The sequence below is a fragment of the Tachypleus tridentatus genome, unplaced genomic scaffold (assembly GCF_004210375.1).
Source record: "Tachypleus tridentatus isolate NWPU-2018 unplaced genomic scaffold, ASM421037v1 Hic_cluster_2, whole genome shotgun sequence".
In the NCBI taxonomy this organism is placed as follows: Eukaryota; Metazoa; Arthropoda; class Merostomata; order Xiphosura; family Limulidae; genus Tachypleus; species Tachypleus tridentatus.
In genome coordinates, this window is record NW_027467782.1 from 24,121,929 (window position 1) to 24,194,017 (window position 72,089).

Consider the following 72,089-nt stretch of genomic DNA (forward strand, 5'->3'; position numbering starts at 1 on the left):
ATTGCCGTGATCCGACCAAAACAGATTACATGTAAAAATAGCTAACAAAAGGACCAGCAGTTTTAAAACATGTAAAGCCGTGTACAATTCATTGCTTCGTAAATATTGCTGCATTGTATAAAGATGTGTAAATATTGAACGTTCAAATAGTAACTTAAAAACTGCCAAGTTTCCTAAGTGTGTCCTCTTCAACTTGACATTTCTAGCGTTTGTGAAAAATGATATATATAAAACGAAAACAAACACAAAAACTACCCAGTTGGATATACTCCACTAATTACGTAAAATCCTTTATGTTATCAGTTGTTTTAATTATATTTGGGACGAATGACAAACAAACCTCTTTCGTGGATATCCTTACGTTAATTATGTCTTGTAGTCTTGACACAATTATGAATCTTGCTTGATCAGAGTTTATTGGAAAGAATTTTACGAAGGTTGTATCCAAATATTTTCCTGTAATTACTAATAAAACATAAACTGACAGAGAAGTAAACAAAAGTTTATAAAACTGTAGAAAAATACACATCAAAGATGTTCAGGGTTATGTAATCTGTTCCTGTAGACAAATTCACATCCAAGATGTTCAGTAATGTACTGTACTCCTGCATGTATATGTACACATATATATATCCGATATGTTTAAAGTTATCTACTTTCTATTCGTAAGGCCCGGCATAGCCAGGTAGTTAAGGCACTCGACTTGCAATCTGTGGGTGGGTCGTGGGCTCGAATCCCCGTCACATCAAACATGCTTGCCCCTTCGGCCGCGGGGGCGTTATAATGTTACGATCAATCCCACTATTCGTTGGTAAAGAGTGGCCCAAGAGTTGGCGGTAGGTGGTGATGACTAAACTCCCTTTCCTCTAGACTTACTTTGCTAAATTAGGAAAGCTAGCGCAGGTGGCTCTCGCCTAGCTTTGGGCGAAATTTCAAATAAAAAAGTACCAGTATGTATATACAGTCATGTGAAAAGTTAGGACACCCGATGAAAGCCTGTGTATTTTGCAACATTTTTGAATATATAGATATTTAATCTCAATTTTAACAACACCAAGAAATTATAGGAATATAACTAAATAATTAAAACTGAAGAAAAGACTTTTCAAGATCTTCGGTAAATGTAATTCTACAAAAATGCATATTCTAACTGAGGAAAAAGTTAGGACACCCCCACATTTATTCCCACTTAAAATGGCTCAACTCACATACAGGTGTATCACACCAGGTGCAAATGATTAGAAGATCGTTACTCATCATTTTGAATGAGGCTTGCCTCATTTAGTTTAGTGTGCTCCTGACTCTTGAAGTGAGAGTGAGCACCTTGCTGAGCAAAAGAGCTGTCTGAGGCCATCGGAAAGAAAATTGTAGAAGCTTATGAGTCTGGTAATGGATTTTAAAAATCCCAACGGATTTTGAAATCAGCCATTCCACTGTCCGGAAAATAGTCAACAAGTGGAGGGCTTTCAAAACAACTGCCAACATGCCCAGGTCTGGTCGTCCAAGCAAGTTCACCCCGAGAGCAGACCGCAAAATGCTAAAAGAGGTCTCCAAACACCCTAACATGTCATCACGGACCCTACAGCAGGCTATGTCTACTGTTGATGTGAAAGTGCATGCCTCTACAATCAGAAAGAGACTGCACAAGTTTAACTTGCGTGGGAGGTGTGCAAGGAGGAAACCTTGCTCTCCAAGAGAAACATCAAGGCCGGACTGAAGTTTGTTAGAGAGAATGTAGAAAAATATCAGGACCTCTGGAATAATGTTCTTTAGACAGATTAGTCCAAAATTGAATTATTTGGACACAAGAACAGAGGACATGTTTGGCGTAAACTAAATACAGCATTCCAGGAAAAGTACCTCATACCAACTGTGAAGCATGGAGGTGGAAGTGTCATGGTTTGGGGCTGCTTTGCTGCAGCAGGACCTGGACAGCTCACAATCATAGAATCCACCGTGAATTCTACTGTGTATCAGAGGGTGATTGAGAATCATGTGAGACCATCTGTACAAAAATTAAAGCTGAAACGGAACTGGACCCTGCAACACGACAATGACCCAAAAGATACCAGTAAGCCCACCAAGGACTGGCTGAAAACTAAGAAATGGAGAGTCTTGGAATAACCGAGTCAAACTCCAGATCTTAATCCCACTGAGATGCTGTGGGTGACTTGAAACGGGCCGTACATGCAAGAAACCCCTCAAACATCTCACAGCTGAAAAAATTCTGCATTGAGAAGTGAGGCAAACTTTCTTCAGACCGATGTCAGAGAATGGTATATGGCTATAAGAAGCATCTCACTGCAGTTATTTCAGCCAAAGGGGGTAACAATAGTTATTAGGGGGTAGGATTTCTAACTTTTTCACATGACTGTACATATCCGAGATGCCCAAAATTATTTTACACTGTTACAACTTGTTTTGTTTTTCACTGTTACAGATTGTTTTACACTGTTAAAGGCTTCGTATAGCTTATTTCTTCAAATTGGATGATTTCTTTTCCAGTTCTTCCCCCTAATTTTTACACACTTTACAGAAACCTTAACCTAATAGTTTCTTTTTAAAAAATAAAACGGAATATTTTGTTTACGAAATTTACATTTTTATTGTTTTCACTGCATAATGAAACGCACTCCACTCTGTCTCCGTGATAAAACTGATGTTTCGCAGTCTATTTCAACAAATGATCAAGTTGTCAAGATTAACTTTATCAGAACCAAAAATCACGGCCATTTCTGTGACGATCAACCAATCAGACTTTGTCTAAAATCGGATACCGCGGCCATTTCTGTGACGATCAACCAATCAGCCTTTGTCTAAAATTGAATACCGCGGCCATATCTGTGAGGGTTAATCAATCACCCTTCCTCTAAAATTGGATATTTATGAGGGTTAACTACTCAGTTTTCGTCTACTAATCATATATTGCGGCCATATTTTTTGAGGTTTAACATAATATTCATTACTCATAACTACAATCATATTATACAATCAAAAGGCCAGTCCAATTTTGCATCCTAACGAGGAAATCTAAGCTTACAAACAGAGACTAGGACTTGTTTTAATTTATTTCATTCCTTCACCTTACATCAACCAACAAAGATATTATAATGTAAATCAATTCTTACAAACTGTATCCAAGTATGAGTTTACATAAAAACAGTTTCTTGATTTTCGATAAACGTATGATTGAAAGTTTTTCAGAATTTTGGCTGTAAACTAATTTTATAAGATGTAAAAACTATTTGAAAGATATTTCAGTCTATTATTCTGCTAATGTTGACTTGTGTGTAACACTATGTTTTATGTGGACTCCTCATGATTGCTTTATAATAATATTTACAGGAAAATTATTTACTAACAGGTCCCCCCTCAAGTGGTAATAGCTGTAAGGACAAATAAATCATGTTGACATGGTTGTCAAATACATTCTTTATATTGATATATCATATATCTCAATATTTGTAACATTTGATCTAATTCTAAGCTTGATTACTAAACAATACAAATATATTTCACTAAATTATGCAGCGTTTTATTATTACCAGGGGCAAGAGAATAAAAATTATAACGTGATGATACTAGAGTCTAACCTTGGAACCTTAAAAACGTATTTTCGAGTGTATCTGCTCTTTATTTAACGACCCTTAAGAGGCACGACGGTAAGTCTGCGGGCTAATAATGTAAAAACCTAAGTTTCTATACCTGCGTTAAGCAAAGTAGAAATGACATATTATGTCGCTTTGTATTAGACTCTAAAAAATCTTTTAACTGTATGAGTTATATGTGAGTTGCTGAGTGAAGTCTACTGTATGAGAGAGCTATGTGAGTTGCTGAGTGAAGTCTACTGTATGAGTGATATGTCTTTTACTGAGTGAAGTCTTCTGTGAGTGTGTGAGTTGCTGAGTGAGGTCTACTGTATGAGTAACATGTGATTTACTGAGTGAAGTCTACTGTATGAGTTATATTGATTTACTGAGTGAAGTCTACTGTATGAATAATATGTGATTTATTGATTGAAGTCTACTGTATGAGTGATATGTGAGTTGCTGAGTGAAGTCTACTGTATGAGGTAATATGTGAGTTGCTGAGTGAAGTCTACTGTATGAGAAATATGTGATTTACTGAGTGAAGTCTACTGTATGAGTTATATCGATTTACTGAGTGAAGTCTGAGTGAGGTCTGTATGAGTAATGTGTGAGTTGCTGAGTGAGGTCTACTGTATGAGTAGTATGTGATTTACTGAGTGAAGTCTACTGTATGAGTTATATTGATTTACTGAGTGAAGTCTACTGTATGAATAATATGTGATTTATTGATTGAAGTCTACTGTATGAGTGATATGTGAGTTGCTGAGTGAAGTCTACTGTATAAGTAATATGTGAGTTGCTGAGTGAAGTCTACTGTATGAGTAGATATGAGTTTACTGGTGAAGTCTACTGTATGAGTAATATGTGAGTGAGGAGCTACTGTATGAGTAAGTGAGGTCTACTGTATGAATAATATGTGAGTTGTTGAGTGAAGTCTACTGTATGAGTAATATTTGAGTTGTTGAGTGAAGTCTACTGTATGAGAAATATGTGAGTTGTTGAGTGAAGTCTACTGTATGAGTAATATGTGAGTTGCTGAGTGAGGTCTACTGTATGAGTAATATGTGAGTTGTTGAGTGAAGTCTACTGTATGAGTAATATGTGAGTTACTGAGTGAAGTCTACTGTATGAGTAATACTGTGAGTAATACTGAGTGAAGTCTACTGTGTGAGTAATATGTGAGTAATGTTGAGTGAAGTCTACTGTATGAGTAATATGTGAGTTGCTGAGTGAAGTCTACTGTATGAGTAATGGGTGAGTGAGTTGTTTCTATCAGTATATTTCGGATAATTGTTTTGTTGATGTAATAATAATTTTTGTAAAGTTCTGAGATTCAAAGTTGATTTATATTTTCAAACCTGTTTTACAATCATATTTAAAGCAAGCTTGTTCTGTCTAAGGTTAGTATTCCAGCCCCCAGTATGGAAGAAAGGCACTAATTGAGAGCATAGAAAAAGAACTATATCAGTACGATGGGACACTTCTTATACACCATGTTTGATAGCACAAATTATCTTTAGACTGAAAAACTGTAAAGTAGCACTTCACGTATTAAATGTGTGTTATAGTGAACCTATGAATATTGGTCACTGACTCACAGGTTCAGTAGTGACGTAAATAAAATCGATAATAATTACAATTCACTCACTTAATCTTATTCTCGCGATAGCACTCGTTGTTCTTGAAATGCAATGATAAAAAAATAAAAGCATCCAGACTACTACTACATCTCTCATTGGCCTGATAATATGTTTGTTTGTAGTTAACCACAAAGTTACACAAAGAGCTCTGCCCACCACGAGCTTTTAGCATTGGCTTGTTTCTGTTTGCATTTCTCTTTCACTCTACTTTGTTTCAATTTTCAAGAAATCCCCACAGTAAATACAAAACTATAGTTAGAAATAGTAACCTTAACGTCAATTAGTAGTTTACTTACTGTGATAAAAATTTGTAAGTGTAAATATCGAGATTCAAAGGATGAAAAAGACTTTACAAATCATCAAACGAACTCGAAAGTTAATAAATAAATGCACTTATATTGTTCCTTGGCTTCTATTTTTTCAAAGTCCTTGAATAGTAGGCAGGAACCAGAGGATTGGAAGTCACCTAATGGACTCCTCTTTCTAGGGAAAGAATAAACATTGTCACTGTAATTATAAGCCCATTCATTAATTTTAACGTCATTTGTGGGAAACGTTTAGGAAAGTCTGATGGGAAATGATTTACGAAGTGTAAAATGTTATTCGATAGTTAGTATTGTTCCACTAGGTAAAAATATTGCTTTACAAATCTTACGACACTCTTTGAAGAGGTTAATGCTTATGTGAAAGAGGAAACGGGTGTGGATTTGGTGAATTTAGATTTTAAGATATTTATAAAACCTTTAACATGGTACCACATGAAAGTCTTTCTTGTACAAATTATTTCTGTATGTGTTGGAGGAAATATATTGTATCACTAGGTAGAAAACTGGTTAGATGGTAGAAAGCATAGGTGTAATAAATTAATTCAGTGAAACTGGGTTAATGTCACAAGCTCGGTGGTGGGTCTTTTTCTCTTTTGATTTACATCAATGGCGTAGCTACTAGATGACCCTGTTAAAGGGCATTAATTATGACATTCTTTAAATTCTGACGACTACACACACATATAAATTAAATTAAACAGTATCGCATTTGGATAACGTGTGTCTGTACCTATAATCATTTTTCAGCAATATTATCCATAGATAATTTGAGTGAAATAAGATATACATTCCTTCTTTCTGTTGTACTAGTTATTTTAGATCGCGCAGTTAATGTGTTGAACTGCATATTGGTAGGTGCAAAGTTACACTTATAACTCGACCAAACAATACGCTCCTTATTTTCAGTTGTGATCACGTTATAAGAGTACCAGTTTGTTAGATATATACCGCTGTGTCGTTTTAAGTTTAATTTTAAAATGTTATTTAATTTACATTGTGTGAACGTTAAAGTAAACAATAGTTATGGCAAGTTTGATTAAGTAATGGTTTATTAGTCATTTGTCGTGTAGTTCGATTGTTGTGAACTGAGATCAGGTTACTCAAGTATTCTGAATTCTTCTCATTAATGTAATTGATTATTGATGAACCATATATTATCTGGTTCAGTGTAAAAGGTTCTAGGCCTCATTTGGCCTATTGATAAATATGTGTACAAAATGTGATAAGAAGTTAGTGAAAAACAGAGATAGATATTGATGGTGAGTTCAGCCAGAAAGTGTGTATAGTGGTGACTTTTAAAATGTAATAACCGCAGGTTCTATTGTAATAACTACTATTTTAAAACAAATGGACCGTGCGTTGTATATTTATTATTAAACATTTATGACCAACAAGTCACAGTCATCTGTCACAAAAACTCCTGTCCACATATTTATCCGCATACACATCTCACTTGCTCTTAGGAGACTCTAGTAGCTTTGGCGATCCTTGTTTTGTTGTTGCTAGAAAAAATGTGAGACCAAAACTATAACTTAACGTAGCAATTTTGTTTCAGATAACAGTCAAGTACTAATTCAGAGCGTCTTCTCACTCATTTTTCACACGCAATATTTACATGGAGTAGACTTTGATTTCATAGCTTTTAACATAAGGATAAAATGCGTAATACATCAGAATTTATCTCACAGAAACAAATAAACTAACAAAGAAAAAGACTGGATGGTATAAAACACAGTTTCTAATTGTCTGTCAAGAAGTTCAGGTAATTTGGTAAAAACCACTGGAATGTACATCTCACATAGTCACCAAGCGGGGTAATAGTCGAAGGAATATTTCACATATAAACACAACAAAACAGAACCTATTCAGTAGAGTCACCACGTGGGGTAATAGTCGAAGGAATATTTCACATGTAAACACAACAATACACAACCTATTCGGTAGTCATGAGGGGGATAATAGTTAAAGCAGTATTACACATAAACAAACACGTACAATCAAAGAGGAAACACTGGTCATTGAAGATAATCTTGTAGTTTAAGGATAAATCCTCTTTAATCTCCTTTCTTCAACTCTCAGCACAGCTTTTCTTTTGATCGTAGTTTTGTTTTTTTCATTTCGTTCTGGCTTTGTAATTTATTACTTGGTGTAAAAACGTCTGTTAAAAATTGTAAAAATAATAGGTTATCCTTTTCCTTCAGAAAAATATATTATTCTAATGGTCTAGCCTTTTTCCACAAATCTTTATTTCTGACTTCGTTATGGCAGCACTGATCCAAGGTCAGCATGTCATTGTATGATGATGAAACATAAGTGCTTGAACGAGTTTTCATTAAGAAGCTATTTTGTGTTTGTGAAAATACTTTTGTTTGAAGTGCAAAAGATATAAGATATAATTAATGATTAGTTGTCACACTTATAACGGATATGTGGCTCAATATCAGTAATAAATCTTATACTAGTAAAAAATATTTCTAGGTTTAGGCCTAATAATAATTCATCAGCGTTATAGTCGTGGGCAAGCATTTCAATACAGGATGATGCATGGAGTACTGAAACAAGAAAGAAATGAAAGTATGGTGAAAATTGTGTTCAATATGGTTTCGCATGAACAGGTAATGAAGATGGACCTAATGGGTTGTGTGTTGAATATGGAACAGTATTGAGTAACAGTAGTTTGCATCCAACTAAGTTAAAACGGCATCTAGAAGCCAAACAGTTCCAATTAAAAATCCAACTTCCTAGTATTTCAAAAGAAAGTGTTTGCAATTAAATACAAGTAAAGCTACATATCATTCGTTTGTCCATCAGGACAACAGAGTTTCTCTTATTGCTTCATGTCTTGTTAATTACCGTATTGAAAAGCAAATGAAACTCATACAATTGCTGAAAATTCGATAAAATCATGTGCAAAAGATTTGGTAGAGTGCACGATTGATGAGAAATTTCTTAAAACATTAACTCTGTGCCCCTTTCTGACAACTCGTTTTCTCGAAAAATCAAAGATATGTCAGCAAATTACTTAACGGAGTTAATAAGGCGAGTAAAAGCGAGACCAACTTTTTCGCTTCAGGTGGATGAATCAACAGATGTCGCAGGTTATGCGATGCTGCTTGTGTTTGTTCGCTATATTCATGAAGCTAATTTTGAAAAAGACATGCTAATTGCAAACTTTTGCCTACTCAAACAACAGGCGAAGAAATATTTAAACTGATCGATATATTTATGGAAGAACATGATATTCAATGGCAGCTTTGATCAAGTATTTGCAATAATGGGGCTGCAGCTATGATTGGAAAATTTTCATGCACAGTGGCACACATAAAAAAGGAAAACGCTGACATCCAGAGTATCCACTGCTGTCTTCATAGTCATGTACTTGCAACGAAACGAATGCCAGAAGACTTGAAAGAGGTATTGGAGATGTCCTAAAATAGTTAATTTTATAAAATGAAGACCGTTCAATGTGAGGATATGGTACGTTTGTATAAAATTTGCAATTTCATACTGAAGTCCGATGGCTTGCTCTGTTTTACGAATTGCGTGAGGAGATAGATTTCTTTTTATTTGAATGCCATTTTGAACTTGCGTACAAATTAAGAGACAAATGCTGGGTGCAGAAAGTGGCTTACCTTTAGGATGTATTTGCTTGTCTAAATGAAATGAATGTTACAATGCATGGTACTAGGGTAACGTACTTGGAGTAAAATGGAAGTGCTTCACCGTAAGCTAAACTTTGGGGTGAATGTATACTTATGGAAGAACTTGACTGCTTCTGAAATCTCAGTTTGTTTTTTTTAATTATGAATGAAATTTCCTCAAGTGAAGATACAAAAGTTTCAGTCTTGCAGCACGTATCTGATTTGTGTACAACTGTTGAGGAGTACTTTCCCTCTAATTAAAAAAAAAAATTATTGTGAATTCAAAATCCCTTTGTTGACTCTGCAAATACCAATGATTGTCTTTGAAAGAGAGAAAACAGCTTTAGAAATTTCAACTGCGTGTGCATGTTTTTCTTATAGCAATGCCATATCGGGCTATCTGCTGAGCCCACCGAGGGAAATCGAACCCCTGATTTTAGCGTTGTAAATTCATAGACTTACCACTGTACTAGCGGGGGACGAAATTTCAACTCTTTACACCCTAAACTCAAAATTTCAGCAGAAAGAAATTACACAATTTTGGATACAAATGGCCATGGAATACATTGAAATGAGTAACAGAGCTTTGAAAATTTTAACGCATTTTTCAACAACATATCTTTGAGAGCAAACATTTTCACTGTATACAGCTACAAAAACCAAATTTAGAAATAGGCTAAATACTGAAGATGATCTACGCTTACAGGTAACAGCCATAACTCCAAATATTGAACTACTTTGTGAACAAAATCGAGCTAGTCGGAGCCACTAATAAATAAATAAGTACACTGTACTTTTACTGATATAACATTTGCAAGCAAAAATTTTTGAACAAGTAAGTAGAAGTAAAATATTTTCTTTAGATAGTGATATTTTTAATAAATTTATATTCTAAAGCTAGTGACCGATTGTTTCTATTTTTAGTGTATTTTTTTATTAATGTCTGAAATGTTTTGTTTTTTTTCTGATGTGATACTCCGCAGGTCTAAACGTTTGGGAATCCCTGTCCTAAGATGTAAATATATATATAAAAGCTTCTGGTACAAGCAATAACATATACAGCATACAAAATTATTACGAAAGTTTTGTTTTTACAAATATTTCAAAAAGTATAGTTTGATTTAGATGAAATTTGTACATATTAACTGTCATATTATCATACAAAAGTTGTGCATTTCTCATCATATTCCACTAACAAATAAGAAAGTTATAAGAGCTTCCTAAAATGTTATGAATTCCACAGTGCCAAATTATTAAGCAAGTCTCTGACAAATGAGTCTAGATAACAAAAATATATGTCTGGTATAGGAAAATATCTGTATATCACATATAAAATAAGAGAAAAAGAGCTTCTGGTATCCTCACCGTTACGCTAAATATACTCGCTCTTTCAGCCTTGGGGGCATTATAATGTGAAGGTCAATCCCACTGTTCGTTGATAAAATAGTAGCCCAAGAGTTGGCGGTGGGTGGTGATGACTAGCTGCCTTCCCTGTAGCCTTACACTGCTAAATTATGGACGGATATCGTAAATAGCCCTCGAGTATCGAAATTCTAAAAACAAACAAACTAAAGACCAAAATGTTTGTGGTATAGACAAAAACATATGTATGCAGCCTTTTGTATAAACAATTATATATATATATTATAACCATAAATGTTTAAGCCATAAACATACATATATATATATATACACAGACACACACATTATAGTCTCTGGTATACAGAAGTTTATTCATATTACCCTCTAGTGGTATAGGGAAGAACACAGATACATATATATATATATACTAGCCACTGATGAATGTGTGTGTGTTTTAACATTCATCCCCCAGCATATGTTAACTGCAATTCGCCCGACAGTATACATGGTTTGTATCAAATACAACAGTCCTGAAACAGGACACACTTTTAAGTTCATATGAATTTTTCGTTTAATAAGTTAAATGGGTCAGTAATTACCTTCTACAAAGCGTAATATTGAATTATCATCTAATGAAGTGATTACAGATTAAATAACAAAAGATGAAAGAGGCACGTTATCTTGTATTGTCTTTTTTATACGATAAACAGTTTTCGTTCGTTCATATGAATTTTTCGTTTAATAAGTTAAATGGGTCAGTTATTACCTTCTACAATGCATAATATTGAATTATCATCTGATAAAGTGATTACAGATTAAATAACAAAAGATGAAAGAGGCACGTTACCTTGTATTGTCTTTTATACGATTAACTGTTTTCGTTCGTCAACAGCTAGTACTGAATAGCAAAGAGTCATACCTGAGTAATAACAAACGGTCATTTTAATTTAAGTAATAACAAAGTCACCTTCTAATATTAGTAATACCAAATTTTTGTGTCTTAATATTAGTAACAACAAATTGTCGTGTCTTAATATAAGTAATAACAAACTGTCATCTCCTAATGTTAAGGTCTGTGAATAGTAAGCTTACCAAGAATTCTGTTTATTTTTCTTGGAAGTTAAGGTTTGTGAAAAAGTGTATGTAGTAGTTATGTTGATTTAATCTGCTACTGGTGATCATTCTGTTTGTGAAATATAGATATGATTTTGTTTTGCTTTTTTTATTTCTGTCGCTGCGAGTGCTCGACATTGAATCATACGATTGTGCTGCTTTACATTACAGCTCACGTACTACCACGTGGTAACATGTACATCTTTCGCGCCTTCACTCACATCCTCAATGGAAATTTCCCTGCTTATCAGTAGCAACCAATGAGAAACTCGGTCGTTACTCCACTAGCGATCCCAGGCAGCAAAATGGGAACTATTGTTAAACACAAAGTGAATGAAAATCTTGAAGTTGAAGAACGTGCCGGTGAGAAAGACTTACCAAGTTTACATGAGTAGACACTCTGAAGACACGTTTTGTTTTGCTCGTTGTAGACAACTTATATTTAACAATTGACAAAATCGGAGACTTCAGTCATTTCTGTTTTTTTTTTTTTTTTTATGTGTACAGTTACTTTGTTTTAGTAAATATAACTGTCTTTCAAAATTTTATCACGTGCTTTATATTGATCGCTGGGCATCAGTCGTTTCGCTCCTGTACAAGTCATAATACTGAACTCGATTTTCAGCACTTTGGGGACCTGGCATGGCCGAGCGCGTAAGGCGTGCGACTCGTAATCCGAGGGTCGCGGGTTTGCGCCTGCGTCGCGCCAAACATGCTCGCCCTTCCAGCCGTGGGGGCGATATAATATGAGACGGTCAATCCCACTTTTCGTTGGTAAAAGAGTAGCCCAAGAGTTGGCGGTGGGTGGTGATGACAAGCTGCCTTCCCTCTAGTCTTACACTGCTAAATTAGGGACGGCTAGCACAGATACCCCTCGAGTAGCTTTGTGCGAAATTCCAAAACAAACAAACTTCAGCATTTTCAGCACTTATTCTCAAAAGAACTAAGAAGTGTTGATACCAGTTTGTTCCATTATTAATTGTATAAGAACTAAGAAGTGTTGATACCAGTTTGTTCCATTATTAATTGTATAAGAACTGAGAAGTATTTATACCAGTTTGTTTCATTATTAACTGTATAAGAACTGAGAAGTATTTATAGAAGTTTGTTTCATTATTAGCTGTATAAGAACTAAGAAGTATTTATACAAGTTTGTTTCATTATTAGCTGTATAAGAACTAAGAAGTATTTATATAAGTTTGTTTCATTATTAGCTGTATAAGAACTAAGAAGTATTTATACAAGTTTGTTTCATTATTAGCTGTATAAGAACTAAGATGTATTTATACAAGTTTGTTTCATTATTAGCTGTATAAGAACTAAGAAGTATTTATACAAGTTTGTTTCATTATTAGCTGTATAAGAACTAAGAAGTATTTATACAAGTTTGTTTCATTATTAGCTGTATAAGAACTAAGAAGTATTTATACAAGTTTGTTTCATTATTAGCTGTATAAGAACTAAGAAGTATTTATACAAGTTTGTTTCATTATTAGCTGTATAAGAACTAAGATGTATTTATACAAGTTTGTTTCATTATTAGCTGTATAAGAACTAAGAAGTATTTATACAAGTTTGTTTCATTATTAGCTGTATAAGAACTAAGAAGTATTTATACAAGTTTGTTTCATTATTAGCTGTATAAGAACTAAGAAGTATTTATACAAATTTGTTTCATTATGAGCTGTATAAGAACTGAAAAGTATTTATACCAGTTTGTTTCATTATTAGCTGTAAAGAACTAAGTGTTTATACTAGTTTGTTTCAATGTTAACAGTATGAAAACAAGAAGTGTTTATACCAGTTTGTTTCATTATTAGCAGTATAAAAAAAAAAAAGTGTTTATACCAGTTTGTTTCATTATTAGCAGTATGAAAACAAGGAGTGTTTATACCAGTTTGTTTCATTATTAGCAGTATCATCGACTTCGGAAATTAGTTATTTTGAAGAGTAACATTAAACAGGTGAGTGACTTTAAGTATTTTGTTTTAACATGTTTTTATATTTTAAATCATAAGTAAACGATTCTCTCTTATCTAATTATTAAAACGTCAGTACTAAATAATTTAACATTTTTCTTTAAAATAAGACGTTTAATAACCATTATTCCACCTTAGAATATTTTAAGTGTCTTGAAATCGATAAATTAGAATATGACTGAAACATCCATGCACCATAGTTAATTTTAAAATGTTTCTTGATGTAATAATTTTAAATACTTAACCAGGGGCTGCTTTTTTAAAATAAAAACGCTTAAATAATATCTTCTCATATTTATAAAAATAAAGTAAAAAAAAGTAACTGTGATCTATTTCAATACGTAAATTTTGTATCAGTTTTGATTTTTGGAAGTTTTGGAACGTTACTTTGTTACAGTTTAGAATGTACTTGTTTGTTTTTTTTGTTGGAATTGTACGTTAGACCATATATCTAGAGTTTGTGTTATACCTGAGATAATGTAGCTAGAGTTACATTGTGATTCTTTCCACAAGATATACTTCATTTTCCCTGTCTATACAGCTTGCTCTTTCAAATGCTTACTTTTATTGATTTATATAAATGTTTTAGATCGCACTGGTATCTATAGCGTAGATTAATTAGATCCTGAACAACTATTTAATAATTAGCACCCTTTATGGTTGTTTATTTCACAGTGACCGAGTTTTGTTTTCCTATTTATTTATTTGTCTTATGAGCAAGGAATAGATATCCTAAGGAAACTGTCATAGTATATGCAATTTCAAACTGTGACTTACAATTTTAAATTGTTTATAGTCCGAAACATACCAAAATATTCTTAAATACTGTTTTTTACGTGACCATCCTCGAATAAAAAAATAATTATTTTGATTTGTATATAATACGTGTTTTTTTTATTGATACATTTTTCACCTCTTCTGATTCGTTAGTCGGCCTGACATAGCCAGATGGTTAAGGCACTCGACTCGTAATCTGAGGGTCGCGAGTTCAAATCCCGGTCGACACCAAACATGCTCGCCCTTTCAGCTGCGGATACGTTATAATGTTACCGTCAATCCCACTATTCATTGTTAAAAGAGTAGCCCAAGAGATGGCGGTGGGTGGTGATGACTAGTTGCTTTCCCTCTAGCCTTACACTGCTAAATTAGTAACGGCTAGCACAGATAGCCCTCGCGTAGCTTTGCGCAAAATTCAAAACAAACAAACAAATGAACAGTTCTTTAGTATCAATAGAGTGTGATGCCTAGGTTCTCGTGCATATCAGATCATATCATTATCGCTGTAAGTATAATAGTATCACGTGCTTCTAATTCTACAATAAATTTGTTTTTCTTCCATTCCACTTATCACATTGGTTTTCTTAGAAATTATTTCGGAAGTTGCTCCACACGTATTCCAATTTCCGGTTTTTAAGTACTTGTGTTCTGAAGATTTAATCCCTGTAAGATAGCTTACTCCTCTTTATTGCGTCTCTACAGAGAAAGTTTCCAACAGGGATATTACTAAGTTCGCCCGATAGAATGTTTATACCCAGACGTAAGTCTACTTTAGCAGATGCAATACCTCTTTGATAAAGAATAAAAATGTGGACAGACATCGCAGGGAATTAGGTAACTGTGTCATGACGCACGTGAGATACATGTAACGACCTGCAGATAGCTAAATTCTAAATCTACAAGTAATTATATTTATTTGCTATTAAGCATACAAAACTACACAGTGGCCAAGCGGATATCGCACCTCGGTTTTCTACGTTATAATCTACCAGACATACCGAAGAGTCACTTGGGGAAAGACAACAGTTAGAACTAATGCATTTATAGACATTTAAAGGTACATTAGAATGTATTTTTGTAAACTAAATTAAAATGTGTGTTTTCTTATAGCAAAATCACATCGGGCGATCTGCTGAGCCCACCGACGGCAATCGAACCCCTGATTTTAGCGTTGTAAATTCGGAGACATACCGCTGTACTTGCGTAGAGCCTAAATTAAAAGAATAGCAATTAAAGAAATTGCACTCCCTCATCCCTTTCCGGGATTTTTAAAACTCAGAAAATCCTTCTAAGATCCATAATCATTCATCACTTCTTGTAGTGTGATGATGATTCTCAGCCATAATGTACTGATGAAATTTGATACAAATTCGATCACACTTCACAAAGTTATTAACCCCAAGTTGCAAAAATACCCTATCTTCCAATTATTAAAAAAAAACCAACAACTTCGAAGTTATCCAGAATCTTGATCTGGATTTTTATGCGATCAAATTTAAGAGGGGCTGTCCCAAACTGATTTGTCAGCTTGTTTTATCTTTCTATTAGTTTTAGAAAAATACAGATACACACACACGGACCCGATTGTAATACCTTCGCCCCAGAAAGAGAAGGGTCAAGGATAACGATCTATAATTATGATATTAATAACATTATTCCTTACTTAATATCGTTAGGATATAATATTTCTAACTATCTTTCTCTAATAATTTTTAATCAAAAAGCATTTTTCCAAAGCTCTTTAAAATCACTTACTAATGAAAATCATGCGAATTAAACGAGTTTTTGTCATAGACAAGAAACTATTAAACTCTGTAGTTAATGGCCTTAAGACACTGAGTACCAAGGGAAAAATCGATAGATTAATCTTGGCCAGCAGTCCTTGGCATTTGACCAGAAATAACTATACAGTCTGACTCTACTAAAATAAACTGGATTAAACTTTTTTACGCGTACTTTATATTGCCCTTGACGACTTTCATGTTTGGTTTTGTTCATAGCTTCTGTAGTCAAATTTATACTTTCGTCATTGACAGTACTGCTTAAAAATTAATAAACTATCACAGATTTAAATCGTGTATTTTTATAACTTAATTAATATTTCTGTTTATAGGTTAGATTGCACATTTTAGCAGCATCTATTTCTATATATTAAAAGATTTATAGCATGTTCCACAAGAATAGTGAACATGTAACACACTGTTAACACGATGTATTATTAAATATTACTAGGTTATAGTATTTTTACAAGATTACTTAACACAGCACATTGTTAACACCGTGTATTATTAGATATGAATAAGGTTTATACTTTGACAAGAATAATTGACGCATAATACACTTTTAACATCATGTATTATCTGATACTAATAAGGCTTACAGTATGTTGCACACAATTACTTAACATACAGTACACTGTTTACGCAATGAATTGTTAAATATTAATAAGAGTGATGTCCATTCTTGACTTTCAACTCTAAGTGTGAGGATGGTTTATTCTACTATAAAATAAACATTTTTATTTTGTATCTCTCTTATATTTGTATCTGAATAATGTATGTATAATCCCCCCCCCCTCTGGGACAGAAGTAAGTCTTTAGACTTACAACGCTAAAATAAGAGGTTCGATTCCACTCGGTGGACACAGCAGATAGCACGATGTAGCTTTGCTATAGGAAAACACATACACACTCCTGTATTGTAAAAGACCAATTTATAACAAAGTAAAAAAAAAAATCTGTTATTGACATAGACGGACTGTCATAGTTTTTATAATTATTATCGCACTGTACTCTGTTGAAGTACGTGAATACCTTAAAGCAGTTATATAAAGTAACCATTATAAATGCAACTTCTCGAAATGTGCATAGATAAATATTTACAGAAAATCGGACTTTATCACTAGAAGGCGCTAATAGTTATCTGAATGATTCGCTGTTAGTTTCGCTCACAGTATTATTGTTGAGTTCAAACAATTTGTGTTGCTTCGAGCAGTTGGTCGATGTTTAGTTCTATCTTGAACTCTTCTCGTGTACTTGTTTGTTTTTGTTTATTGTTTCCACCGTCAGACGGTTTACCTCGAGCATAAAAGTTAACTATTTGGCTTAAAACGCTTTCCTAGACCTTCCTCAGCGTTATCCGTCGGTCTGTCTGATTTCACATGTGTGTACAGTAAATTGTTAACTAGCTGAGTCAGTTTCCACGTGAAAGAAAAGTTCAATGCCACACGTGGCATGAGAACCTTTGTGACGTGAATATCGTTCGTGTGCTGTAGCTCAAAACAGTAAAAAAGGATGTCTTACGTCTTCACTATGAAACCTGAATTCTTTACTAGTATTCTGTATGTTTTTGTTTTAAGTGTCTCAGTTTCTAAAGCTTCTAGTTGTACCATCAACACCTAAAGAAACATCTTATCTCTTAGTAAAATTGTTAAACGACATCTTATACAAATTAAAATGAGTTCCCTCCTTTATAAACCTTCAAACTCAACCTCTTAGTATGTTACAAACCAATCTAACCACTATCAACACTAAATATCAGTTTTCTCCAAGTCTTCATCAAGGATCAGATTAACTACAAAATTCGCTAGCCTCGTCATTACGTTTAAATTCAGATTTATCTTTATCGACCCTAAACGTAGCTTTTCATTTATGAGTTACCTTTACCGTTATCAAAAGTAAGTCACATGTATCCAGTGATATGTTAGAAGTTAGCATTGCTCTTATACGGCCCGGCATGGCCAAGCGTGTTAAGGCGTGCGACTCGTAATCTGAAGGTCGCGCCAAACATGCTCGCCATTTCAGCTGTGGGGCGTTATAATGTGACGGTCAATCCCACTATTTGTTGGTAAAAGAGTAGCCCAAGAGTTGGCGGTGGGTGGTGATGACTAGCTGCCTTCCCTCTAGTCTTACACTGCTAAATTAGGGACGGCTAGCACAGATAGCCCTCTAATAGCTTTGTGCAAAATTCAAAACAAAACAAACAAACAAAGCTCTTACACTTTCAAATATCGGCGCTTGAACTAATACATTAAGAATTGGATTCACCCTTATAAACACTAACTACCACCCCTTTATTGTTAAAATAAAGTATCAACCTCTCTAGTTATTCTCAAAATTCTAAACATAATCATAACACAGCATAAAAAAGTTGTTCAAAATTAGAAATACGTTTGCGGTTTTACCAATCATTTCACATACAAATATTGTTCACTAATGTTTAATTACAAGAATATGACACTGAGGTATAATATCACGAGAGTATACAAAAGTCGTTTGTATTTTATGAATTCATTCCAAGTTAGATCTCTGATTTGATATCGTTAGTTTGTACTTCGCAGGTTTCTTTCTTACCTCACCACCTTTGGTCTTTCCTACGAAGTACTTGTTTATTTTCCATACATTTATAAGACTTCTGTTTCATCATAAAATAACCAGGTTATTTGCGCCATTTAACTGACGTAACATACAATATGAACATACAACTTTCATATTTTCATGATGTTACAAAACACGTCGATTCTAATAAGATTAGTATTACAGGTCGCGCCATCTACTAAATGATATGCATATTTGACAACATTACGCAATCTGTACAATTGCGTGAAGCTCCCGCTGATTTAGAGACAGATCAGAACTATTATGTTAACTGATTAGAAATACTTAGCAATACATCAGGACTGTTATGGTAACTAATTACTCAGTAATAGATCAGGACTATTATGTTAACTGATCAGACTCACAATTGGATAGGTTTGTGTCATTATATTGATCAATCAGACCCTAATAGATAGGATGGGACTATTATATTAACTGATCAGACTCAATAATGAATTAGGTTGTGACATTTATATTAACTAATCAGACTAACTAATGGATAGACTGGACAGGTATCACTAGGTGTCTAGAAGATTTCTAGAACGGACCCATATGTATCTTCAGAAATTTTTGACGTTTCAATTTGTCGATCATGATTTTCAATTTTTATTTTTCAAGACGCCAACTAGGAATTACGGGCACGGTCAAATAGAATCTGGGAACGTGCCTATTTCTACCCATGCCTCTGTTTCGACACCTCACTATGAAAGGAAATAAAAATTTGATCATTATCAATTTAAAACCGACTTCTCTATATCTGGTGATATAGAGGTATATACAGCAGTAACGCATTTACCAGAGATAAACTAGTCTTCAGTGAATCATTAAAAATAGTGTTCAGTTTACAAGTGTTTGAATCTCATCAATTACAAATATATAATTACTGCAATTTTAAAACGCAGTGACAGAAGATGTCATTTACATAAGATACAGCTATGGCTGACCACAGTGACTGTGTCAATACTGATTGGTGCGACAAAGCCAGTACGACCTGTTAGCGTACGTTAAACATCTTGGAAGTATACCGCTTATAATTGCCGTGCAGAGTAGGGTAGCAAATACCAAAGGGTGTTAATTTAGTGTTATCTATTAGGCTAAATGTTAGTTTTAGTTACGTCACACATTTTCGTGATTTTTTGATATTTTTATGTTTTGATAAATATTACACAATGTATATCAGTGGTGTATCTTGGCCGACGGCTGTGAATTATTGCATTATTATTGGCATTAGTTACGTATATTTATAATAATATATAATTCTGCATAAGTAATATTTCTGATAAAACATAGATACCTCTTATGATATTAAGTAACGCCTCCATCAGTATAGTTGTACGTAATTTCTCTGATGATATATATACACATATTTAATATCACCAATACTATGTTAGCATTCTTAAGTACTAACGACAATACAAATGAAACCTATTAAATAATTATTTCTTATAATAATTACGTTTATCTTCATGTAATATTTTTTGTAGTAAATACAATACATTATTATGTTCTTGTTTTTTACAGTTTCAATTTTATTAAAATGTAGAAAATTTGTGACTTTATTCAAGAAATGGCTCCCAAAAATGAAAAATCAGAAATCGTCAGTGTAGAAAAAGGGGTGAAAATATCACAACACCTGATGACCAGTCGGTAAGAAAGTCAGATAAAAAGAACGAACCAGAACGTGGGGAATGGTAAGGAAAACTGGGCTTTATTTTCAGCTGCATAAGCTACGCTGTCAGTCTTGGCAACGTATGGTGATTTCCATACTTGTGTTATGAAAATGGTGGAGGTATGTGTCTTGTGGTTTAATCCAACATAATATACATGAAACCTTTACCTTACTAAATGTTAAATCGATGGTTCTAATGGATTACATGTTGTTGTTTGTTATTTAGGGGCATTTTTGTTTCCCTATCTCATCTGTTTAGTCTTGTGTGCTGTTCCTCTATTCTTCCTGGAAGTGGCCATTGGTCAGTATCTCAGCGTTGGTGGTATCGGGGTCTGGAATTTGATTCCTATCTTTAAAGGTAGCTATTGTTGTTTACTTCTAGTGTCCTTAGTATTTTTCACCTTTTCCGGATATATATAACTCATACTTGTGTCTCAAATATGTCAACAGTTCTTATATTATGTAATCTATACTTTCAGTAGGAATTGGCTTTGCTACAATGACCATCGTTTGTCTCTATAATATCCACCACGTGGTGACAATAGCTTGGACTTTATTCTACTTCGTGTTCTCAATGACGACACAACTGCCTTGGGAATCGTGCGGTAATTATGTTAAATGTATTTCTCTGATTCTAGTCAACTGTTTTAATTACTCATTTGTTTAGGATTAACTGTTATAAGCATACAGACACTGGGGGACACTGAATTAAATTAAGAACAATTTAATTTGATAGTATTTTACATGTGGCCGAGAGTGGCCTTGTGGTTAATGTGCCCTTAGTACTTTACATATGGCCGAGAGTGGCTTTGTGGTTAATGTGCCCTTAGTACTTTACATATGGCCGAGAGTGGCCTTGTTGTTAATTTGCCTAACTGTTAAACCGGAGACTTTTGAGTCACGCAAAGTTATCATAAATCGCATTATACGCTTTTGTACCGTGTGTGTGTTATAAGAGTGACAGTCAGATCCCACTTTTAGAACAAGAATGATGTGTCGAGAATTGTCAGTAGATGATACTACTACTACTTTTCCTCGATTCTGTTATTTAAAAAAAGCCTTTTTATTACTTTGGGTGCAGTACTGAAGCAAAATACACAACATTTCGATTTAATAGCACAGTATACTATAATAATGAACATTTCAACTTGATAGAACCGGTTATTACATAATTACTAATTATGCATTACACTATACTACAGCAATGTTTTGATAACTTTGAACACAATAATTAGGTTTCTAAGCAAAGCCAATCCTGAATACTTTTCTCATATCTTCAGTTTTTCCTGACCTTTCTCCACGTGAGGTGAACAACTGCTTTTGTTTATATATATCAGGTAAGTGATTTTAATCTGTTGAAAAGACAGAAGGTAGTCGTTGTACAGAGCCCATCACATATTCTTTTACCAACGAATATATATAAATGTTATTGTTATTACATTGATATATACATGTTATTGTCATTATATTCAGATTTAAATGTTATTGTTATTATATCAATATTATACTAGTGTTATTATTATTACATTCATATACGATATAAACACTAGTAAATATTAATGTTAGATGTTACAGGTTGTTGGACAGAACCAATGGCATATTCTTTTACCAACGAATAGTGGGATTAACCGTACATTTTAATGTCCCTGACGCTGAAGACAAACACTAACAACCAGGCTGGGCAACAAATAAAACTTCCCATCTAATGAAGCTATAGTTTACGTCTTCAGTGAAAACAGTGTCATTGTTAATCAGTAACTGTCAAGAGACTTTTTTTTTCGTTTATTTGCTATCAAGCTTTAATACTAGTTAATAATTCTTTAATCAAAACGTAACGAAACTAAATTAGTGTTAAATTTAAAGAAGTTAACTCTTTGTAATCAGTATTAATTTATTGTATTAATGTTATTAGGTCTGGGTGACAGCAGGAACGCAAGTGTTTTCACCTTCGGTATTGGTTTCGGTTCCGTCGTAACTCTTGGAAGCTTCAACAAGTTTAGCCACAACTTCTTCCGGTAACAAAAAAACAAAATATTTTTTTTTATTTGATTATTTAACAATGATTCGCACAAAATGTTCAATATAATAATTTTCTGTACTCTGTATTCGTTATTCTTTCAATAGATATTATTGTACACTTTGAACACATTCATTATTGTTTCTACATCTTTATTTCTAGAGACGGAAATATTCTATGTATTGTTAACCCTGCTACCAGCATATTTGCTGGTACTGTGATATTTTCCGTCCTCGGTCACATGACCTACTTGAAAGGCGACGGGACTGAAGTTGCTGACGTTGTGAAGTCCGGTGAGATAATTCAGTCTTCTTGTGCTTCAATTGTTTATATAAACACTAAAGTTCTGTTTCTGTACCAAATCAACGTAAACAGAATATTTCAGAACAAACTTTATTAATATTTTCTTGAATCTTGGTTCTAAAACATTTAAAATGAAACGTTTATTGGTAAGTTACAGTGTATCAACATCTTAATATAAACTAAGTATTATCAGACACTGACCTGCTGTGTTTTTTACAGAGTACAAACACGGTCTTTGTTCAAATATAATCTAACATGGTGTATTTTCTTCAGGTCCAGGGTTTGCTTTCCTTGTTTATCCAGAAGTTGTTCTACAGTTGCCACCTCCCCCTTTATGGTCAATTGTGTTCTTCCTCATTCTGTTAATTCAGATAATATGTTGACGTGTGTTATTTGATAGCCAGGTGAGCATATAATACGTTGATGTGTGTTATTTGATAGCCAGGTGAGCATATAGTATGTTGATGTGTGTTATTTGATAGCCAGGTGAGCATATAATATGTTGATGTGTGTTAATTGATAGCCAGGTGAACATATAATATGTTGATGTGTGTTAATTGATAGCCAGGTGAGCATATAATATGTTGACGTGTGTTATTTGATAGCCAGGTGAGCATATAATACGTTGATGTGTGTTATTTGATAGCCAGGTGAGCATATAGTATGTTGATGTGTGTTATTTGACAGCCGGGTGAGCATATAATATGTTGATGTGTGTTATTTGACAGCCAGGTACATATTTTATATTCTCATTTTCATTTAATGACATAAATATTCTTTTAAAATGGGAAAATTTTCAGAGCTCAAAATACTTTTGTAGACTATTTTTTTTTAATTTACGCGTTTGTGTTATTGTTTGTCTGGAGGAGTTTTCACGTTTTAACTGTTTCAACAATTGAATATTTAATAAGTCTGTGACGTTTGCACTTAATTACTGAGTTAATGAGTTTATTAGTTTGAGAAACACTATGAGAAAAAGATTAACAAGTAACTGACAGTTTAGTGTTATTATAAATTAGACCTGTCTTTGGTATATATAAGGTTAGTACATGAAATCTGTGGAACTAGTAATGGGAGAAATAATACAGTCCATTGTTATTAAATGTGTTGACCTTCATTGTTTTACCAAACGAAACCTGCGCAGTGGCAGAGGCTTATGAAACAATACTGTTAACAGTGTCAGAAGCTAAGGAAAATTCTGATCTAAGAATCGTATGTGCATGATCATGTGACGTGCAGTTAGTGGTTAATTTCTTGTTTAGTTAACCTCAAAATGTGTGGTGTTAACCATTCTCAACAAAATACAACCTTCTGATATGTCATTATTGTCAGAGATTCTATTTCCACTTTCGCCTTATTATCTGTTAGGACACAAGCCACGTGTCGCATGGCAACATGATTGTTGACACGCGTGCATGTTTTTTTCGCAGTAAATGACTATTCGGGACTCTTGCATGCTTTCTGCACGTCGTAGTAGTGCTATTCTTGCATGCTGCCTATCCTGGCATCCAGCTACTTTGTTGCTGTCTGCTCCTTTTCTCCGATACCTGTTACATACATCAGTAATAATATTTTTATAATCTTTTACATTTGCGTAACCTGTTACTCATGGCAATAACCAACTAACTAGTTAACAGATGCTGCCGTTTTTTGTAATGTACTGCATTTGTTTGTCATAAATCACTAATGCATTATATGGTTGATACCTGCTACGTATGTTTGCCACATAAATGTAGTTCTAGCTTCAAATTGTTGTATCCATCAACCGTTACTTGATACATGTGTTTATATGCTACAAGTGTTCCATGTGTCACCTGAGCTTACATTATTATGTTCTATTTTATATATAACAAATCAAAGAATGGGTGCGTAACCACATATTGTTTAACTGTTTATCGCTGGTTAAGTATTTTAATATGTAAGAAATTTCAACAGGGCCCGGCATGGCCAAGCGTGTTAAGGTGTTTGACTTGTAATACGAGGGTCGCGGGTTCGCATCCCCGTCGCGCCAAACATGCTCGCCCTATCAGTGGTGGGGGTGTTATAATATGACGGTCAATCCCAATTTTTGTTGGTAAAAGAGTAGCCAAAGAGTTGGTGGTGGATGGTGATGATTAGCTGCCTTCCCTCTTGTCTTTCACTACTAAATTAGGGACGGCTAGCACAGATAGCCCTCGAGTAACTTTGGGCGAAATTCAAAAACAAACAAACAAACAAGTAATTTCAAAGTACCATTTTTCAGTGATTCATAGAGATAAACTTCTATATAAAAAAACTCAATACTTTAAACGTACTCTTACGCAAGATGAAGTATTAGGTTATCAAACTAGATAATAACACATATGTTTGAAACTTTATTATATAAAACATTAATTCATTAAATATATAGTGTACAATTTATATAGATCTGTCTAACTATGTTATTATGTTACTTTGATCTTATGTTATAACAACATGTGTACTGATATTTTTCTGTTTTTGTTTTTCATAGTTCTACACCGTGGAAGCTCTGATAACAGGAATTGTGGATGAATGGGCATCTCTATTGAGACCACAAAGGAAATTATTTACTCTAGGTCACTGAGGTATGTTCCATAATATTAAAATCAATAAACGAGTAAAACGAAAACCACAGTTGTTACAGTGTGGTTGTTATAGTAAGAAGTTGGTAATAACAATTGTAACAGCATGGTTGTTATAATGAGAAGTTAACATAAGTTTCAGGGACAACAACGGATATATTGGTCCATCTCAGCTGTCCCACCCTCTAAGCCAAACTAATACTATTAAAAACAATTAGTCATCACTTGTCATTCATATATGTATCAAGTTTCTTTTAAACTCACTCAAATTTACTAACATATCTTCATATGCACTGGAAAATAAAGTTGTCATCTTTTATATTTCCTAAATCTATATTTGTGTCACCAAGTTCTATACTTCTCACTATTAAGTTTGAAAAATGTTGATGCATCAACATTATAAATCCTTTTACAATATTAAACATTTGAATCAGATCGCCTCTTACTCTTGAGAGAGAAACTTTTAAGGATCTTAATCTCTCCTCAAATGACAACCCCTCCATCCCAGGCACCATTTTAGTTACCCTCTTCTGAATCATTTCCAACAATTTCATTGCTTTCCTAGGGTAAGAAGCCCAAGACTGAACACAATACTCCAAATGCAGTCTAACCAGTGACCTACACAATGAAATTATAACATATTTATACTTGTATTCAATATTTTTGTATATACAAATTAAAATACTATTTGCCCTACCAATATTAGCAACAGCACACTGCTTGGATTGCTTAAGAGACTGATCAGCCATTACAACAAGATCATTTTCTTTCATGACATTGTTTAAATTATTCCCATCCAAATTATTCTTATAATTCAAATTATTATCACCCACATATAATATTTTGCATTTATCATAATTAAAACCCATCTGCCATTTATTCACCCAACTCATTATGTGAGCATCCTCTTCACAGCCAGTAACACCCAAGACCTCGGTGTCACCCGCAAACATAAGTAATTTATTGACTTTCTTTATCAATGTTATTAACGTAAGTCAAAAAGAGTAAAGGTCCTAAGACTGATCCCTGAGGTACATCTCTTGCAACATTAATCTAGTTTAACTGAACTTCATTTACACCAACCCTCTGCTTTTGAATTCAGTCACAGTTCTATACACTTACTTAACTTATCCTAAGCTCCTGCAGAGATAAGTTTCTTTACAAACCTTTTATGTGGCACTTTGTTTGTTTAGAATTAAGCACAAAGCTACACAACGGGCTATCTGTGTTCTGCCAACCACAGACATTGAAACCCAATTTATAGTGGTGTGAGACAAGAGACACGCTGCTTTCCCACTGTGGGGAATGGCACTTTGTAAAATGATTTTTGAAAATCCATATATATCACACCTACACCCTTACCCTTATCTACATGTGCAGTAACATTTTTAAAACATGCAAAAAGATTTGTAAGGCAATATTTTTCCTTAGTAAAACTATGTTGCTATCAAAAAAAATTCTAAACTTGTTAAATGACTTTGCAAAGTATCTTTTATCAGACATTCCAAATCTTTTCTCACAAATGAGGTAAGACTGACAGGCCTTTAATTACTGGGACAACTTCTATTACCTTTCTTGAGGATAGGAGTCAGATTAACCAATTTCCAATCAGTTGGTACTTGTACATTATTCAAGGGCTTAAAATCTTGTTGCAAGTGATCACATGACCTTGTTTAAAACCCTTGGTGAAGTATTATCTATTACAGGAGCCTTAGCATTCTTTAAATCTCCCATTTTTTTAACCAGCTCAGAATTAAGGCAGCCATCTTCTTTGATCTCGTTTCCATTTATGAACTGTTCAAGATGTGAAATACAGCTTAAGGTTTCATTAGTTAAAACTGAAGCAAAATCAGAATCTAATAATCTGGGCATTTCATGATCATCAGATACAAGCCTACCTTCATCATTCCTCATGGGTCCTATCTCCATCCTCACATTTTGTTTATCCATAATGTACTTTAAAACTTCTCACTGTTAATTTTTATGTTTTAAGCCAAATTTTTGTTATAGACATCTTTTTGGATATCATAATTTCGTTTTTGACCAAATTTCTTGATTTCCTATAATCTTTTACAATACCAGTCAATTTAAATTTCTTTAGTGTGTGGTACTTTTCTTTGATTCTATCTCTTATTCCCTTTGTGAACCAACCTGTTTTTTTACTTCTAGATCCCATTTTGTTTCTGTAAGGAATATGTTTATCTTAAATCTTTGAAAAAATATCTTTAAACATTTTCCACTACTGAGTAGTGCCTCAAAATAACTCAGCTGTCCAATTCAGAACACATCTCTTTCAAATTTGCTTTTTTTAAAATTTGGAATCAAAATATCATTATTTCCAATTTCTAAATGCAGCTAAATATCAAACATAATACAGTAATGATCACTTGTACCTAGGTGCTTCCTAGTTTACACCCTCTTAACCATTTCTATATTAGAATTTAACAATAAATCTAAGATAGCATTATTTACAGTAGGTTCCTTGACCAATTGTTAAGAAATCCATCTTGAAAAGTTTTCAGGAACCTTTCTCCCTCATGGTTTGAGAGATTTTCATTTTCCAATCATTATATCTGTACTTAGAACTACCCTTAATTAAGATTTTATTAACAACTGAGATCTTCATCTTATTACAAAGTTTCTTCCTGATTTCATCAGTTCCATCTGGTGATTTGTAACACATTCTTACTAAAAGCTTTATCCCTTGCTATCCACTAACAGAAACCCAATCTCCTTGCTATTATCCTTAATATTCTCAACTTCAACAGTATGTAACTCACACTTTACATATACAGCCACTCCTTCCCCTTTTTTTAATACTCTATTCCTATTAAGTAACCTATAATCATGTATTTCAAACTCATCTACATTTAACCATGTTTCAGTTATTCTAAATCTTCTATTTCTACCAGTGCCCTAAAGTCTTATACTTCTTTAACTTCTAGCATTACTATAATAACGATTAAGCCTACACTTGTAACTTGTACTGGTTTCCGATGTTAAATTTTCCCGTACATCTTAGTTTTGTTTTATTTGGTTTATCTTTACCATTCATTAAATAGTCCTAGTTTAAAACTTCCGTTACAGCTGAGTTAATCGCTTATAGACGTGTTTTAAATGCTAATTCGATTTGACAATAGATACCGCCAAAATTAATTTGAGAAATTCTCAACTTCCTCGTACATGAAAAGCACGTACGCCACTTGTTTTCAAAATATTTTTTTGGAACAAGTTAAATGTACATCAAATTCTTCACATTATAGAGATATTATAAACACTACACACATACAAATATATATATGTATAGTTATCTTCCTCTTGTCAAAAGTCCACTTAGGCTTATTCAGTTACTTTAAAATTTCAGTTGACAAAACGAAGTTTCTTCTGTTACTGTCTAAATATACTTCACTTACTTTATCATTGATTTGGGCCCGGCATGGCTAAACGTGTTAAGGCGTGCGACTCGAAATCTGCGTGTCGCAGGTTCGCATCCGGTCGCGCCAAACATGCTCGCCTTTCCGCCGTGGGGTGTTATAATGTGACGGTCAATCCCACTATTCGTTGTTAAAAGAGTAGCACAAGAGTTGGCGGTGGGTGGTGATAACTAGCTGCCTTCCTTTTAGTTTTACACTACTAAATTAGGGACGGCTAGCACAAAGCTACTTGAGGGCAATCAAAAATCATAGCAAGAGTGTTGAAAGTTATTATTTAAGTTTGGTTGTATAACGTGATAAGTTTGTTTGTTTGCCACGTTATACAACCAAACTTAAATAATCACTTTCAACACTCTTGCTATGAGTTTTTAAATCATTAAATATTAACACACCAAATAAATTGAATAATAACTCTTAAACTAAACAGTTTTGTATATTCAAAAAATATTAATTACTAATTTGAAATCATTCTTACCCCAACTTATGTGTCTACAGTGAAGTTATAATTTATAAAGCTCTGTAATTAATAAACATTTTCTTTGAAACAAACATGGATTTTTAAAGCGATAAAACAGACAATTTTTAAATGCTTTATAACTTTTTATTTTCTATTTACATAGATTTTATTTTAATTTGTTTATCGATGTGAAGTTTGTGAAAATTCGGGACAAGAAAACATAAATCGAGCTCCACTGTCTCTTATTAGTGAAGAAAATCGTCTGATCATAGAAGTTCTTCTGTTGTTGTCTTGCATCTGGCTTTCTAATTCGGTTAAACACCAGTCAAAATCTTCTTGTGGATCTAAATATGTTTCAGGAGCTTACTTTTCTCAATTTTTCTATGTACTCTAGTCCTCGGAACACTCTGATTCTGATGTATATATTCATTCATAAAGAGCCAATGCCAAGTTACTTTAAGAAATCTGATAACAATTTGTGATGTAAGCTAAAAAAAAAAAAAGAGTTAAATTATAAAACTAATTATATATAGCTCTCACAAACTGAAATGATCAAACTTCTGTATAAACCTCACCAAAATTGTTTTTATTGTGCACTTAATATTCGTGACAATGAAATCAGAAAAGCAAGTTTTATATTATATTATGGAGGAAACTAGACTCTAATACACTCACACCACGTAAAGATGAACTAGATTATAATTATGATAGTTATGATACAATACCTTTGGCCATAGGTGTATTAAACCTTACTCAAACTGCATCCAATTGCTTATGTTCAGTTTTTGTTTTTGTTTCCAGTTTACCATAAACAACAATAGATGTAACGTATATCATTTTACCCTTTTTTTCTAGCACATTTGTAAATATTATGTCGTTATGATTGATAGTTAGTTTACAAGTAAAACCAACAATTAAAGTAGGTAAAATAAAAGTGAATTATTTGAAACTCCCTTCAAAATGTAGTAAATAATTTATTCGTCATATTAATTTCACACTCCAATGTACTTGATTGTATATTTTGTACAAATGGTTCTGTACTTTGAGTTTAATTAAGACGTTAGGTGATAATTAGAAAAGAAAATATTGAAATATCGGAAATAACACGATTTGTTTTGTGTAAATATGTTTGTTATCAACACACACTTGTAATTTAGTGTTCAGTGAATATTGTTTTTACATTTTCAAACCTTATAAATAGTATGTAAATACAATTATTTTCCCTTTATTATATTAGATTACTGAACACTTCACGTTTATGAAGATCTTTGATAAATTTAATAATTTTCTGATATTGCAATTTACCCTTACACGAACAATAAATAAATCGTTTATTTACGTTTAAAAGCCGAGATGTGTAATAAAAGATGTTATGTTTTATTTACAATTCAAGAATGTAGTTCTCTAACACAAAATATGAAAGTACTAACCTCATATTTCTGAGCATACTTCTATGCATATTAATAAACAATGGAATGGTTTATTTCTAAATTAATATTTGTAGCTACTGTGTGTTTGTGTATTTCATCCTCCGTATATGTAATGCAAAGACTACCATACAGATTCCATGTACAGATAGAATTGACGGTGAGTGATTTGACTTCGTACACGTGCAGGTAATAATCACAATAAATCTAATTTTACGATGAGTCTTTAATGTAGATTTCTGGTCCAGTGTCCTCCGGAGGTTCTGCGGTAAGTCTACGAAACTATGGAGCTAAAATTCGGGTTTTGATTTCCACGGTGAACACAGTCTGATTTTCTTCTGTCACAAACAGAAATCAGTTCCTATACTAAAAACTACCAGTAGTATAGTAGAACAATACTGCATTAAAACATAGATTGTCGAATGAACCAAGGAAGCCTTCAGAGTAAATATTATCAATAACTATCAGTAATAACAACAATATTATATAAGAACATAGATTGTCGAGTGAACCAAGGAGGGCTTCGGAGTAAATAGTATAAATAATTACTTCAATTAAAAGATCAGTTTTCAGGTTTTATTATCAATTAATAGCAGTATAATATAGAAAAATATAAATCACGAAATAATATCAAATAGATATACAATTCAATATTAATAACTTAAGAAATAAACAATGTTCAGTCAGCATCCTTTAGAATATTATATAACACACGAGTATTAAGTCCGTGTTGTCTTGTGTTATACACAACACACACAATTTAAATCTTTATCTTCTATTTATAAACAGCACACGAGTGTTATATCGGTGTTCTATACCATTATACACGATATGCAAGTGTTAACACTGTTCTCTACTATTGGCCAGGTGGTTAAGGAGCTCGACTGGTAATCCGAGCGTCGCGGATTCGAATCCCCGTCGCACCAAACATGCCCTTTCAGCCGTGGGAGAGATATAAAGTGACGGTCAATCCCGTTATTTGTTGGTAAAACAGTAGCCTAAAGAGTTGGTAGTGGGTGGTTATGATTAACTGTTTTCCCTCTAGTGTTACACTGTTAAATTAGTGCGGCTAGCGCAGATAGCCCTGTTATAACTTTGCGCGAAATTCAAAACAAACAAATCAAACTATTTCGTTTGTCTCTTCACAACCAGTCTTTCCATTTACATCTTACTATGAAGTCTCTCTGTAATTCTTACCTTAAATGCTATTATACAACTTAAGTTGGAAGTGGAAACGTTATGTAATTTTATTTGAGATAAACAGATATCGATACAGATATTTGATTTGCGTTAAGAAGTGTCAGGCCTTTCGTTTGGCTTCCCAGTTATGGCTGGGGACTTAAAACGCTAGAAACCGCAAACCTGATACTGACCTTCAAAGTTAACTATAAACAAACATTTCCTTCCTGCTTGTGCCAAATTTTGTTTTATAGATATCTTGTCGTTTAACATTTTCGAAGTTTATTCTCTACATTATGTAGGAATAAATTTAATGAATCAGCATTTTGTTTAGTTGGGAAATCGCTCAGTGAGTCGTTCTTTTTTTTTAAACTAACTATGCTAAAGGAAATGGTATCAATTACATCAGCTGACGAAGAACGACATTTTAGTATTAATGTATGTCTAACAGTAAGACACACCATTCTTTTTGTCCACCAGATTTTCATTTGAGGCCATGTGTTAGATGACCTGACAGGTTTTGTTATGAAGCGAAAGACGTGTTTATTTTATATATCTCTGTTAATCAAATACGATTCACATTTAGTATCGAAAGGAAGCGGCTGTGTTTTAATCTTAACCTAAAACATACATAACAGTAAAAGAGGTACATGTACTTACTTTAAGTGTTTCAATTTATTTTATAGCCACTATTTCAAGTTTCATAACTGTAAACACATTTGCAAGTGTTGTAGTGCTAGACTTGACTGACAATTGTTCAAATTGTAATACTCAAAGAAATCAGGACAAATCGTCGCATTTTTTATAAACAAATCACTACACGTCATTCATTATTCGCACTTGTTGATAAACTCAACACTGAATGAATATTTTATCTCAACACATAGCCAATATCACTTCTCAGATTACTGTTTTTTGTTCTCCAAACAACTGGAGGTCAATATTACACCTTAAGCGACTACCTATTGATATCCTAACATATGGAAGGTACTATCAAATCATAAGTAAATGTTTTTTGTTGTTGTTATAACAGTTGGAGGTGAACATTACATCTTAGGCGACTGTCTATTGTTATTTTAAAATGAGGAAGCCACCATCGCATCGCAAGTAACTAATTTTTTCATTTAACACCAAGAGGTTTTTTAAGTGACTGATGTTTATATAAATAAGGAAACTGAAGTGAGATTTGTGATGTACGTTTTATTGAGACACAAACAGAACTGACCGACAAAACGACCTTCAGGTTTTTGATATTCGAACTTTTCTTTAACAGATCTGTCATGACGTCAAGGAAATAAAAATTTCTACGGGGCAAAACTCACTTAAAGATATACAGAGTGAGCCAAAAGTAGGTGGACAGCATTTGGAATAGGTTTATGTATCGGTTATATTAATGCAATTGTATATTATAACTATGTTGCAACTATATTAGTTGTTATATAATTACAATTTTATAATTACATTTGTTTTAATTTAATCTGTTTTCTTTTTTTTTTAGATTGTTAATAGAACCCATAATGTCAAATACTTTAAATACAGATAAAAGAATATGGGTGTTAAAAGAGTATTGGAAATCTCTTTTAGGAAGGAAAACAATTTGAGCATTTGCGTTAATAAATAACATTTTATTTTCATTAATATAATTGTCTTATTACATATAGTTGTACGTATACGTGATCTCTAAATAAATGTTTTTTTACTGTCCACCTACTTTTGGCTCACCCTGTATTAGGACTACTGTATTAACTAACTTAGGAAAAGAGTGGACGTTTGAAGCACAGGACATGAACTTCACACAGCAACCGAACAACAAACAACATAAAACACCTTTCTACTCTACTGTTCATGGTTTTTACTTACTGCTTGAGGCAGCAAGTCAACAACCAACCATTCAGTAGGAAGCGCCTCTAGCATAATTTTATTAAATCAAAGGGTGAACAAAATCAACCAATAAAGTGCAGAACGAAGAAAAATCCTAATTTCTGACCAATCCTGGCTTTAATAAATGTACATAAGAATAACAACGACTCAGAAATGTTGGAATTATTTTGTTAAATATATTGTCAGTTTTAATATTATCTTTCTGAATTTCATTTCTAGGTTTTTTATGCTTGAAAGTTTGTTTAAAAAAATTAGAAAACTATATAAACAAAGAAGAAATTGTGGCAGTTTAAAATATAAAAATTTTAACAAACGAAACTTAAAAATGGATCTACTTGAATAAAACGTAAATATACATAAGTGACATCTCTTGGAACGTACAATTACATAATGTATTTGATTGTACTGAATTAATGTCTCCCTAGATGAATTATTGTGTATATGTGCACATGAAAATGGTTTTAAATGAAACAATTTAGGGTGTGGGTGCACATAGAAGTTGTGTCTAATGGATTAAATGAAACAGAACATTTAAACAAATTTATTTTACTGGTCTTCTGAGGTGTATTTATTTCTTCATCGCTTCAACTATACATGTATATAACTGTATGCTTTTTCAACCATATATATATATACATATATATCTTGACAATGTATTTTGTTTTCTACAGCATTTGTTTGTGTTAAAGTTATGTCCTTGAATAAAGTATCTTCTGAAAATGAAACATCAGAAACCGTCAGTGTAGAAAATGGAGTGGAAATGATCACAATACCTGATGAAATGATCCAGTCGGTAACAAGTCCAGATAAGGAGAAAGAACCAGAACGTTGGAAATGGGAAGGAAAACTGGACTTTGTTTTACGTTTTATAAACTACGCTGTCGGTCTTGGCAACATATGGTGATTTCCATACTTGTGTTATGAAAATTGTGGAGGTAAGTGTCTTGTGGTTTAATCCAACATAATATACATGAAACCTTTACCTTACCAAATGTTAAATCGATGGTTCTGATAGATTATATGTTGTTGTTTGTTATTTAGGGGCATTTTGTTTCCCTACCTCATCTGTTTAGTCTTGTGTGCTGTTCCTCTATTCTTCCTGGAAGTGGCCATTGGTCAGTACCTCAGCGTTGGTGGTATCGGGGTCTGGAATTTAGTTCCTATCTTTAAAGGTAGCTCTTGTTGTTTACTTCTAGTGCCTTAGTATTTTCACCTTTCCCGGATAAATATAACACATACTTGTGTCTCAAATATGTCAACAGTTCTTATATTATGTAATCTACACTTTCACTAGGAATTGGCTCTGCTTCAATGGCCATCGTTTGTCTCTATAATATCTACTACGTGGTGATAATAGCTTGGACTTTATTCTACTTCGTGTTCTCAATGACGTCACCACTGCTTTGGGAATCGTGTGGTAATTGTCAGCGATGTCGAGAAACCCACCTGTTGAGAAATTTATATGCAAAATGTTTTCTTAACCCAAACGAGCCGTGTGGTAATTGGTGGAACACAAAATACTGTATGAAAGAGGGAACCAACATCACGAATCTCAATATTACAGCCACCGAAGCAAAATCACCTGTAACCGAATTCTGGGAGTAGGTTTAATTTTTTTATTTTTTAGATGAATTTATTATTTTCGATCAATAAATAAAAGTCGTATTTGGATCTAGTGTTCTCAGAATATTGTTTTCTATGTATATATATACATATATATATTACAATGGGAGTACAATTAAATAACTATTTTCTATCAACATAATTTTATTATTTATTCATTTTCCACATTTGTACACTGGTTTTTAGTCCAGTTAACTGTTTACCAGTAATTTATATTTTTCTACTTTAATTTATGAAAAATATATTATCGATAGTCCAAAATGTTTAACTTGTCCAGCCACAGTGGATTTTCAACATTTATTTTAAGATATACCACTATGTAAAATGATAATATAATTTATTTACTAACTTATAATATATGTGGTTTAAGTGTGTAGAACAAACAACTAATCCTTCACATTTAAGTATCAATCTAGGTAGATCTCAGTGTAATAAAAATCTTCCCAATTCTATTGAATTAGATCCCATTAACAAACATTCATTTACTTATGTCAAAATAACTATCTTGGAAAATTATACAATGTAAATCTACTAATAAAAAGAGGAAAATATTTTGAAGAAGAAACTTTTTTATTCTTATGAATTATACAATGATTTTCAAAACAAAACTGCTGAATCTTTAAATAAAATTATTTGTATTAGAATTTTAATTGTAATAAATACTTGTAATAGTTAAAAAAAAAGAAGTAAAGGTGGCTTCCTAGTGGCATAACGGTTTGTCTGAAGACTTATAATGTAAGAAACAGATATCTCAATGTGTAACTTTGTGCTTAATAATGACAAAGTTAAAGGTAAAAATATAAAAAAATTGATTACTTTTGATAATTTGTATGAGAATGTAAGATACTTCTTTTAATAAATATGTTAACAGCTAAACTTAATAATAATAGAAGTTTTTTTATATAAATGATAGAAAATTTAAATATTTGTAAAATAATTGTTAAATTTTGAATTTAAACATATTTCTATTAAAAGTTTAATTTTAAATTTTGTTTAATATCATTTTTTGAATAAAAGAGTGGAGGTTGTAATTTTAACTTTTAGAATTTTTAGGATGCTTTTATTTCTTTGATTTTATTTTTCTACGATTATTTTGCACGTGGAGGTTGTATCTGAATATTAAGCATAACTGCCTTCTCACAGTTGGCTGCAGCCCTATGAAAGGCAGTAGGAGTTGAGATATTACGTTTGTAAGCACTCAAATTCTAACCCTTAAATGATTTTACATACCTGCTGACTAGTCTGACATCAATGTCTGGATTTTGTCTGATAAAATAATGTAATGACCACTAACATTATTTGTTGTGATTCATGGTTGAGAAATAAGATTAATAATTCAAAATAACTGTTTAATTTTAATTCTGTTATAATGTTTGTTATATATATATTTTGTGGAAGTTGGTTAAAAATACAAGTACATCATTCAAAGTCATTATAGTTAAAAGGTAATTGTTCCAGGGGAAGCACACTTCCTCCAGAGGTACACATGTTTTAATTAGGGAAGTTTAGAAATAGTGTTTCAAAATTATTTTGCATGTAGTACCTGAGTCACTATTCTCACAAACTACCATTCCTTTGTTTCTCTTCCTTTTCACAATATGAGATTAGTGTGCAAAATTCTGTTCAAAACAGATGATGCTTACTGTAGCTACATCTAGGAATAGGCTTAACTAACAATGACTGTAATAATAATGGACACCTCATGTGCCAGTTTATGATGCACCATGTACCTTGTGAGAATTTTACCCAGTTAAACTTGTTATTGTTAATCTAGTAAGATAAATTTTAGGACATATATTTCTAGGTATAATTGGTTTTTAAATAACCTTCTTTGTTTCTATTATTGGCTTGAAAGGTACTTATAATACCATAGTAGACAGTTTTATCATTTAATACTCAAAAATTAAAATTATGAAACCCTAACTGAAGTTGGCTCAATTGTACATTTCAATAATACAATATTTATTACTCTTTTGAAGTCGTCGAACATTACAGATTACTTCAGGATTACATGACTTGGGAGGTGAGAACATGGAACTGAGTTTGTGTTTGTTACTTGCCTGGTTTGTGGTTTATTTCGTCATCTGGAAAGGTCTACTGAAAGTGGCAAGGTAAGATTTAAACTAAAATAAAACTTGGAAAGAAAGGAAAGATTGCATAAAACAGTGTTACAGTAACCATAAGGAAACATCACCTAATGACATAAAACACCATTTTGTAATTACAAGAACAGATCACATAGTAACAAAAAAACATTACAGTAATCACAAGGAAAGATCACCTAATGACATAAAACACCATCATAGTAATTACAAGAACAGATCACACAGTAACAAAAAACATTACAGTAATCACAAGGAAAGATCATCTAATGACATAAAACACCATTACAGTAATCATAAGGAAACATCACCTAATGACATAAAACACCATTACAATAATCATAAGAAAACATCACCGTTTATTTAATCCAATAATCTTTAATGTTTCTAGCATTAATTATTTCATTTCTTTGGACTGTTTTACTTCATTATTTGTTCATTGTTCACAGATTATTAAGGTGTCAGCAGTCACTCCATACTTCATTCGAATCATTCTTCTTATTCGTGGAGTGACGTTAGAGGGCGCTGGAGACGGACTACTTTTTTACATTACTCCAAAATTTGACAAACTTTTGGTTCCCAAGGTTCGTTTATGTTTTTGTAATTACATTCATACACTAATGTTATTGTTATTATATTCATATATAAATGTTATTGTTATTACATTCGTATATAAATGTTATTGCTATTACATTCATATATAAATGTATTTGTTATTATATTCATATATAAGTGTTATTGTTGTTACATTGATATATAAATGTTATTGTCATTATATTCAGATTTAAATGTTGTTATTATATTAATATACTAATGTTATTATTATTACATTCATGTACGATATAAACACAAGTAAATATTAATGTTAGATGTTAAAGGTTGTTGGACAGAACCCAACGCATATTCATTTACCAACGAATAGTGAGATTAACCGTACATTTTAATGCCCTTGACGTTGAAGACAAACACTAACAACCAGGCTGGGCAAACAAATAAAACTTCCCATCTAATGTAACTGTAGTTTACGTCTTTGGTGAAAACAGTGTCATTGTTAATCAGTAACTGTCAAGCGACTTTTTTTCGTTTATTTGCTATCAAGCTCTAATACTAGTTAATAATTCTTTAATCAAAACGCAACGAAACTAAATTAGTGTTAAATTTAAATTTTCTCAGAAGTGAACTCTGTGAAATCAGTATTAATTTATTATATTAATGTTATTAGGTCTGGGTGACAGCAGGAACACAAGTGTTTTTCACCTTTGGTATTGGTTTCGGTTCCGTCGTAACTCTTGGAAGCTACAACAAGTTTAGCCAGAACTTCTTCCGGTAACAAAACAAAAAAACAAAATAATTTTTTTTTGATTTGATTATTTAACAATGATTTTGCACAAAATGTTCAATATAATAATTCTCTGTACTCTGTATTCGTTATTCTTTCAATAGATATTATTGTACACTTTGAACACATTCATTATTGTTTCTATATCTTTATTTCTAGAGACGGAAATATTCTATATTTTGTTAACCCTGCTACCAGCATATTTGCTGGTACTGTGATATTTTCCGTTCTCGATCACATGGTCTACATGAAAGGCGACGGGACTGAAGCTGCTGATGTTGTGAAGTCCGGTAAGATAATTCAGTCTTCTTGTGCTTCAGTTGTTTATATAAACACTAAAAGCTCTGTTTCTGTACTAAATCAACGTATTCAGAACAAACCTTATTAATATTTTCTTGAATCTTGGTTCTAAAACATTTAAAATGAAACGTTTATTGGTAAGTTACAGTGTATCAACATCTTAATATAAACTAAGTATTATCAGACACTGACCTGCTGTGTTTTTTACAGAGTACAAACACGGTCTTTGTTCAAATATAATCTAACATGGTGTATTTTCTTCAGGTCCAGGGTTTGCTTTCCTTGTTTATCCAGAAGTTGTTCTACAGTTGCCACCTCCCCATTTATGGTCAATTGTGTCCTTTCTCATGCTGTTAATTCTTGGAATTGACAGCCAGGGGAGCATATAATATGTTGATGTGTGTTATTTGATAGCCAGGTGAGCATATAATATTTTGATGTGTGTTATTTGATAGCCAGGTGAGCATATAATGTGTTGGTGTGTGTTAATGTACGTCAACATTGTGAAATATTCAGAGACTAAACAGTGTCTTTCGTTTTTGATTCAAATTTATACGTTTCTGTTATCGTTTGCTTGGTGGGAGTTTTAACGTCTTGTGCGTGGCGCAACGAATGGAATCTCCTTGGAAGTGAAATAAACAATTTGAGCAGTATAAAAACGTGAGTAATGTTAACGTGCGGGTGTTATTTAGTACGTCCGTTACATTTTACCCAATTACACATTTAAACGAAGAACAATAGATTTTCGAAAGAACCGATAGGTATGGGGAATACAATTAGCAGTTTACTGGGTTACCAATTAGTGCCTTTCTGCCATAATGGGGCTGAAATGCTAACTTCAGAGGTAACTTTATTGAATTTACTTGTTTGGTTTTGAATTTCGCGCAAAGCTACACGAGGGCTATCTATGCTATTCGTCCGTAACTTAGCAGTGTAAGACTAGAAGAAAGGCAGCTAGTCACCACCACCAACTCTTGGGCTATTTACCAATTAATAGTGGAATTGACCGTTGCATAACGTCCTCAAGGTTGAAAAGGAAAACATGTTTGATGTGACGGGGATTCGAACCCGTAACCCTCGGAGTACCAGTCCATAACCACCTGGCCACGCCAAGCCTCAGTTTAATTAATCCAGATGTTAGTACCTTATTTTTATTATTCTTATTTTTCAGTTTTTTTCTTTACTATGGAAAGCAGTCGGCTACCCACAGCTGTCTACAGACAGTGAAGGGTGATATAAATGTGGAAATCGCTCTCTAATTTTAATTTCTACTGCTGTTTTTTTATTTTACTTTATTTCATTTCTTTATGTGAGATGGGTGAATGAACTGATAGACGATGTATCTCCACCGCAATGTGGGTCCTACTTCTTCAGTCGCCTCTAAAACCTAGGGTAAATTTTATACCTCACGTTATAGCTTGTACCCCGAGATTCTTTCAATTAGTGCAGTGTTTTTATTTTATTTTTGTTTTGGCTTGTTTTTGGTTATAACTAAATAATATATATATTTTTTGTTGTTATTCAAAATGCATTTCTCCATAATTGGCGTGTAGATAAGGGAGCTCAATTGTAGCACCGCACGTGATAAACCAATTTTGGGTGTGGCTGACATTATCAGGTCACTTATTTAGTTTTAGGTTTACTGTATATCTATATAAATTCTAAGTATCTAACTTCTGTATACCTTTGTTTATTAAGTACATGTTTTCTTCTTCATTTCAGTTAAAAGTCTGTGGAGATCCAGAAAGATCGGATAATAAAAGGAAACTATTTTATTCAGTCATCAACAAGTAGATCTCTTAATTGAAAGCGAGCAAAATCACATGAAAGCAACTAGTAATACATTATATTCACACCCACTTTTAACAGCGATTCAACACAAATACATTCTTAACCACGAAATGTACAGTGTCGCTGAAATAAGCTCCGGCATGGCCAAGCGTGTTGAGGTGTGCGACTCGTAATCTGAGGGTCGCGGATTCGCATCCCCGTTGCGCCAAACAGACTTGCCCTTTCAGTCATGGGGCGTTATAATGTAATGGTCAATCCCACTATTCGTTAGTAAAAGAGTAGCCCAAGAGTTGGCGGTGGGTGGTGATGACTAGCTGCCTTTCCTCTCGTCTTACACTGCTAAATTAGGGACGGCTAGCACAGATAGCTCTCGAGTAGCTTTGTGCGAAATTCAAAAACAAACAAACAAGTCGCTGAAATTATTTATAAACTTGAAATTTAATCATAAAACGTAACGAGAAGTCCTATAAGTTTCAACTTTTATAAGGTGGCCAGAACTCCTAGAAATGTCGATTATTATACAGTGGCCAAAAGACCACTTATAAAAACTTTCTTCCATCTTTAAACAGTGGACTTTTGGGCGACGTCATAAAGGCTTTCTTCTCATTGTTGTGATTTTGGTCTTACAGACCATGGAGGGTTAGGTTCATTTAGATCACTTTCTCCACATAGGCTTTGGTTAACATAACATCACCAAATAAGTTCAAATAGGTTTTCAGAAAGAATAATATTTTCACCATCCATTCTTATGTCTTAGATTTTAGTCATTCTGTTAAGACCAAGAAAAGCAAATATGTTTTTAAATACAAAACTTAAAAACTAAACAGATGCTACGTTTGTTACATTCATGCTTTCTTCCTTTAATAAAGTTTAAAAAGTTCTTTATAAACATGACTGCAATAAATGATTGTATAATATGCTGAATGTACCATATTACAGCCTTGTATTACGTCTTACTCGTAAAAGATTTAAAGATATTCAAATGACGTGTTTTTTATTTTTGTACGGGTAAAACAACTAGAAAAACAGATACTGGAATATAGCAACAGAACTTGGAATCAAATATTAGATACTGACTAAATTCGTAATGTAACAGACTTTATCTTAAGAAAATACTTTCCTACCATATGGTAGTATAATACAAAACTTCAAGCTATGTACTTAAACAGAATACTTACCACTTTAGGCTGAACATCAGGCATTAGTAATGGAAGCTTTAGTTCAGCAGAAACGTGATGTAACATACACTTTAGGCTTAACCACAAAATATTGTGACTGAATAGAGCTTCCTTAGTCGTGATGAGAAAGCCATTTTAACTACTGGTCCTGCACGTCGTCGATATGATATAAGAAGTCGCTGCTGAAACGTGGGATGAAATTATATCGAGTTTTGTGCGAGTATTACGTTTCTAAGTGTGTTGCTAAGCTACCACACACCTCAAGTTCTACGTGCTTGACGCAAAGTGTCCTCCCGGTCCGAGGTGAACATTTTTACACACGTGCAAATATAACTTAAAGGCCCAGCAGAGCCAGGTGGTTGAGGCAGTCGACTCGTAATCCGAAGGGGGCGTATTCGAATCCACGTCATCAAATAGGGTCGCTCTTTCAGCCATAGGGACATTTTAATGTAAAGGTCAAAAGTAGCCCAAGAGCTCGCAGTGGGTGGTGATAACTAGCTGTCATTCTATAGACTGTTAAATAGCAAAGAGCTCTCGTGTAGCTTCATGCGAAATTAAATTTAAGACACGAAAAAACAAAACAAAAAACAACTTTAAAACAAACTTGTACGTAACGCCAACCAACAATATATATTTGATACTTACATGTTTTGTCTACAACTCGACAACAATCTGAATATTACGCCCGAAAATAATATTTCACTTAATACGTTCAACAATAAATTCGCTTAGCAACTAACTACATGTAGAACACTTGACAACAGAATTCTATAAAATATCCTTACTCAACTTTTAAGCTGACTTTCTCTCGCGCAGTGAACTAAAATAAGATTTGAAAAAATATCTCTTTAGCTGAATAAAGTATTCGGAAAAAGAAGAAAACAAACTTTTAATACTACTGATAAAGCATAGCTTATACATAAGTCCCGAGAAAACAACTCCACCGGTTCATCAAGCTTACCGGGTTCGTTAGGGACTCGTAGCGAAGGAGACCAGGCGACATTCTCGAGGAGAAATTTTCATTTAGCCTCGAATTTCGACATGATACAAATACCTGTGTGTAAAGGGAAATCACAACCTAAACATCTATGGAATCTACTAACTTTCCTTCTTCATCCCGCACCAGGTAAAATGTTTACATTTTATACTGAGTGGCTGACGTTTGTATAGGCCCGAATGGGTTAATGTTGTCTATGTGAATATGATGATAAATGCGAGTAAAGTAGAAAAGTGAAGGCAAAGGCACGAACGTTGTGTTAACCTGTTATTACAGTAAAAAGTAAGTAAGTCGGGAAGGGCAGATGACTCAAGGTGCCCTAGTTGGGATTTACAGATCCATCGCCTCAAATTTTAGGTGGAGAAAGTGCCCCGAGAAAACCTACTTTCACTAGTTAGGACCGAGTGAAGCCTCTTCCAGTAATTTCTTTTTCCTTCCCATTTAAAGTAGAGTTTGGGTAGTAACACGCAGAATAATCGGGTGATTGACCAATGAAAGTAGGTTTTCCAAAGGCACTCCCCCATCACACACACAACCAGTTTCTAGGAATATTTCCCTTCAAGTCAGACCCCTTGTTTATTTTAATCTATATGTATATCTATTCAAACTTCTCACTTTTAATTTTAATTCCATTTATTCTACTTTATTTTTATTTTATTATTTAATTATTTTTAACATCTGCCGTAACATTTTTCATCTTGGAATACGATCGCAATAAAATCAATTTTAGGATTCGATTGTGGAAGTCATACAAAACGAATGCACCAATGAAAACAATTTCACAATAAAAGGAGATGTGACAACTTAAATACCGTCTCCCGATGGTGCAGCGGTAATTTGGCAGTGATAATAAATAGTTTTACTTGCAATACATTTGTAAGGTATTGTATCAAGTCAAAATATCACACACTCACTTTGATTTCCTCTCATCGTAATTTGTGGATAATATTTTGGATTTCATTTGTTTTTGAAAGAAAACATTTAATCAACTACGATCAATTGTAAAGTCTTTAAATAAATAAATTGTATTTCCTTTGAAGTTCATAATATCAATATTACAGTACTCTTTTGGCCTTCATTGTTAGGGGGGTAATAGCCAGATGAAGCTTTGGATCAAAAGAAATATCACATAGGTTCGAGTATTTCCTCATATTTCCAGGTTCCAATTCTTTAAAAATTGTCGTCAATGCTTTTGCTCAACATTTTAATATTATCTGTTATACCATTTTAGGTCGTTTACCCCAACCATTTTTGAACTCTTCAGTGATACCAGTACCATTAATATTAACAATTGTTGACACGGTATCATATCCTTTGTCATGAAATATTACTTTACAATCTTCAGTCTGTTTATCAGCATGTTGAATACAGCATAAAAAATTTCATCTTTTCTTTTTTACATCTCGCTCCATTAAACACATGCTGGACTCTCCTTAATTCAGCAGTAAATCCTTATTTGTGTAAAAACATTTTTTTTTTCCTTTTCTTCTATTTCACCCAAAGAAAAAAAAACAATTACATTCACAGACACAGTTTGCTAAGTCCTTTGAACATAATGACTTTCTTTATTATTTGTAATACAAAGAATTATTTTGAATAATAATCACAATTTTATCGAGAGTCTTTGAAATAGCTGTCAACAATTTCGATCCATTGACTTGGAGCAGCCAAAAATCTACTAAAGCTAAAGATATGCTAAATTGTTGTCTTATTGGTCAATGACTTTTCTCAAGAAAGAAAACAAGAAAAGAGATTTTTTTTTTACTGCAGATACGTGCGTGTGTTTTTTATAGCAAAGCCACATCGGGCTATCTGCCTCGTGCACTGAGGAGAGTCGAACCCCTTGATTTTTACACTGTAAATCCGTAGACATACCGCTGTACTAGCGGGGAGCGCTACTACAGATAGAGGCAGTGTTAATTAAGGTAAGACTGGGGTCTATTTAGAGCTAACTGGAAGTGTAACGAAGAAAAACAGCAACCCAAGAACCAATAACTCAAAATGATATGCCACTTCTCATTCTTCGACTATATTTAGGTTCTCAGCTTTTCTTCCTTTTACAGCAGTAGTTTAAGTGAATCGAGCTAATGAAATAATAAAGTAAATATTTTGTTCCATGTAATATTACCTAAAACTTTCTAAACTAAAAGCAAGATGAAGAAGGACTCGGCCTGGCATGGCCGAGCGCGATAAGGCATGCGCTCGGAATCTGAGGATCGCGGGTTCGCATCCGAGTCGCGCTAAACATGCTTGCCTTCCCAGCCGTGGGGGCGTTATAATGTCACGGTCAATCCCACTTTTCGTTGGTAAAAGAGTAACTCAAGAGTTGGCGGTGGGTGGTGATGATTAGCTGCCTTCCCTCTAGTCTTACACTACTAAATTAGGGACGGCTAGCACAGATAGCCCTCGAGTAGCTTTGTGCGAATTTCAAAACAAACAAACAAACAAACGAAGAAGGACTCTTTGATCGTTTATCACTCATGGTTTATTCAAACTTAAAATGTGTTATTAAAGAAAAAAAGTTAAATACCCGAAACGCATACAGCTATGTCACAAATAAAAGAACCCTGGAAGTTAACCATATTTTGATAACGTCACATAGCACTTAAACAGGTGCAAGTGCACTCCCAATACAATAACAATTTGTCTTCATGGCATGAACTGTGGGCCTGGCATGGCCAAGCGCGTAAGGCGTGCGACTCGTAATCCGAGGGTCGCGGTTCGCGCCTGCGTCGCGCTAAACATGCTCGCTCTCCCAGCCGTGGGGGCGTATAATGTTAGGTCAATCCCACTATTCGTTGGTAAAAGAGTAGCCCAAGAGTTGGCGGTGAGTGGTGATGATTAGCTGCCTTTCCTCTAATCTTACACTGCTAAATTAGGGACGGCTAGCACAGATAGCCCTCGAGTAGCTTTGTGCGAAATTCCAAAACAAACAATGGCATGAACTGCAGTGCCAGAGCAACCAGACAGAATCCACTATTATTTGAGGCAGTATTGCACATCATTGAAATCGGGTTTCAAATTTTCATTTACGCCTTCCCGTAATTTGTTACGACAATTCCAGATGTACACATTTCTTGGACAGTGGGTCCACAAGAATATGACGATTATTCTCGTAGGAACTTTCACTGAACCATCCTAAAGCTTCGTAAAACATGATGGTATTTGTATTATAGCAGTTAACGTGTTTGTGCTTTGAATTCCAGGATATGCACTTTGGAGACATAACTACTTTGTAATGAATGATAGTCAAATTTTATACTTTGGTCAGACAAGGGCACGTCAAGAGATAATAGGTGTTACTGTTCATTTTTATGATGTCAGACTATTTCTATTTTACTCATAATTTTTGGTTGAACCTTCACTCTATCCCATGACATTTCGAAAGTGTGGTGAAGCAACAGTGAGTAACATGACGTCACTTCCAACCGATCCCAATATCAATTGGCACAACGTTCTTGGATAATTTACATCCATCAGGAGAATGGAACCATGACGTTACTTTCACTGTTCATCCTAAACGGTAGCCTGCTATGGGTGCATCTGTCTTGTTTAGTTCTTGTTGGCATCCAACAATAGAATCCTCTAATGGGTGCAGCCACCTGGATGAATAAGTTTGAATGAATGAATTTGTTTGAATAAGTTATTTACTTTATTCATGGTCCTTCTCTCTCATCTCATTTCATTGATTTGTTGTTTTTTCTTTACACTAGTTTTTATTTTTACACTTTAATTATTTCATACATTTTACATTTTGCAAACTTTTATTTCTTTACGTCCCTGTTCATATGCTGAGAAACATGTAGAAAACTTTGGTGATTGTCCAAAACTACCACGACACATTATGTCTGTTTGATTTTTACTTTTCTTGTTCCACTCAGTGTTTCTGTTGTTGTTGTTTTTTGAACCATTAGCTGGCAGAGTTAGCATTTTATAGACTTAAAAAAACAAACAAACACCAAATCTCAAGAGATATTTTATTTTTAATAAATATTTTCTAACGATGTTCGAATATTTACAAGAAACGTAATTTTAATAGAACGATTGTGATAATACAACAGATGTGACAAGTGAAGTCTGGGAAGACACTGGCTGACGTAAATGTTCATGGTAGACTTTGGTTTCTCAAAGTTAAAAGGTTCTTTATTTTTCTTCTTTCGGTTTACGGATGGCAAACTTGCAATGTATGTTGTAGGATTCAGATTTAGTTCGCTTTGGTTCCCCGCTCTATTGGACAACTTTTTACACTAGTGTGTGCATATTACCGGCAGCTTATTAAACTCATGTGAGCCTCATTTTTAGCAACTAATATAGTTTAACTCGAGATTACAGTGTCTATAAACATTATACAAACCATATAGTGAGAAATGTTATCCTATATATCAAGCTCCATCTACAGGAAGTGAAACAGGGTTCATAACGCAAAATGATCATAAAACCTCAAGACTCACACTTTGTATCTATCGCTCAAGGACCTAATGAGTTTCCGTAAGAATTTTGGTGAATATCCATTCACATCGTGCGAAATAATTACATGGACACACAAGAGACAGTAATATTGTACCTATAAAGATATAGGAAGTTATAAAGTACGTTTTATTAACTGAAACAATTTCTGAGACTCACAACACTGTGACATCTGTCTCCTGACGCATTGTTTGATGATCGCTCGTCTTTACAATTTCCGTGCAATATAATATCCAGTACTAAAGGTACATTGTATCTAGTACACGTGGACAACTTCAAGCGCCATTTTCAAAAGTTCGATTACACATATTTTATGGAACAGAGTGGATACCCTTTAATTTTCAAGCTTTTGATATATGTAACTATAGAACGGATATGTTGTCGAAACATCTTATACACACGTGAGTTATAACATTTTACCAAATGGAAACCGTTCTGTATACGTTGCGTATTGTTACCTGAGGTATATTCACTCTTGTGCAAATTAATTAAAACAAGACGGAAAATTACGATTTTTTTTCATTTTTTTTGCGTTTTATTTCTGAGAATCCAAAAATTACAAATTAATACATTATATGACCGCCTTTATTTTTCAGAAGATCATTAATCCGCTTTGGCATCGAGTCCACGAGTTGACTGCAATATTTGGATCGCGGTACCACACCTGAATAAGATTATCTTTCATAGTACAGTCTTTTCCGCGAAGTCTTTCTTTACAAATCGCCCAAAGATCTTCAATAGGATTTAAGTCCGGAGAGTTTCCAGGCCAGTCCAGCACCTTTATTCACGTTATAGTCATAAAATTCTTCACAAGTTTCGACGTATAGTACAGAGTCACATCTTGCTGAAAAATGCCAGATCCATTTGGAAATCTCTTTTTCAATTCTGGAACGACTATTTTCTGCAAAACTTCGTGTACTATGGTCCTCGCATTATACCTTCTATGATATGTAAGGCTCCGACGTCATAGTAGCTGATAAAGTCCCAAAACATCTTCTTGAAGGGATGTTTTACGAACTGGTTGATGTGAGATTCTCGAAGTTTCTCACCTGGAGACTTGCGAACATGCAGACATCTTTGACCCTGTACAAAGAAATGAGTCTCGTCACTGAATAACACCTTCCTCCATTGTTTTTGTGTCCAGTTTTTGTATTTCAGACCCCACTGATACCGATTTTTCTTCATTGAGTTGGTAAGAAGTCGTTTTTGATTGGTCTCCTTGCCCTTCTAACGCAATTTCGAATGACGTAATATTCCTCAAAATGTCATATATCCCAAAATAGATCGATTGTACTGCAAAACACAGCTAATGACGCCGTCTGTGTGAAAAGATGACAATTAAAGGAAACCAGCGGGTCCAGCGAGCCTACACCGGTCGCCATATTGAAAATATTGTAAAACGACCATTTGTTTCAATTAATTTGCACAAGGGTGTACATGGCTTTTGTGCTAACCTATGTGTTCGTACACTTGTAACTTCACGGTTTGTATATTGAACATCACCTCATATACAGTGCACAAATTTCTCTATATGTGTGTATTCGCTCCATAGCAAAATTATGTACATAAAGTATAAACCCTTGTGTACGTCCATATTCATTAATAAACGTCGAAAAATTATTTAACTTCTATTCTAAAGGGTAATTCCAAATTTATTATGGAGTAAAATTATTTTTACTCCCTTGTTACCAGTTTTCAAATCGATAGAGTAGAAGGAAAACAGACAACTCTCATGCTGCTCGGACTGATTAATGGGTTTCGATAGTCATCGAGTGGGTGAAAGGTGTTGTTGATTTGTTACCCCCTCCTGTGATAACCATTTCTAAATTAGGGTTAGCTATGCCTGAACTTTGTGGTCCCCGACCCAGCTGTTTTGCCTTTGTGTCACAAAACGTTATTATCTTGTTACGATTTAACTCTTTAGTGAGTATGAATCATCTACATTATTTGTGTTTTTAGGAAACATCATACTTCGCATCGTCCGTACATTTTAAGACTGATAGGAAAAGATTCTTCAACAGAAAGCGAACTTAACAACAGAGACTTTCATCAATATACAGGTAAACACAGCGGAGACAAGTTCCGTGTATAATGTCAAAATAATTTCTACTAGATGAATAATGGATAGTTAAACTTTCTAAGGACAATTACGGTCCGGCATGGCCAGAGGTGTTAAGGCGTGTGACTCGTAATTCTAGGGTCGCGGCTTCGAATCCCGGTCGCACCAAACATGCTCGCCGTTTTAGCTAATATTAGCGTAATATTATGTGACGATCAATTCCACTATTCGTTGGTAAAAGAGTAACTCAAGAGTTGGCGATGGGTATTGATAACTAGCTGCCTTTCCTTCAGCCTTACACTGCTAAATTAGGAACGGCTAGCGCAGGTAGCCCTCGTGTAACTTAGCGCGAAATTAAAAAAAGACAAGACGGACAATTACTCAACTTTTCCTGTAAATATTTATTAATTAAAATTCAAATGTTATACTTAAATTAACATATTTGTTCGTAAGATACGAATAATGTTGCACAATAATTGGTTGTTAAAAGTGAATGATACAGTTATATATCATTCAAGTGAGTTCAAAATGTTTGTCTGTCATCAAATTCTTATTATAATAAATCTCAATACTATCATTTAAACATTTAATGAGAAAAATAATTTATTGTGAGTATTTAATGCGCGAAAAGAAGTTAATAAAACAGTGTTTCTGTTAATTGTTGTTCAGCTCGTGATGTTATCTTTAATTGACTGCAGAAGGTAAATGTAATGTAGATGTCTGAAACGTTACTGCACTTTTAGCATCTTATCAATTGTTTGAAGTTAATCATAATGCTACAAAGAACCTATTTCTGCATTAATTACTACTGGTATCTGAACCCGATTTCTAGCGTTGTAAATCCGCAGTCATGCCATTGGAGCGCTGTGAAGTATCGAAATATGGTTTATACTGTCCTAAACCATCAGTGAGACTGTGTTTCTAGTGACAACCATCAGTGAGACTGTGTTTCTAGTGACAATCATCAGTGACACTGTGTTTCTAGTGACAACCATCAGTGAAACTGTGTTTCTAGTGACAACCATCAGTGAGACTGTGTTTCTAGTGACAACCATCAGTGAGACTGTGTTTCTAGTGACAACCATCAGTAAGACTGTGTTTCTAGTGACAACCATCAGTGAGACTGTGTTTCTAGTGACAACCATCAGTGAGACTGTGTTTCTAGTGACAACCATCAGTGAGACTGTGTTTCTAGTGACAACCATCAGTGAGACTGTGTTTCTAGTGACAACCATCAGTGAGACTGTGTTTCTAGTGATAACCATCAGTGAGACTGTGTTTCTAGTGACAACCATCAGTGAGACTGTGTTTCTAGTGATAACCATCAGTGACACTGTGTTTCTAGTGACAACCATCAGTGAGACTGTGTTTCTAGTGATAACATCAGTGAGACTGTGTTTCTAGTGACAATCATCAGAGAGACTGTGTTTCTAGTGACAACCATCATCAGTGACACTGTGTTTCTAGTGACAACCATCAGTGAGACTGTGTTTCTAGTGAAACCATCAGTGAGACTGTGTTTCTAGTGACAACCATCAGTGAGACTGTGTTTCTAGTGAAACACTGTGTTTTCTAGTGATAACCATAGTGACAACCATCAGTGAGACTGTGTTTCTAGTGACAACCAACCATCAGTGAGAGACTGTGTTTCTAGTGACAACCATCAGTGAGACTGTGTTTCTAGTGACAACCATCAGTGAGACTGTGTTTCTAGTGACAACCATCAGTGAGACTGTGTTTCTAGTGACAACCATCAGTGTGTGTTTCTAGTGACAACCATCAGTGAGACTGTGTTTCTAGTGACAACCATCAGTGAGACTGTGTTTCTAGTGACAACCATCAGGGAGACTGTGTTTCTAGTGACAACCATCAGTGAGACTGTGTTTCTAGTGACAACCATCAGTGAGACTGTGTTTCTAGTGATAACCATCAGTGAGACTGTGTTTCTTGTGGCAAACATCAGTGAGACTGTGTTTCTATTGATAACCATCAGTGAGACTGTGTTTCTAGTGATAACCATCATTGAGACTGTGTTTCTAGTGACAACCATCAGTGAGACTGTGTTTCTAGTGACAACCATCAGTGAGACTGTGTTTCTAGTGACAACCATCAGTGAGACTGTGTTTCTAGTGACAACCATCAGTGAGACTGTGTTTCTAGTGACAACCATCAGTGAGACTGTGTTTCTAGTGACAACCATCAGTGAGACTGTGTTTCTAGTGACAACCATCAGTGAGACTGTGTTTCTAGTGACAACCATCAGTGAGACTGTGTTTCTAGTGACAACCATCAGTGAGACTGTGTTTTCTAGTGACAACCATCAGTGAGACTGTGTTTCTAGTGACAACCATCAGTGAGACTGTGTTTCTAGTGACAACCATCAGTGAGACTGTGTTTCTAGTGATAACCATCAGTGAGACTGTGTTTCTAGTGACAACCATCAGTGAGACTGTGTTTCTAGTGACAACCATCAGTGAGACTGTGTTTCTAGTGACAACCATCAGTGAGACTGTGTTTCTAGTGACAACCATCAGTGAGACTGTGTTTCTAGTGACAACCATCAGTGAGACTGTGTTTCTAGTGACAACCATCAGTGAGACTGTGTTTCTAGTGACAACCATCAGTGAGACTGTGTTTCTAGTGACAACCATCAGTGAGACTGTGTTTCTAGTGACAACCATCAGTGAGACTGTGTTTCTAGTGACAACCATCAGTGAGACTGTGTTTCTAGTGACAACCATCAGTGAGACTGTGTTTCTAGTGACAACCATCAGTGAGACTGTGTTTCTAGTGACAACCATCAGTGAGACTGTGTTTCTAGTGACAACCATCAGTGAGACTGTGTTTCTAGTGACAACCATCAGTGAGACTGTGTTTCTAGTGACAACCATCAGTGAGACTGTGTTTCTAGTGACAACCATCAGTGAGACTGTGAGTGACAACTCAGTGTTTCTAGTGACACCATCAGTGAGACTGTGTTTCTAGTGACAACCATCAGTGAGACTGTGTTTCTAGTGACAACCATCAGTGAGACTGTGTTTCTAGTGATAACCATCAGTGAGACTGTGTTTCTAGTGACAACCATCAGTGAGACTGTGTTTCTAGTGATAACCATCAGTGAGACTGTGTTTCTAGTGACAACCATCAGTGAGACTGTGTTTCTAGTGACAACCATCAGTGAGACTGTGTTTCTAGTGACAACCATCAGTGAGACTGTGTTTCTAGTGACAACCATCAGTGAGACTGTGTTTCTAGTGACAACCATCAGTGAGACTGTGTTTCTAGTGACAACCATCAGTGAGACTGTGTTTCTAGTGACAACCATCAGTGACAACTGTGTTTCTAGTGACAACCATCAGTGAGACTGTGTTTCTAGTGACAACCATCAGTGAGACTGTGTTTCTAGTGACAACCATCAGTGAGACTGTGTTTCTAGTGACAACCATCAGTGAGACTGTGTTTCTAGTGACAACCATCAACCATGAGACTGTGTTTCTAGTGACAACCATCAGTGAGACTGTGTTTCTAGTGACAACCATCAGTGAGACTGTGTTTCTAGTGACAACCATCAGTGAGACTGTGTTTCTAGTGACAACCATCAGTGAGACTGTGTTTCTAGTGACAACCATCAGTGAGACTGTGTTTCTAGTGACAACCATCAGTGAGACTGTGTTTCTAGTGACAACCATCAGTGAGACTGTGTTTCTAGTGACAACCATCAGTGAGACTGTGTTTCTAGTGACAACCATCAGTGAGACTGTGTTTCTAGTGACAACCATCAGTGAGACTGTGTTTCTAGTGACAACCATCAGTGAGACTGTGTTTCTAGTGACAATCATCATGAGACTGTGTTTCTAGTGACAACCATCAGTGAGACTGTGTTTCTAGTGACAACCATCAGTGAGACTGTGTTTCTAGTGACAACCATCAGTGAGACTGTGTTTCTAGTGACAACCATCAGTGAGACTGTGTTTCTAGTGACAACCATCAGTGAGACTGTGTTTCTAGTGACAACCATCAGTGAGACTGTGTTTCTAGTGACAACCATCAGTGAGACTGTGTTTCTAGTGACAACCATCAGTGAGACTGTGTTTCTAGTGACAACCATCAGTGAGACTGTGTTTCTAGTGACAACCATCAGTGAGACTGTGTTTCTAGTGACAACCATCAGTGAGACTGTGTTTCTAGTGACAACCATCAGTGAGACTGTGTTTCTAGTGACAACCATCAGTGAGACTGTGTTTCTAGTGACAACCATCAGTGAGACTGTGTTTCTAGTGACAACCATCAGTGAGACTGTGTTTCTAGTGACAACCATCAGTGAGACTGTGTGTGTTTCTAGTGACAACCATCAGTGAGACTGTGTTTCTAGTGACAACCATCAGTGAGACTGTGTTTCTAGTGACAACCATCAGTGAGACTGTGTTTCTAGTGACAACCATCAGTGAGACTGTGTTTCTAGTGACAACCATCAGTGAGACTGTGTTTCTAGTGACAACCATCAGTGAGACTGTGTTTCTAGTGACAACCATCAGTGTGTTTCTAGACTGTGTTTCTAGTGACAACCATCAGTGAGACTGTGTTTCTAGTGACAACCATCAGTGAGACTGTGTTTCTAGTGACAACCATCAGTGAGACTGTGTTTCTAGTGACAACCATCAGTGAGACTGTGTTTCTAGTGACAACCATCAGTGAGACTGTGTTTCTAGTGACAACCATCAGTGAGACTGAGACTGTGTTTCTAGTGACAACCATCAGTGAGACTGTGTTTCTAGTGACAACCATCAGTGTGTTTCTAGTGACAACCAGACTGTGTTTCTAGTGACAACCATCAGTGAGACTGTGTTTCTAGTGACAACCATCAGTGAGACTGTGTTTCTAGTGACAACCATCAGTGAGACTGTGTTTCTAGTGACAACCATCAGTGAGACTGTGTTTCTAGTGACAACCATCAGTGAGACTGTGTTTCTAGTGACAACCATCAGTGAGACTGTGTTTCTAGTGACAACCATCAGTGAGACTGTGTTTCTGACAACCATCAGTGAGACTGTGTTTCTAGTGACAACCATCAGTGAGACTGTGTTTCTAGTGACAACCATCAGTGAGACTGTGTTTCTTTCTAGTGACAACCATCAGTGAGACTGTGTTTCTAGTGACAACCATCAGTGAGACTGTGTTTCTAGTGACAACCATCAGTGAGACTGTGTTTCTAGTGACAACCATCAGTGAGACTGTGTTTCTAGTGACAACCATCAGTGAGACTGTGTTTTTCTAGTGACAACCATCAGTGAGACTGTGTTTCTAGTGACAACCATCAGTGAGACTGTGTTTCTAGTGACAACCATCAGTGAGACTGTGTTTCTAGTGACAACCATCAGTGAGACTGTGTTTCTAGTGACAACCATCAGTGAGACTGTGTTTCTAGTGACAACCATCAGTGAGACTGTGATTCAGTGAGACTGTGTTTCTAGTGACAACCATCAGTGAGACTGTGTTTCTAGTGACAACCATCAGTGAGACTGTGTTTCTAGTGAACCATCAGTGACCATGTTTCAGTGAGATCAGTGAGACTGTGTTTCTAGTGACAACCATCAGTGAGACTGTGTTTCTAGTGACAACCATCAGTGAGACTGTGTTTCTAGTGACAACCATCAGTGAGACTGTGTTTCTAGTGATAACCATCAGTGAGACTGTGTTTCTAGTGACAACCATCAGTGAGACTGTGTTTCTAGTGACAACCATCAGTGAGACTGTGTTTCTAGTGACAACCATCAGTGAGACTGTGTTTCTAGTGACAACCATCAGTGAGACTGTGTTTCTAGTGACAACCATCAGTGAGACTGTGTTTCTAGTGACAACCATCAGTGAGACTGTGTTTCTAGTGACAACCATCAGTGAGACTGTGTTTCTAGTGACAACCATCAGTGAGACTGTGTTTCTAGTGACAACCATCAGTGAGACTGTGTTTCTAGTGATAACCATCAGTGAGACTGTGTTTCTAGTGACAACCATCAGTGAGACTGTGTTTCTAGTGACAACCATCAGTGAGACTGTGTTTCTAGTGACAAACATCAGTGAGACTGTGTTTCTAGTGACAACCATCAGTGAGACTGTGTTTCTAGTGACAACCATCAGTGAGACTGTGTTTCTAGTGACAACATCAGTGAGACTGTGTTTCTAGTGACAACCATCAGTGAGACTGTGTTTCTAGTGACAACCATCAGTGAGACTGTGTTTCTAGTGACAACCATCAGTGAGACTGTGTTTCTAGTGACAACATCAGTGAGACTGTGTTTCTAGTGACAACCATCAGTGAGACTGTGTTTCTAGTGACAACCATCAGTGAGACTGTGTTTCTAGTGACAACCATCAGTGAGACTGTGTTTCTAGTGACAACCATCAGTGAGACTGTGTTTCTAGTGACAACCATCAGTGAGACTGTTTCTAGTGACAACAGTGATCAGTGAGACTGTGTTTCTAGTGACAACCATCAGTGAGACTGTGTTTCTAGTGACAACCATCAGTGAGACTGTGTTTCTAGTGACAACCATCAGTGAGACTGTGTTTCTAGTGACAACCATCAGTGAGACTGTGTTTCTAGTGACAACCATCAGTGAGACTGTGTTTCAAGTGAGTGACTGTGTTTCTAGTGACAACCATCAGTGAGACTGTGTTTGAGACTGTGTTTCTAGTGACAACCATCAGTGAGACTGTGTTTCTAGTGACAACCATCAGTGAGACTGTGTTTCTAGTGACAACCATCAGTGAGACTGTGTTTCTAGTGACAACCATCAGTGAGACTGTGTTTCTAGTGACAACCATCAGTGAGACTGTGTTTCTAGTGACAACCATCAGTGAGACTGTGTTTCTAGTGACAACCATCAGTGAGACTGTGTTTCTAGTGACAACCATCAGTGAGACTGTGTTTCTAGTGACAACCATCAGTTTCTAGACTGTGTTTCTAGTTTCTATAACCATCAGTGAGAAACTGTGTTTCTAGTGACAACCATCAGTGAGACTGTGTTTCTAGTGACAACCATCAGTGAGACTGTGTTTCTAGTGACAACCATCAGTGAGACTGTGTTTCTAGTGACAACCATCAGTGAGACTGTGTTTTCTAGTGACAACCATCAGTGAGACTGTGTTTCTAGTGACAACCATCAGTGAGACTGTGTTTCTAGTGACAACCATCAGTGAGACTGTGTTTCTAGTGACAACCATCAGTGAGACTGTGTTTCTAGTGACAACCATCAGTGAGACTGTGTTTCTAGTGACAACCATCAGTGAGACTGTGTTTCTAGTGACAACCATCAGTGAGACTGTGTTTCTAGTGACAACCATCAGTGAGACTGTGTTTCTAGTGACAACCATCAGTGAGACTGTGTTTCTAGTGACAACCATCAGTGAGACTGTGTTTCTAGTGACAACCATCAGTGAGACTGTGTTTCTAGTGACAACCATCAGTGAGACTGTGTTTCTAGTGACAACCATCAGTGAGACTGTGTTTCTAGTGACAACCATCAGTGAGACTGTGTTTCTAGTGATAACCATCAGTGAGACTGTGTTTCTAGTGACAACCATCAGTGAGACTGTGTTTCTAGTGACAACCATCAGTGAGACTGTGTTTCTAGTGACAACCATCAGTGAGACTGTGTTTCTAGTGACAACCATCAGTGAGACTGTGTTTCTAGTGACAACCATCAGTGAGACTGTGTTTCTAGTGACAACCATCAGTGAGACTGTGTTTCTAGTGACAACCATCAGTGAGACTGTGTTTCTAGTGACAACCATCAGTGAGACTGTGTTTCTAGTGACAACCATCAGTGAGACTGTGTTTCTAGTGACAACCATCAGTGAGACTGTGTTTCTAGTGACAACCATCAGTGAGACTGTGTTTCTAGTGACAACCATCAGTGAGACTGTGTTTCTAGTGACAACCATCAGTGAGACTGTGTTTCTAGTGACAACCATCAGTGAGACTGTGTTTCTAGTGACAACCATCAGTGAGACTGTGTTTCTAGTGACAACCATCAGTGAGACTGTGTTTCTAGTGACAACCATCAGTGAGACTGTGTTTCTAGTGACAACCATCAGTGAGACTGTGTTTCTAGTGACAACCATCAGTGAGACTGTGTTTCTAGTGACAACCATCAGTGAGACTGTGTTTCTAGTGACAACCATCAGTGAGACTGTGTTTCTAGTGACAACCATCAGTGAGACTGTGTTTCTAGTGACAACCATCAGTGAGACTGTGTTTCTAGTGACAACCATCAGTGAGACTGTGTTTCTAGTGACAACCATCAGTGAGACTGTGTTTCTAGTGACAACCATCAGTGAGACTGTGTTTCTAGTGACAACCATCAGTGAGACTGTGTTTCTAGTGACAACCATCAGTGAGACTGTGTTTCTAGTGACAACCATCAGTGAGACTGTGTTTCTAGTGACAACCATCAGTGAGACTGTGTTTCTAGTGACAACCATCAGTGAGACTGTGTTTCTAGTGACAACCATCAGTGAGACTGTGTTTCTAGTGACAACCATCAGTGAGACTGTGTTTCTAGTGACAACCATCAGTGAGACTGTGTTTCTAGTGATAACCATCAGTGAGACTGTGTTTCTAGTGACAACCATCAGTGAGACTGTGTTTCTAGTGACAACCATCAGTGAGACTGTGTTTCTAGTGACAACCATCAGTGAGACTGTGTTTCTAGTGACAACCATCAGTGAGACTGTGTTTCTAGTGACAACCATCAGTGAGACTGTGTTTCTAGTGACAACCATCAGTGAGACTGTGTTTCTAGTGACAACATCAGTGAGACTGTGTTTCTAGTGACAACCATCAGTGAGACTGTGTTTCTAGTGACAACCATCAGTGAGACTGTGTTTCTAGTGACAACCATCAGTGAGACTGTGTTTCTAGTGACAACCATCAGTGAGACTGTGTTTCTAGACAACCATCAGTGAGACTGTGTTTCTAGTGAAACATCAGTGAGACTGTGTTTCTAGTGACAACAGTGATCAGTGAGACTGTGTTTCTAGTGACAACCATCAGTGAGACTGTGTTTCTAGTGACAACCATCAGTGAGACTGTGTTTCTAGTGACAACCATCAGTGAGACTGTGTTTCTAGTGACAACCATCAGTGAGACTGTGTTTCTAGTGACAACCATCAGTGAGACTGTGTTTCTAGTGACAACCATCAGTGACTGAGACTGTTTCTAGTGAGTGAACCATCAGTGAGACTGTGTTTCTAGTGACAACCATCAGTGAGACTGTGTTTCTAGTGACAACCATCAGTGAGACTGTGTTTCTAGTGACAACCATCAGTGAGACTGTGTTTCTAGTGACAACCATCAGTGAGACTGTGTTTCTAGTGACAACCATCAGTGAGACTGTGTTTCTAGTGACAACCATCAGTGAGACTGTGTTTCTAGTGACAACCATCAGTGAGACTGTGTTTCTAGTGACAACCATCAGTGAGACTGTGTTTCTAGTGACAACCATCAGTGAGACTGTGTTTCTAGTGATAACCATCAGTGAGACTGTGTTTCTAGTGACAACCATCAGTGAGACTGTGTTTCTAGTGAGACTGTGTTTCTAGTGAAACCATCAGTGAGACTGTGTTTCTAGTGACAACCATCAGTGAGACTGTGTTTCTAGTGACAACCATCAGTGAGACTGTGTTTCTAGTGACAAACCATCAGTGAGACTGTGTTTCTAGTGATAACCATCAGTGAGACTGTGTTTCTAGTGACAACCATCAGTGAGACTGTGTTTCTAGTGACAACCATCAGTGAGACTGTGTTTCTAGTGACAACCATCAGTGAGACTGTGTTTCTAGTGACAACCATCAGTGAGACTGTGTTTCTAGTGACAACCATCAGTGAGACTGTGTTTCTAGTGACAACCATCAGTGAGACTGTGTTTCTGAGTGAGACTGTGTTTCTAGTGACAACCATCAGTGAGACTGTGTTTCTAGTGACAACCATCAGTGAGACTGTGTTTCTAGTGACAACCATCAGTGAGACTGTGTTTCTAGTGACAACCATCAGTGAGACTGTGTTTCTAGTGACAACCATCAGTGAGACTGTGTTTCTAGTGACAACCATCAGTGAGACTGTGTTTCTAGTGACAACCATCAGTGAGACTGTGTTTCTAGTGATAACCATCAGTGAGACTGTGTTTCTAGTGACAACCATCAGTGAGACTGTGTTTCTAGTGACAACCATCAGTGAGACTGTGTTTCTAGTGACAACCATCAGTGAGACTGTGTTTCTAGTGACAACCATCAGTGAGACTGTGTTTCTAGTGACAACCATCAGTGAGACTGTGTTTCTAGTGACAACCATCAGTGAGACTGTGTTTCTAGTGACAACCATCAGTGAGACTGTGTTTCTAGTGACAACCATCAGTGAGACTGTGTTTCTAGTGACAACCATCAGTGAGACTGTGTTTCTAGTGACAACCATCAGTGAGACTGTGTTTCTAGTGACAACCATCAGTGAGACTGTGTTTCTAGTGACAACCATCAGTGAGACTGTGTTTCTAGTGACAACCATCAGTGAGACTGTGTTTCTAGTGACTCAGTGAGACTGTGTTTCTAGTGACAACCATCAGTGAGACTGTGTTTCTAGTGACAACCATCAGTGAGACTGTGTTTCTAGTGACAACCATCAGTGAGACTGTGTTTCTAGTGACAACCATCAGTGAGACTGTGTTTCTAGTGACAACCATCAGTGAGACTGTGTTTCTAGTGACAACCATCAGTGAGACTGTGTTTCTAGTGACAACCATCAGTGAGACTGTGTTTCTAGTGACAACCATCAGTGAGACTGTGTTTCTAGTGACAACCATCAGTGAGACTGTGTTTCTAGTGACAACCATCAGTGAGACTGTGTTTCTAGTGACAACCATCAGTGAGACTGTGTTTCTAGTGACAACCATCAGTGAGACTGTGTTTCTAGTGACAACCATCAGTGAGACTGTGTTTCTAGTGACAACCATCAGTGAGACTGTGTTTCTAGTGACAACCATCAGTGAGACTGTGTTTCTAGTGACAACCATCAGTGAGACTGTGTTTCTAGTGACAACCATCAGTGTTTCTAGTGACAACAGTGAGACTGTGTTTCTAGTGACAACCATCAGTGAGACTGTGTTTCTAGTGACAACCATCAGTGAGACTGTGTTTCTAGTGACAACCATCAGTGAGACTGTGTTTCTAGTGACAACCATCAGTGAGACTGTGTTTCTAGTGACAACCATCAGTGAGACTGTGTTTCTAGTGACAACATCAGTGAGACTGTGTTTCTAGTGACTGTGTTTCTAGTGACAACCATCAGTGAGACTGTGTTTCTAGTGACAACCATCAGAAGACTGTGTTTCTAGTGACAACCATCAGTGAGACTGTGTTTCTAGTGACAACCATCAGTGAGACTGTGTTTCTAGTGACAAACATCAGTGAGACTGTGTTTCTAGTGACAACCATCAGTGAGACTGTGTTTCTAGTGACCATCAGTGACTGTGTTTCTACTCAGTGAGACTGTTTTCTAGTGACAACCATCAGTGAGACTGTGTTTCTAGTGACAACCATCAGTGAGACTGTGTTTCTAGTGACAAACCATCAGTGAGACTGTGTTTCTAGTGACAACCATCAGTGAGACTGTGTTTCTAGTGATAACCATCAGTGAGACTGTGTTTCTAGTGACAACCATCAGTGAGACTGTGTTTCTAGTGACAACCATCAGTGAGACTGTGTTTCTAGTGACAACCATCAGTGAGACTGTGTTTCTAGTGACAACCATCAGTGAGACTGTGTTTCTAGTGACAACCATCAGTGAGACTGTGTTTCTAGTGACAACCATCAGTGAGACTGTGTTTCTAGTGACAACCATCAGTGAGACTGTGTTTCTAGTGACAACCATCAGTGAGACTGTGTTTCTAGTGACAACCATCAGTGAGACTGTGTTTCTAGTGACAACCATCAGTGAGACTGTGTTTCTAGTGACAACCATCAGTGAGACTGTGTTTCTAGTGACAACCATCAGTGAGACTGTGTTTCTAGTGACAACCATCAGTGAGACTGTGTTTCTAGTGACAACCATCATCAGTGAGACTGTGTTTCTAGTGACAACCATCAGTGAGACTGTGTTTCTAGTGACAACCATCAGTGAGACTGTGTTTCTAGTGACAACCATCAGTGAGACTGTGTTTCTAGTGACAACCATCAGTGAGACTGTGTTTCTAGTGACAACCATCAGTGAGACTGTGTTTCTAGTGACAACCATCAGTGAGACTGTGTTTCTAGTGACAACCATCAGTGAGACTGTGTTTCTAGTGACAACCATCAGTGAGACTGTGTTTCTAGTGACAACCATCAGTGAGACTGTGTTTCTAGTGACAACCATCAGTGAGACTGTGTTTCAGTGAGTGAGTGAACCATCAGTGAGACTGTGTTTCTAGTGACAACCATCAGTGAGACTGTGTTTCTAGTGACAACCATCAGTGAGACTGTGTTTCTAGTGACAACCATCAGTGAGACTGTGTTTCTAGTGACAACCATCAGTGAGACTGTGTTTCTAGTGACAACCATCAGTGAGACTGTGTTTCTAGTGACAACCATCAGTGAGACTGTGTTTCTAGTGACAACCATCAGTGAGACTGTGTTTCTAGTGATAACCATCAGTGAGACTGTGTTTCTAGTGACAACCATCAGTGAGACTGTGTTTCTAGTGACAACCATCAGTGAGACTGTGTTTCTAGTGACAACCATCAGTGAGACTGTGTTTCTAGTGACAACCATCAGTGAGACTGTGTTTCTAGTGACAACCATCAGTGAGACTGTGTTTCTAGTGATAACCATCAGTGAGACTGTGTTTCTAGTGACAACCATCAGTGAGACTGTGTTTCTAGTGACAACCATCAGTGAGACTGTGTTTCTAGTGACAACCATCAGTGAGACTGTGTTTCTAGTGACAACCATCAGTGACTGTGTTTCTAGTGACAACCATCAGTGAGACTGTGTTTCTAGTGACAACCATCAGTGAGACTGTGTTTCTAGTGACAACCATCAGTGAGACTGTGTTTCTAGTGACAACCATCAGTGAGACTGTGTTTCTAGTGACTCAGTGAGACTGTGTTTCTAGTGACAACCATCAGTGAGTGTGTTTCTAGTGACAACCATCAGTGAGACTGTGTTTCTAGTGACAACCATCAGTGAGACTGTGTTTCTAGTGACAACCATCAGTGAGACTGTGTTTCTAGTGACAACCATCAGTGAGACTGTGTTTCTAGTGACAACCATCAGTGAGACTGTGTTTCTAGTGACAACCATCAGTGAGACTGTGTTTCTAGTGACAACCATCAGTGAGACTGTGTTTCTAGTGACAACCATCAGTGAGACTGTGTTTCTAGTGACAACCATCAGTGAGACTGTGTTTCTAGTGACAACCATCAGTGAGACTGTGTTTCTAGTGACAACCATCAGTGAGACTGTGTTTCTAGTGACAACCATCAGTGAGACTGTGTTTCTAGTGACAACCATCAGTGAGACTGTGTTTCTAGTGACAACCATCAGTGAGACTGTGTTTCTAGTGACAACCATCAGTGAGACTGTGTTTCTAGTGACAAACATCATCAGTGAGACTGTGTTTCTAGTGACAACCATCAGTGAGACTGTGTTTCTAGTGACAACCATCAGTGAGACTGTGTTTCTAGTGATAACCATCAGTGAGACTGTGTTTCTAGTGACAACCATCAGTGAGACTGTGTTTCTAGTGACAACCATCAGTGAGACTGTGTTTCTAGTGACAACCATCAGTGAGACTGTGTTTCTAGTGACAACCATCAGTGAGACTGTGTTTCTAGTGACAACCATCAGTGAGACTGTGTTTCTAGTGACAACCATCAGTGAGACTGTGTTTCTAGTGACAACCATCAGTGAGACTGTGTTTCTAGTGACAACATCAGTGAGACTGTGTTTCTAGTGACAACCATCAGTGAGACTGTGTTTCTAGTGACAACCATCAGTGAGACTGTGTTTCTAGTGACAACCATCAGTGAGACTGTGTTTCTAGTGACAACCATCAGTGAGACTGTGTTTCTAGTGACAACCATCAGTGAGACTGTGTTTCTAGTGACAACCATCAGTGAGACTGTGTTTCTAGTGACAACCATCAGTGAGACTGTGTTTCTAGTGACAACATCATCAGTGAGTGACTGTGTTTCTAGTGACAACCATCAGTGAGACTGTGTTTCTAGTGACAACCATCAGAGACTGTGTTTCTAGTGACCATCAGTGTGTGTTTCTAGTGACAACCATCAGTGAGACTGTGTTTCTAGAGACTGTGTTTCTAGTGATAACCATCAGTGAGACTGTGTTTCTAGTGACAACCATCAGTGAGACTGTGTTTCTAGTGACAACCATCAGTGAGACTGTGTTTCTAGTGACAACCATCAGTGAGACTGTGTTTCTAGTGACAACCATCAGTGAGACTGTGTTTCTAGTGACAACCATCAGTGAGACTGTGTTTCTAGTGACAACCATCAGTGAGACTGTGTTTCTAGTGACAACCATCAGTGAGACTGTGTTTCTAGAGACTGTGTTTTCTAGTGACAACCATCAGTGAGACTGTGTTTCTAGTGACAACCATCAGTGAGACTGTGTTTCTAGTGACAACCATCAGTGAGACTGTGTTTCTAGTGACAACCATCAGTGAGACTGTGTTTCTAGTGACAACCATCAGTGAGACTGTGTTTCTAGTGACAACCATCAGTGAGACTGTGTTTCTAGTGATAACCATCAGTGAGACTGTGTTTCTAGTGACAACCATCAGTGAGACTGTGTTTCTAGTGACAACCATCAGTGAGACTGTGTTTCTAGTGACAACCATCAGTGAGACTGTGTTTCTAGTGACAACCATCAGTGAGACTGTGTTTCTAGTGACAACCATCAGTGAGACTGTGTTTCTAGTGACAACCATCAGTGAGACTGTGTTTCTAGTGACAACCATCAGTGAGACTGTGTTTCTAGTGACAACCATCAGTGAGACTGTGTTTCTAGTGACAACCATCAGTGAGACTGTGTTTCTAGTGACAACCATCAGTGAGACTGTGTTTCTAGTGACAACCATCAGTGAGACTGTGTTTCTAGTGACAACCATCAGTGAGACTGTGTTTCTAGTGACAACCATCAGTGAGACTGTGTTTCTAGTGACAACCATCAGTGAGACTGTGTTTCTAGTGATAACCATCAGTGAGACTGTGTTTCTAGTGACAACATCAGTGAGACTGTGTTTCTAGTGACAACCATCAGTGAGACTGTGTTTCTAGTGACAACCATCAGTGAGACTGTGTTTCTAGTGACAACCATCAGTGAGACTGTGTTTCTAGTGACAACCATCAGTGAGACTGTGTTTCTAGTGACAACCATCAGTGAGACTGTGTTTCTAGTGACAACCATCAGTGAGACTGTGTTTCTAGTGACAACCATCAGTGAGACTGTGTTTCTAGTGACAACCATCAGTGAGACTGTGTTTCTAGTGACAACCATCAGTGAGACTGTGTTTCTAGTGACAACCATCAGTGAGACTGTGTTTCTAGTGACAACCATCAGTGAGACTGTGTTTCTAGTGACAAGTGACCATCAGTGAGACTGTGTTTCTAGTGACAACCATCAGTGAGACTGTGTTTCTAGTGACAACCATCAGTGAGACTGTGTTTCTAGTGACAATCATCAGTGACCATCAGTGACTGTGTTTCTAGTGACAACATCAGTGAGACTGTGTTTCTAGTGACAACCATCAGTGAGACTGTGTTTCTAGTGACAACCATCAGTGAGACTGTGTTTCTAGTGACAACCATCAGTGAGACTGTGTTTCTAGTGACAACCATCAGTGAGACTGTGTTTCTAGTGACAACCATCAGTGAGACTGTGTTTCTAGTGACAACCATCAGTGAGACTGTGTTTCTAGTGACAACCATCAGTGAGACTGTGTTTCTAGTGACAACCATCAGTGAGACTGTGTTTCTAGTGACAACCATCAGTGAGACTGTGTTTCTAGTGACAACCATCAGTGAGACTGTGTTTCTAGTGATAACCATCAGTGAGACTGTGTTTCTAGTGACAACCATCAGTGAGACTGTGTTTCTAGTGACAACCATCAGTGAGACTGTGTTTCTGACAACCATCAGTGAGACTGTGTTTCTAGTGACAACCATCAGTGAGACTGTGTTTCTAGTGACAACCATCAGTGAGACTGTGTTTCTAGTGACAACCATCAGTGAGACTGTGTTTCTAGTGACAACCATCAGTGAGACTGTGTTTCTAGTGACAACCATCAGTGAGACTGTGTTTCTAGTGACAACCATCAGTGAGACTGTGTTTCTAGTGACAACCATCAGTGAGACTGTGTTTCTAGTGACAACCATCAGTGAGACTGTGTTTCTAGTGACAACCATCAGTGAGACTGTGTTTCTAGTGACAACCATCAGTGAGACTGTGTTTCTAGTGACAACCATCAGTGAGACTGTGTTTCTAGTGACAACCATCAGTGAGACTGTGTTTCTAGTGACAACCATCAGTGAGACTGTGTTTCTAGTGACAACCATCAGTGAGACTGTGTTTCTAGTGACAACCATCAGTGAGACTGTGTTTCTAGTGACAACCATCAGTGAGACTGTGTTTCTAGTGACAACCATCAGTGAGACTGTGTTTCTAGTGACCATCAGTGAGACTGTGTTTCTAGTGACAACACAGTGAGACTGTGTTTCTAGTGACAACCATCAGTGAGACTGTGTTTCTAGTGACAACCATCAGTGAGACTGTGTTTCTAGTGACAACCATCAGTGAGACTGTGTTTCTAGTGACAACCATCAGTGAGACTGTGTTTCTAGTGACAACCATCAGTGAGACTGTGTTTCTAGTGACAACCATCAGTGAGACTGTGTTTCTAGTGACAACCATCAGTGAGACTGTGTTTCTAGTGACAACCATCAGTGAGACTGTGTTTCTAGTGACAACCATCAGTGAGACTGTGTTTCTAGTGACAACCATCAGTGAGACTGTGTTTCTAGTGACAACCATCAGTGAGACTGTGTTTCTAGTGACAACCATCAGTGAGACTGTGTTTCTAGTGACAACCATCAGTGAGACTGTGTTTCTAGTGACAACCATCAGTGAGACTGTGTTTCTAGTGACAACCATCAGTGAGACTGTGTTTCTAGTGACAACCATCAGTGAGACTGTGTTTCTAGTGACAACCATCAGTGAGACTGTGTTTCTAGTGACAACCATCAGTGAGACTGTGTTTCTAGTGACAACCATCAGTGAGACTGTGTTTCTAGTGACAACCATCAGTGAGACTGTGTTTCTAGTGACAAATCAGTGAGACTGTGTTTCTAGTGACAACCATCAGTGAGACTGTGTTTCTAGTGACAACCATCAGTGAGACTGTGTTTCTAGTGACAACCATCAGTGAGACTGTGTTTCTAGTGACAACCATCAGTGAGACTGTGTTTCTAGTGACAACCATCAGTGAGACTGTGTTTCTAGTGACAACCATCAGTGAGACTGTGTTTCTAGTGACAACCATCAGTGAGACTGTGTTTCTAGTGACAACCATCAGTGAGACTGTGTTTCTAGTGACAACCATCAGTGAGACTGTGTTTCTAGTGACAACCATCATCAGTGAGACTGTGTTTCTAGTGACAACCATCAGTGAGACTGTGTTTCTAGTGACAACCATCAGTGAGACTGTGTTTCTAGTGACAACCATCAGTGAGACTGTGTTTCTAGTGACAACCATCAGTGAGACTGTGTTTCTAGTGACAACCATCAGTGAGACTGTGTTTCTAGTGACAAACATCAGTGAGACTGTGTTTCTAGTGACAACCATCAGTGAGACTGTGTTTCTAGTGACAACCATCAGTGAGACTGTGTTTCTAGTGACAACCATCAGTGAGACTGTGTTTCTAGTGACAACCATCAGTGACTGTGTTTCTAGTGACAACCATCAGTGAGACTGTGTTTCTAGTGACAACCATCAGTGAGACTGTGTTTCTAGTGACAACCATCAGTGAGACTGTGTTTCTAGTGACAACCATCAGTGAGACTGTGTTTCTAGTGACAACCATCAGTGAGACTGTGTTTCTAGTGACAACCATCAGTGAGACTGTGTTTCTAGTGACAACCATCAGTGAGACTGTGTTTCTAGTGACAACCATCAGTGAGACTGTGTTTCTAGTGACAACCATCAGTGAGACTGTGTTTCTAGTGACAACCATCAGTGAGACTGTGTTTCTAGTGACAACCATCAGTGAGACTGTGTTTCTAGTGACAACCATCAGTGAGACTGTGTTTCTAGTGACAACCATCAGTGAGACTGTGTTTCTAGTGACAACCATCAGTGAGACTGTGTTTCTAGTGACAACCATCAGTGAGACTGTGTTTCTAGTGATAACCATCAGTGAGACTGTGTTTCTAGTGACAACCATCAGTGAGACTGTGTTTCTAGTGACAACCATCAGTGAGACTGTGTTTCTAGTGACAACAATCAGTGAGACTGTGTTTCTAGTGACAACCATCAGTGAGACTGTGTTTCTAGTGACAACCATCAGTGAGACTGTGTTTCTAGTGACAACCATCAGTGAGACTGTGTTTCTAGTGACAACCATCAGTGAGACTGTGTTTCTAGTGACAACAATCAGTGAAATCTGTGTTTCTAGTGACAACCATCAGTGAGACTGTGTTTCTAGTGACAACCATCAGTGAGACTGTGTTTCTAGTGACAACCATCAGTGAGACTGTGTTTCTAGTGACAACCATCAGTGAGACTGTGTTTCTAGTGACAACCATCAGTGAGACTGTGTTTCTAGTGATAACCATCAGTGAGACTGTGTTTCTAGTGACAACCATCAGTGAGACTGTGTTTCTAGTGACAACCATCAGTGAGACTGTGTTTCTAGTGACAACCATCAGTGAGACTGTGTTTCTAGTCTAGTGACAACCATCAGTGAGACTGTGTTTCTAGTGACAACCATCAGTGAGACTGTGTTTCTAGTGACAACCATCAGTGAGACTGTGTTTCTAGTGACAACCATCAGTGAGACTGTGTTTCTAGTGACAACCATCAGTGAGACTGTGTTTCTAGTGACAACCATCAGTGAGACTGTGTTTCTAGTGACAACCATCAGTGAGACTGTGTTTCTAGTGACAACCATCAGTGAGACTGTGTTTCTAGTGACAACCATCAGTGAGACTGTGTTTCTAGTGACAACCATCAGTGAGACTGTGTTTCTAGTGACAACCATCAGTGAGACTGTGTTTCTAGTGACAACCATCAGTGAGACTGTGTTTCTAGTGATAACCATCAGTGAGACTGTGTTTCTAGTGACAACAATCAGTGAGACTGTGTTTCTAGTGACAACCATCAGTGAGACTGTGTTTCTAGTGACAACATCATCAGTGAGACTGTGTTTCTAGTGATAACCATCAGTGAGACTGTGTTTCTAGTGACAACCATCAGTGAGACTGTGTTTCTAGTGACAACCATCAGTGAGACTGTGTTTCTAGTGATAACCATCAGTGAGACTGTGTTTCTAGTGACAACCATCAGTGAGACTGTGTTTCTAGTGACAACCATCAGTGAGACTGTGTTTCTAGTGACAACAATCAGTGAGACTGTGTTTCTAGTGACAACCATCAGTGAGACTGTGTTTCTAGTGACAACCATCAGTGAGACTGTGTTTCTAGTGATAACATCAGTGACACTGTGTTTCTAGTGACAACCATCAGTGAGACTGTGTTTCTAGTGATAACCATCAGTGAGACTGTGTTTCTAGTGACAACCATCAGTGTTTCTAGTGACCATCACGTGTGTTTCTAGTGACAACCATCAGTGAGACTGTGTTTCTAGTGACAACCATCAGTGAGACTGTGTTTATAGTGACAACCATCAGTGAGACTGTGTTTCTAGTGACAACCATCAGTGAGACTGTGTTTCTAGTGACAATTATCAGTGAGACTGTGTTTCTAGTGACAACCATCAGTGATACTGTGTTTCTAGTGACAACCATCAGTGAGACTGTGTTTCTAGTGATAACCATCAGTGAGACTGTGTTTCTAGTGATAACCATCAGTGAGACTGTGTTTCTAGTGATAACCATCAGTGAGACTGTGTTTCTAGTGACAACCATCAGTGAGACTGTGTTTCTAGTGACAACCATCAGTGAGACTGTGTTTCTAGTGATAACAATCAGTGAGACTGTGTTTCTAGTGACAACCATCAGTGAGACTGTTTCTAGTGATAACCATCAGTGAGACTGTGTTTCTGTTGACAACCTTCAGTGAGACTGTGTTTCTAGTGACAACCATCAGTGTTAAATACCAATCCGTCAAGAACATTTGTAAGGGGAGGAGAAAGAGGTGACAGAGAACCTGACCCTCCAGGGTATGAACTTTTCTTACCCAAACACCGACAGACATTCCCATTCAAGGTTCATGAACAGAATCACTTATTATGCCCTATACCTTCTGCAATCAGAACGCACAGTTATAAAACAGCCAGATTCCTTGTACCTGTTCTTAAACCATTAACATTTAACGAATTTATTGTTATTGGTTCATTTTCATTTGTTAAAGAGTTAAAAGATCTACGCCCTCGTAATGAATGTTTATTGGGTCCTTTTGATGCAAGTTATTTATTCATGAACATTCCTTCGGATTAAACTGTTGACATTTGTTTGCAAAAACTCTTTCAATAGGAGTCTCTTGTTCATGGCTTAATTAAATAACAACTTAGATCTTTAATTATTCGTTCTTTAAATAACAACCGTTTTGTATTTAATGGACAAATTTAAAAAGTTTTTCGAGATTATCGGAAGATTACGATGAAAAAGTTATATTACATTAATTTATTGACATAATTGTTTTAGACCTTTTTACTTGAACTCAAGTCAGCAACTGCTTACAAAATCTAAGGATATTTTTACCGGCTAATTCCTTCTAATGAATTATGTAAATATAAATCAATTTGCTTTACCTTCTTTATTAAGAACTCTGGATCAGATTTGTTTGTTTTTGTTTACTTCCACTTAATTTAATATCGATAGTTTCTTGTGCTAACACTTTTGAGTTCAATCTATTTTCACTATTCGAATTAATGTTCTTTTCCGAATTTTGGGCTCGGCATGGCCAAGCGTGTTAAGGTGTGCGACTCGTAATCTGAGGGTCGCGGGTTCGCATCCCCGTCGCGCCAAACATGCTCGTCCTTTTAGCCGTGGGGGCGTTATAATGTGACGGTCAATTTGTTGGTAAAAGAGTAGCCCAAAAGTTGGCGGAGGGTGGTGATGACTAGCTGCGTTCCCTCTAGTCTTACACTGCTAAACTAGGGACGGTTAGCACAGATAGACCTCGAGTAGCTTTGTGCGAAATTCAGAAACAAAAACAAACTTTCCGAATTTCCGTTACGTTGCTATGATACAGTGACGTTTAACAATAGTTCTTGGACGTTGGACGTGCAGTGGTTGTTGAACTAGAGGTTCAGGTTTTTGTAAGAAGTTTAAAATAACCTTAATTTATGACATTAAAATGTTTTTATTATTAATTTCATTGATATGTAAATCTTATTTTATTCTTTTAAAAAGTTGTATTTCGTTTTTATTACTTGGCGATGCTCCGATCAACCGTTCTTTTTCAAGACAAAAACAAGCCTATCATTAGAGAAACCCTTAAGAACGTTTTGAATTGCAACAATACGCGAAGACGGAATATAACGGAGATAATGCAAAGAGAATTAAACAATTCCATAGTTTTCAGTTAATTTTAATTTTATTTCGGATAAGTCTCTGATATATTTGCATGCTTCGTACAACTGTCTCAATTAACCAGAAGTTTGGATTTGAGCCTGGAAATTAATTAAATGTTGGTATGTATTAAATTTATGTTATTTGCCAATATGATTGATGCACACAATTTCCTTTTTTGTTTACACAAACACATTTTAATACAAAACATAACAACAATTTTATTTATAATAACAGTTATTACTAATAGTTATTACAAATGATGGTTTATATACAACAGTTTTAGAAACTTACAAACAATACTGAATCTTATACCTGGCTTAGAACTGAATCTTTTATAGGTTAAGTCCACGCCGAACAAATTAATTCTCAGTTGATGTTGCTGCACCTCGCTTGCTCTAACGCCGTCTTTCTTGGCTGGCCCCACACCCCTTACTTTATGGGTGAAGATGTCACAGTAAGAATAATAACATCCTAAAGTATTCTCTGAAGTTGAATGATTGGTAATGTTCAAAATCAATAAACGCTTCTGGTTCATTTCTGTTGTTTCTGATTAATAAACGTTACTCACAGTTATAGCTTCCTAGGCCTATAGCACACTGACTGGTTACTGTCTCTCAGCTCTGTATAAGAATTACGGAAGAGTGTACAGGGTGTTCGGAAAGTCACTGTGCAGTTTTGTA

The 72,089-nt window shown here is 36.2% G+C and overlaps 1 protein-coding gene and 1 long non-coding RNA gene across 2 annotated transcripts; both read left to right on the forward strand.

Annotated features, from left to right (window-relative positions):
* The first annotated feature begins 22,652 nt into the window (after positions 1 to 22,652).
* LOC143242992 (uncharacterized) lies at positions 22,653 to 34,658 on the forward strand. Its single transcript, XR_013023548.1, has 4 exons — positions 22,653 to 22,783; positions 23,067 to 23,197; positions 25,285 to 25,378; positions 34,425 to 34,658. It is a non-coding gene; the product is annotated as an uncharacterized LOC143242992 (long non-coding RNA).
* A 2,749-nt stretch (positions 34,659 to 37,407) lies between these two features.
* LOC143243240 (sodium- and chloride-dependent GABA transporter 1-like) lies at positions 37,408 to 41,682 on the forward strand. Its single transcript, XM_076487090.1, has 6 exons — positions 37,408 to 37,487; positions 37,825 to 38,062; positions 38,701 to 38,804; positions 38,977 to 39,107; positions 39,382 to 39,535; positions 40,840 to 41,682. The coding sequence occupies exons 1-5, from the start codon at positions 37,408 to 37,410 to the stop codon at positions 39,504 to 39,506; spliced, it is 678 nt and encodes a 225-aa protein (XP_076343205.1). The 3' UTR covers positions 39,507 to 39,535; positions 40,840 to 41,682.
* Positions 41,683 to 72,089: the final 30,407 nt, after the last annotated feature.

Excerpts from the sequence above, each read along its gene's own strand:
- LOC143243240 (XM_076487090.1), top strand. The coding sequence starts at position 37,408 with ATGGAACTGAGTTTGTGTTTGTTACTTGCCTGGTTTGTGGTTTATTTC. Across the intron at positions 38,063-38,700 it reads ACAAACTTTTGGTTCCCAAG|GTCTGGGTGACAGCAGGAAC; the intron begins GTTCGTTTATGT and ends TAATGTTATTAG. Across the intron at positions 38,805-38,976 it reads TTTAGCCAGAACTTCTTCCG|AGACGGAAATATTCTATATT; the intron begins GTAACAAAACAA and ends CTTTATTTCTAG.